The sequence below is a fragment of the Bubalus bubalis genome, chromosome 5 (assembly GCF_019923935.1).
Source record: "Bubalus bubalis isolate 160015118507 breed Murrah chromosome 5, NDDB_SH_1, whole genome shotgun sequence".
Taxonomy (NCBI): Eukaryota; Metazoa; Chordata; class Mammalia; order Artiodactyla; family Bovidae; genus Bubalus; species Bubalus bubalis.
In genome coordinates this window covers 73,442,349-73,514,437 of record NC_059161.1, presented here as the reverse complement: position 1 = coordinate 73,514,437, position 72,089 = coordinate 73,442,349, and the positions used below count along the sequence as shown (strand labels likewise).

At 38.3% G+C, this 72,089-nt stretch overlaps 2 long non-coding RNA genes across 2 annotated transcripts; one reads left to right on the top strand and one right to left on the bottom strand.

The window, feature by feature from the left end:
* Positions 1-30,558: 30,558 nt before the first annotated feature.
* Positions 30,559-31,947, bottom strand: LOC123333736. Its single transcript, XR_006551226.2, has 2 exons — positions 31,400-31,947; positions 30,559-31,145 (listed from the first exon to the last, which is right to left on the bottom strand). It is a non-coding gene; the product is annotated as an uncharacterized LOC123333736 (long non-coding RNA).
* A 299-nt stretch (positions 31,948-32,246) lies between these two features.
* On the top strand, positions 32,247-34,690 carry LOC123333735. Its single transcript, XR_006551225.2, has 2 exons — positions 32,247-32,495; positions 33,806-34,690. It is a non-coding gene; the product is annotated as an uncharacterized LOC123333735 (long non-coding RNA).
* Positions 34,691-72,089: the final 37,399 nt, after the last annotated feature.

The window sequence follows — 72,089 nt, the reverse complement described above, 5'->3', positions numbered from 1 at the left end:
CTTTCTAAATTCCATATATATGCGTTAGTATACTGTATTGGTGTTTTTCTTTCTGGCTTACTTCACTCTGTATAATAGGCTCCAGTTTCATCCACCTCATTAGAACTGATTCAAATGTATTCTTTTTAATGGCTGAATAATACTCCATTGTGTATATGTACCACAGCTTTCTTATCCATTCATCTGCTGATGGACATCTAGGTTGCTTCCATGTCCTGGCTATTATAAACAGTGCTGCGATGAACCTTGGGGTACTCATGTCTCTTTCCCTTCTGGTTCTTATAAGAAGTCTGATGAATAAAATTACATCTTTATACAAATACACATATACATTATTTTCTCTACAATTACACAGTCTTCTCACATAAATGAAATTCAGTCTTGCCTGATATTTCTTAGTATGATAGAGAACAATTTTCAGTTTTGCTTATAATTAATAAATGTGTTTGCCATTTTGCTTGAATTAGTTTCTTTTTTATCTAATATCTTCAGCTTATTTCAACAGATAAAAGCAACTTTGTGAGAATAATTGCCCTGAAAAGAGAAATAAGGAAAGAAGGTTTTATTATTATCTTAATAACTCATAATGTGACACGTGGCACACTTGCTTTGGTAATGGACCACATTAAAACATATTTAGTGTTAATAATAGGTTTGAAACTACTATTCCTATTCTTGGATGACTTTATAAATTGTATTTAAAACATATATTTAAAGATGTAGATAATATCTCCAGAAAAGTAAAACTGCCAAAACGACCTGAGGACAGGAACAATGGAATAAATATAGCTATAATTTGGATAATATGTGAATTACAGTATAAAGACTATATTTTATGATTTTGAAAATGCTGGTAGACTGTTCATGGTTTGAACTGATTCAGTTTCTAGTATGCCTACCATTAGAATGCTAATTTTCATTTTTACTTTTTACACATTTTATTAGTTGAGGTTGGAATTGTGATATGTGGGAAAATCTGTTTAATTAGTGAATGATTTAGTTAACTAATTCTCATTTTGCAGCTTCTAACCTCATTTCAGAAATATGATTACTGTTCTCATCATGCATGTATGCTAAGTCACTTCAGTCGTGTCTTAATCTTTGTGACCCCATGGACTGTAGCCCGCCAGCCTCCTCTGTTTATGGGATTCTCCAGGCAAGAATATTGGAGTGGGTTGCCATCCCCTCCTCCTAGGGATCTTCACAGTTATTGCTAATTCATTTCTTTTTTTTTTTAATTTTATATTTGGCAAAACTAATACAATTATGTAAAGTTTAAAAATAAAATAAAATTAAATAAAATTAATTCATTTCTATAATGTATAACCATTTTGAATTATACCCTGACATTATGAATCTTTATCTTTCTGTGCAGTGACATAAATAGAAAATTAACTGTTGTACCTAAAATTATGTTTAAAAAATGAAAATGTGAAATTATAGTGAAAATGTAAAAATATAAAAAAAACAACCTACAGAAAAAAATATATGTATATCTAGAACGATGTATATAGTCAAAGTTATTCCTTCATTAAAATGTGAACTATGAAGTTTGGCCTTTGGTGCTTTTCCTCATTTATTGAAATTTCCTCTGCACCATATTATGTAAGACTTTAACTTCCTCAATCTTAAGACTTTTTCCTCTTTTTGTCCCCCCTCTTTTTCTTCCTCCTTCCCTTCCTTCTTTCTTCCTGTTATTCTTTTTTTCTATCATTAAATATTTCCTTGTAGCCTGCTGGGCTCTAAAGAAATTTTGAGGTGTGTAATAGTAAGATGGCATTACTCAAGTTCCTCTTTTTAGGAAGATAACATTAAGTAATCAATTATGGTGGATAAAAATCTATTGGGGGATTAAGTATAAGAGCAAACCTATGAAAATTCTTAGTAATTTTTTAATGTTGATCAAAAATACCAGTGAAATTGCAGATCAAATACAGGGATAATTAGCTTTGTTTTATGGCTTATAAATTAGAGTTGGTGGAATATACTATTATTTTTCATTTCTCATAGTCTCATTTTGACTATGTAATTTTTAGGACCTTCATCTCATTTCAATTTAGGTTGGTGGGTCAGTGGTAAAGAATCTGCCTGCCAGTGCAGGAGACACAGGTTCAATCCCTGGGTCAGGAAGATCCCCTGGAAAAGGAAATGACATCCTATTCCAGTATTCTTGCCTGGGAAATCCCGTGGACAGAGGAGCCCAGCAGGCTACAGTCCATGGAGTTGCAAAAAAGTCCAACACAACTGAAGTGACTAAACAACAATAAAACTACTTATAGTTTTTCTTCTAAAGGTTTTAAATTCTGAATGAATTTTCATTATTGAATTTTTAAAAACTTCATTGTTGGATATTTTTTAAACTATTTTTTTTAATTAAAAAAAAATTCAGAATCACTCTCAAAATGATTCAGAATAAGTAGCAACCAATAAGTCCTTGATTAGAAGTTGTTTCATTTGTGAAAATACATGCATAGGCAAATACATGTATATCACAATTTTTTATTAGGGAAAATTGAGATTGAGAAAGGAGTCTTCTATTAGATAACTTTTCGTTGCTGTCAACTTCTTCATATAAGTGTAAGTCTTCTCAGTATATTTCCTTTAAGTAACACAACAAGCTCATGAATTTTCGTCTCATATTCTTTTATGGCTTTTTGGCTTAATGTGATTTAAAAAAAATCCTAATTGATTTGATCTGCACTATTCAGCAATGTTCAGTCAGAAGCAATGGTTTTTCTTTGCACATGAGATAAAATTTGCATGATCTCAAGGTTTGACTAACAGTAGAAACTTTGCAACACTCATTTTTGAGAGAAATACTTTCTCTTAATCTTTGTTCACTTTTAAATCTCATTACCTAATTGCATTCTTTGTTCAGTAGGACCATCTCTCTAGTTAATCTTCCAGAAGCTGTAATTGTACCACAACTGATGCCACCAGTTTTCCCCACCAGGGAAGTCCCAACATGATTGTCTTAATTTGAATTGTATTCTGATGTTAGTCAATCTACGTACCTTTGTTCTGCCTGACCTGGAGCAGCTTAGAACAGAGATTGTTTTCACTCATATTTATATTTACGGGGCCTCACTCAGTGACCGTCTGGGCTTCCCAAGTGTCTCAGCAGTAAAGAATCTGTCTATCAGTGCAGGAAACAGATTTGATCCCTATGTTGGGAAGATTCCTCGAGAAGGAAATGGCAACCCGCTCTAGTATTCTTGCCTAGAAAATTCCATAGACAGAAGAGCCTGGCAGGCTACAACCATGAGGTTGCAAAGAATGGGACACAACTGAGCAACTACCTCACCTGCCCTCAATGACTGCACTCCTGAATGAATGCAGTTTAACATAGGATCTTACCATCCTTTAGTTTTAAAAACAAATGCATAAACAATTTGATTTATTAACATTTTATCTAAATTATTTTTTCTTTCCTATCCAAATTCTAGATTGTACCAGTGATCTGATAATTATGCTTTGTGTAATTAATATTCTGTGTTGATATTGTTCAGTCGCTGATTTGTGTCTAACCCTTTGAGACCCAATGGACTATAGCATACCAGGTTCCTCTGTCCTCCACTATCTCCTGGAGTTTACTCAAATTCATGCCCATTGAGTCAGTTCTGTTCAATCATACTTAAAATAATTTGTTTCAAATAGACATTTCTATCATGATCATACCACATACTACCTACTGTTATATAATTAGTTGGATATTGGATATCTATTGAAACAGGATGGAAGGGAGCAGAGCACAACCTTTGAAAGAATGATGTAGGCTGAAGGCACAATATTATCTGATTACAACCAAATAGATCCAAGGTGGCAAAGGAGTTAACTTCCAGTACACTTTGAGCCTCATCATATGCTCATTGTAATATATTCAGTTCAGTTCAGTCCAGTCACTCAGTCATGTCCGACTATTTGCGACCCTATGAATTGCAGCACGCCAGGCCTCCCTGTCCATCACCAACTCCCAGAGTTCACTCAGACTCACATCCATCGAGTCAGTGATGCCATCCAGTCATCTCATCCTCTGTCGTCCCCTTCTCCTCCTGCCCCCAATCCCTCCCAGCATCAGAGTCTTTTCAATGAGTCAACTCTTTGCTTGAGGTGGCCAAAGTACTGGAGTTTCAGCTTTAGCATCATTCCTTCCAAAGAACAACCAGGGCTGATCTACTTTAGAATGGACTGGTTGGATCTCCTTGAAGTCTAAGGGACTCTCAAGAGTTTTCTCTAACACCACAGTTCAAAAGCATCAATTCTTCAGTGCTCAGCTTTCTTCACTTTCCCTGAGAGTATCTTCTTTAATCATTAAATTATAAATGTGTAGGTTAAAACACACCTTTTCAAAATTAAATGAATGATAAATTTCTCACTTCTTAAAATGATATTCAAAACCTGTTAACAGTGTTAATTCTAATTTTAATAAATATCTCACTCTTTAAAAAAAAATAGAACACAAATTCTCTTTAATTGGATCTGTTTATTGTAGAAATGCATATCTAAAGAACAAAAGGAAAAAATGTGTCTCAGATTGCCAAACCCAAACACTGTAAAGTTTAGTTTTCAATAACCTTGGAAAAGGCAATCAAGGAAGAAAAGATATTAGCTAATGGTACTGAAAACTTCACTTGTTCTGGCCTCAATATTGAAGGAGTTACGACATTCTTTTTTGCTGCCATGTAACCTGTGTTGCTTATCTACCACTTGACAATCACTGAAGTTCCTCAATCTCAGCATCTCTATTGACTCTTGCTTTCCTGAAGGTTGTTAGTGATGGCCCCACAATTCTCTTCAGAGCATGGTCCTCTCCAGGCTCACTCTGAACTTCTTAAGGCACAATTTTATAACATAGTGCAAATTGTTTTTTATCTATCTTTTAAATGCTATATGATATAATTTATATGTGGGATCTAAAATATGACACAAATGAATTTATCAATGGAACCAAAACAGATTCACAGATACACAGAGAACAGACTGATGGTTCTCAGGGTAAGGATGGGGGCAGGGGTTGGGGTTAGCATATGCAAACATATATAGAATGAAAAAACAACAAGGTCCTACTGTGTAGCACAGGACAGTATATTCAATATCCAGTGATAAAGCATAATGGAAAAGAGTATGAAAAATAATGTATGTTTATATACAAATAACTGAATCACTTTGCTGTACAGCAGAAATGAACCTAACATTATAAATCAACTAAATTTCAATAAAATAAATTAAAAAAATGTAAAATGATTTACCCTTTCAGCATTTCAGCCCTTCTCCCTAAGGAAATAGGAAATTCCTCTTGATTTTCCTTATTAATAGATCAGGGGAGATTTTAAATAAGTAGTCTGCAAAGGGAATTCGCCTCTATCATTTCTTATCCATTTTACTTGGAAACTGTTCAGACATTCTTTACACCCATTCGGTATGAGTTTCTGCTTATTAGGGAATTATCTGATAGGGTCTGTGGTAGGCTTAAGATCCAACTTTACTGCTGAAACTCATTCCCTGGCATTTTTGCCCTTACCCATGGGATAGTTTTATGTGGAGCACCACTGAAGATTTATGTACATAGAAAGTTATCAGTCTTCCTGATAACCAGAAGAATAGTTGACAGTTCTGTGGCCCTGTTAATGACCTTTGAGCCTTTAACTAGCATAGAACACCAATCAAAATGATAAAAAAAAAAAAAACAAACAAGGAGATTTGATGAGTCATGTTGTACTCAGTTAAAATTCATTTTGGTAGGATTGCAACCTCTTTAACTTATTGTGATAAACTTTTAAATGCATTCCTTCAATTTTATTCATTCAAGAAAAAAAAAATTATTGTGTGCCTGATATATGCTTGATATTGGGTATTGTTCTATGCAGTGAGAATAAATTAGTGAAACAGAGAAAATCTTTCACCTTAGAAAGTTTACATCCTTAAGGAAGCAAAAAGAAGATATAAAATAAACAACAATTACATAATTTATTCAAATTTTTTTTTCAGGGTGAGATGACTTTATTTATTTATTTTTTAATTTTTAAAAATTTTTTTCTTATTTAATTTTTTAATCCAGCATAAACCAAATTTATGTGACCACAGAAACTTTTAAAAATTACATCAATTAAACCCTTTCAAAATGAATGTTGAGGGAAATATAATTAGGAATTGCTGAAAGTATTTCCCTTTATTCTCTATCCCTTGACTTCTCTAAGCCCTTATGTCCAAATAAATGGCATACGCTTGATTAGTTCCTGAGATTTTTTTTTTTTTAGCAAAAATAAATATAGTTTATATAATTAGTCCATACAAACCAGCAGCTAGAAAGGCCTCCCCCCTCCACCGTGACTGCCACTGTGTGTACTGGCTTTCGGCTGGGGTGTCAGGCTGAGATTAAACAGTAATTATAATTGAAGCTAATGCAATTAATTAGATAATTTTGAGTTGTTCCAAGTTAATTCCACTATTAAAATTACATCATAAAATTAGAGCATTAAGAAGGATTACTGTCAAAAGTAAGTGTGAGTCAAGTACCTGACTCATGTGTGATTTATCTCCAGAATACTTGGCTCATATTTTTTCTTTTTTTTTTTTAATTTTATTTTATTTAACTTTACAATATTGCATTGGTTTTGCCATATATCAAAACGAATCTGCCACAGGTGTACATGTGTTCCCCATCCTGAACCCTCCTCCATCCTCCCTCCCCATACCATCCCTCTGGGTCGTCCCAGTGCACCAGCCCCAAGTATCCAGTATCGTGCATTGAACCTGGACTGGTGACTCGTTTCATATATGATATTATACACATTTCAATGCCATTCTGCCAAAACATCCCATTTTAGAGATTAAAATAATGAAAAAGAACAGATGCAGTTACTGGTTAGGGAAGGAGGCTGCAGTGTGGAATAGGCTAGTTGGGAAGTAGACCCAATGAGAAGGTAAATTTGATCTGAGATTTAAAGAAGATTAAGAGACTTCATTGTTGGGATGTCAGAGTAGAAGCATTCCAATCAGAGAAAACAACCACAGCCCACTCTCAAATACTCTTGTGTGTTAAGACATGAAGTATGGCTGGAGCAGAGAGCAGGGAAGGAGCAGTTTGATTTCTGGAAAAAGAGAAGGATTGGAGACACTTTGTGTAAAAAATTTAGCATGGTGCTAAATCACTGCAGATGGTGACTGCAGCCATGAAATTAAAAGACGCTTACTCCTTGGAAGGAAAGTTATAACCAACCTAGATAGCATATTCAAAAGCAGAGACATTACTTTGCCAACAAAGTTTCCGTCTAGTCAAGGCTATGGTTTTTCCAGTGGTCATGTATGGATGTGAGAGTTGGACTGTGAAGAAGGCTGAGCACCAAAGAATTGATGCTTTTGAACTGTAGTGTTGGAGAAGACTCTTGAGAGTTCCTTGGACTGCAAGGAGATTCACCCAGTCTATTCTGAAGGAGATCAGCCCTGGGATATCTTTGGAGGGAATGATGCTAAAGCTGAAACTCCAGTACTTTGGCCACTTCATGCAAAGAGTTAACTCATTGGAAAAGACTCTGATGCTTGGAGGGATTGGGGGCAAGAGGAGAAGGGGACGACAGAGGATGAGATGGCTGGATGGCATCACTGACTCAATGGACATGATTCTGAGTGAACTCTGGGAGTTGGTGATGGACAGAGAGGCCTGGCGTGCTGCGATTCATGCGGTTGCAGAGAGTTGGACACGATTGAGTGACTGATCTGATCTAATCTGAATAATGCTAAAGATATTTAAATGATATCCTATACTATGAAACCTGGATTATAGAAAGACAAAGTCACCTGGAATATATCAGTTTCCCATGGCTGTTATTACAAATTACTACAAAATTGGAGGCTTAGAACAACAGAAATGTATTCTCTCACTGTTTCTCAGCCCCCATATATGAATCAGTATTGCTGGACTCAAATCAAGGTATTAGCCTCTCCCAGTTTCTGGTGGCTATACCATTCCTTGAAAGAAGTGAAAGTGTTAGTCACTCAGTCATGTCTGACTCTTTGCCACCCATGGACTATAGCCCACCAACTCCTCTGTCCATGGGATTTCCCAGGCAAGAATGTTGGAGTGGGTTGCTATTCCCTTCTCCAGGGGATCTTCCTGACCCAGGGATTGAACCTGGGTCTCCTGCATTGCAGGCAGATTCTTTACCATCTGACTCACCAGGGAAACCCATTCCTTGATTTATGGCCAAATCACTCCAGTCTTCAAAGTCAGCATCTTCAAATTTTCAAGGCCAGCATTTTCAAATCTCTGTGTTTTCATGTTGCTTTCTCTTTTGTGTGTGTCAACTGCTTCCCATTTATAAGGACACTTGAGATTGTGTTTAGGACCTACTCAGGTAATTCAAGACAATGTCCCCTTTAAGCTCCTATCAACATCTTGAAACCACTCTTTCCACATAAGGTAATATATATGTGTGCAAGAGTTTATGACCCAATTTATTTTTTGAGCCTTTAACTAGCATAGAACACCAATCAAAGTGATTAAAAAAAAAAAAAACAAGATTTGATGAGTCATGTTTTACTCAGTTAAAATTCATTTTGGTAGGATTGCAACCTCTAACTTATTGTGATAAACTTTTAAATTATGTGTGAGCTGTTACTTGGCTGACCACAAATGATCAGGGAATTAGAGTATCATTACAATTTTTAAAGGGATAAAATTAGTTCTAAATTTTACCTATAAAATTTGTTGGGACCACTCTATTCCAACTAACCTGAAGCCCTACTGGTATTAAGATGGATACTGACATCCTATAATCTTTCTAGCAATCTTATGTTTGATTGTCCACATGGCATGTCTACCTTACAGGGAGGGTAAAGTGGTGTTTTAGTAAAAGTCCATTTCATGGAGAGAGAAGGTTTTGCTTTATAAGATCCCAAATTACAATTAATTTTTATCAATTTCTCACCATTCTCTCCTCATCACGAAATGTATATGAAGTATAAGTCTTTTTTTTTTTAATTTTATTTTTAAACTTTACAATATTGTATTAGTTTTGCCAAATATCAAAATGAATCTGCCACAGGTATACATGTGTTCCCCATCCTGAACCCTCCTCCATCCTCCCTCCCCATACCATCCCTCTGGGTCGTCCCAGTGCACCAGCCCCAAGCATCCAGTATCGTGCATCGAACCTGGACTGGCAACTCATTTCATACATGATATTATACATGTTTCAATGCCATTCTCCCAAATCTTCCCACCCTCTCCCTCTCCAACAGAGTCTATAAGACTGTCCTATACATCAGTGTCTCTTTTGCTGTCTCATACACAGGGTTATTGTTACCATCTTGAAACTGGAGCCTATTATACAGAGTGAAGTAAGCCAGAAAGAAAAACACCAATACAGTATACTAACGCATATATATGGAATTTATAAGTCTTTTTTCAAGAGACACCCTATAGCTATGAATTTAATCTACTTTGTTCTTGTAAACTCCTACAGTTTTATCTTCTTCATCCACTGGAAAATGTAAGATTTTACTGGATTTTGTTGGCCTTGGGTTTGAAGGTTACATCCTGGAGTCAACACCCTACACACTCTGCATCCTTCAGGTGGGCCCTGGGACTGGAAACATGTGCTATTGTTTCATTTATTTATTTTAACAACAAAAAAATTCTAACTGGGACAAAACATTATTATACCAATTATTGTGTTATGCAAACCCATTCTGCTTTGAAGTACTCTATGAAATGAGTGAACAAAGAAATGAAGTTGGAATATACTGCCAATACTGTATTTATTGTAGACTTTCACATGATTACTCCCTTGTTGAGAAAGCCTAGCAGTGTTCCAGGAGAAGCCTTCATCAGGGGGAGAGCCCAGGATATCAGAGTTGACAGAAGAGATTATTAGCATTTTGCACTTTTGTAGGAACATGACTAGTTTCTTTATTTTTAAGAATTTACTGAATTTATTGCAGTATTGCTTCGTTTTATGTGTTTGTTTTTTGGCCACAAGGCATGTGGGATCTTAACTGCCTGACCAGGAATGGAACCCTCACCCCTGAATTGGAAAACGAAGCCTTAACCACTTGACCACCAGGGAAGTCCCAATTTTGTTTCTTGTCATGGCTTCTGATCTATTAACATATAAGGGGGTGTAAAGTGTAGGATCACATATTCACCTAGTCCCATCTGGGATCCTGAAGCCAGTGGTGAGACTGAAAAATGTCTCCTGGAGATAAACCCCATGTGTCTGCTTCTGAAGTGATTTATTCCTTTAAACACCATAATCCTGCCCTGGAAGCACAGCCCTCTTATCCCTGCTCTGCTTTAGAGAAATTTCACAGTGTCTCTAGTGGACCACATGAGGAAGCCTTGTTTCTACACTTTTTAAATTGTTGTTCAGTTGCTAAGTTGTGTCTGACTCTTTGCGACCTTGTGGACTGCAGCACGCCAGGCTTCTGTCCTTCACTCTTTCCCGAAGTTTGCTCAAACTCAGGTCCATTGAGTCAGTGATGCCATCCAACCATCTCATCCTCTGCACTTTTAAAATATTGACTCCTAATTAGAATCCACCTTCCAAGCAGGAGACGTGGCTTTCATCCCTGGGTCAGGAAGATCCCCTGGAGAAGGAACTGACAACCCACTCCAGTATTCTTGCCTGTGAAATCACATGGACAGAGGAGTCTGGTGGGCTACAGTCCGTGGGGTTGCAAAGAACTGGATGCAACTGAGCAACTAAACAACAACAGCAATTGTAGTAAATGCAGTACATGATACTCTCCTCCAATTATTGTCTTATTATGATTGTCCTAAAAACTCTAAAATGTTACTTCCTCTATAAAATCATCTGAATTAAAAAGTGATAGGTGCTAACTCTAATCCTCCTTATGAAATATACTTCAGTGTCTCCTTTATCAGGAAGTTACATCAATGCTTTCATTTCCTTAATTATCTCAGGAGGGTTTCATTGGGAGGGATGAAGTCTAATTATTCTTACATTTCTGCAGTCTCCTCCACTGTTGCTGAGTCTTGTGTGAGGGGAATATAGTCATATTTCTTTTATATTACATAGTTCTGAGCACAAAGCAGCACTTTAAAAAAATTGCTTCTTGATGACAGTGATTTTGTAAAGTGGCAGTCATTTGATTCAAGCATATGTAAATTTCACTTCAGTTAGCAGAACTAGAGATTTAAATGTGAGCTTTTAAAATGAGAAAAATTTTTAGAAAATTCAGAATATCAAATGAATGATGATAGCACTATCACACTGGGAAGTTGTGTGGTATCACGTTGATTTTGAAGGCAGCTTTCACCAGAGAATTGTGTAGTCAGTAGATGGCACTCTTTCTTTTATTAATAACCACTGACCACTTCTTTACTTTTATAAAAGTTATCAGTGATAGTTTATTTTTAACTATTTTAATGAAGTTCCCAAATTGCTTTTATCTAGCTTATCAAATAAATCATTTTGATTGCTTGTGATGGTGACTTTTGGGGCTTCAATTTTATGGGACAGTTCTGAATGAGGATCCAAACACTTTTTACTCAAAGTTTATCACTTTAAGCTGGAAATGAATTTTTCGCTTGACAGAGACTACAAAGAGGTTATTACAAGCATATTTCTTTTAAAAGGATTATTACTATTTTTTTTTTTACTGTTTATAAGAGATTGTAAAATGGAAAACTGAGATAGAATACCCAAAGAGGTCTGATATGACAAAATTCATTTCAACCTCAAAATCTGGACAAGCATTTACAAAAATTCTGTATTAATTAAAAAAAAAAAAAAATACAAGCAAACGTGGGCAAATGAAAAGATGGTATGTTTCATCCAAGGGAACCTGGATGGAAGAATCAGAACTGATGATTTGGTAAAAAGTAAAATAGCACACAAACCCAGAGGAATTCTTGTATCATAAGTAACTACAATGTTTCATATTAATATGACAGTAACTGGTATAAATTATAATGTTGGTCAGCTTTGTGTGTCATGTTGGCTAGGCTATGGTCCCAGGTTTCAGTCAAACACTCCTCTAGTTGGCTGCTGTGAAGGTGCTCTGTAGATGTGATTAACATATACAATCAGTTGGTTTAAGTTAAAAGATTCCCCTCAAAAACAGAGATGGGGAAAAAATTAGGGATGAAACTGTGACATAGGAATCCATCCTGCGTCTCCTGGTACAAGCCTGACACATAGATTTCATATTTGCTTGCCTCCACAATTATGTGACCTGGAAAGGGAAACAGCAACCCATTCCAGTATTTTTGCCTGAAAAATTCCATCGACAGAGGAACCTGGCGGGCCACAGTTCTTGGGGTTACGAAAAACTCGGACATGACTTAGCAACTACTACAACAACAACAGTTATGTGAGCCACTTTCTTGAAATTCCTTTCTCTCCCTCTTTCCTTGTTTTTCATTATTTCTCTAATTATTTATTTGTGCTGTTTCCCTTTCTCTGAAGAATCCCGAGTGATATAAAATATAAATACAAATTTACATTAATTCCTTTATAACATTTCAGAGGGTATTGTGCTTATGGAATAAGCTCTGATAGTAATGAAAAGGGAAAGACTGGAAAACAATTTCTGAATTTAAAACAATAATAAAGGAATAAAAACACTAAGTTATTAATAGGACCAAAATCAAATTAAGGGAGAAGAAAAGGCATAACAAACTTTCCCTCAAAAGTCATTAGAAGTGGAAATGCAGACTATAAGTCATTAGAAAAGATGAAACATGGGGAATGTGTGAGAGTTCCGATGTATGGGTGGTAAGATTTCCAAAAGGAGACGATTTGCGGTAAAGGGATCGTCATTGGTAACATGAATAGTGGATTCTTCAGACTCATTGACTATCAGGGAAAATAATATTAATGAAACAAGATCAAAATATGCACTATATTCAATAAAGGAACAAAGTTTGTTTACCTGCAGAGGAACAAGCACCAGGCAACCTTAGACATTTCAGCAACACTGCCTTCAAAATGGTAATAAGCAAACCTGCAGAATATTATGAGGAAAACGAACATGAGACAAGAATTCTATGAACAAAATGACATTCATGTTCAAGGGCAAAATAAAGACAGTCTTGCTTATGCAAAGCTCAGGACCATTAACCTCACTTGATTCTTCTTCTGTTACACCTTTCTCTCTGGTCCAGTTGAACTCCTCCCAATTCCTCATAAGAACCTCAGATTTTGCCCTCTGTCCCGTGAATCTAGCTTATGGCTTCCTCGCTTTCTTCTCTTTCGTTCAGCCTTGCTATTCCTTAAGATCTCACTTAAAAAATATATAAATAAAAAATAAACATTCTCTGATTCCTCCACAGAGAAAAGCCTGCACTTAGCCTCCAAAAACTAGAGTAACTATTTCTTTTCTGTACTTCTATATATTTTCCTTTTCTCATCTCTTTATTTACTGAATTGAAATTTGGATACAAAAACATTGGTTTTGTGTATACCTCAAGGAGTTTTGAAAAATCAATATACTCAAGTAACCACCAGGACAATCAAAACAGAGAACATTTTCATCTCTCATTTAAATTGCCTCAGACCACATGCACCTCATCCCCATCTGGTTGATTGTTGACTATTTTCTCTACATAAATTAAAATTTTCTGGTAAATCATCTAGTGTATATTCTTTTGTTTCTGGCTTCGTTGCTCAGCTTCATCATTTGTTTCCAGTTTTTGTATGTTATGAAGAAAGATAATATAAAAATACTTGTGTGTGTGTAGTCTTGTGGACATGTTTTTTTTTTATTTTAAGAGGTATTATTGAGTCTTATGATATCATTCTACTTTAAAAGGTGTCTTATAAATGCCATGGAACCAGATGGTTGGCAAAATATCAAATATGAGCATTTGTCTTTTAAAAACAAAGTTTAACTTGTGTTTGAATTTATTCCTACTATCTTATTTTATATTTTCTATGCACCATTATTTCTTCTTCTATCCCCTTTTCTGCATTTGTTTCTTTTAATTTATTCTAAGTGTAGATATGATGAAATATTGAAATATTGAGATCTCTAAGATTTCTGATGATGCAATTTAATGTATTTTTTAAAATTATGCTTTTAAAAAATTGGATTTCTCTTTTTCCACTTCTTCTCCTTGTTGGTTAAGAAAACCCTAAAGATTAGGCTTGGTTATACGATTAAATAAAAGCCAGACAAGGGTGGGAAGGGAAGGCATTGTTTTCAAACCTTCTTCTATCCATTAATATGTGCATATTCCTATGTAAATAAGATTATATACTTCTCTGATTTAAAACAGATCTCACACTCTACCTGTTTTAAAATTTTTATTTCTCTTTACAATATGTCATGGAGTTTTATTCTTATATAAATAATCTAGCTCTATCTCAATCTCTTAAAATGTTCATGATATGCCATAGGTTAGACATAGTATAGTCAAAATCCCATTGGTGGACAATTAGGCAGTTAAAATTTATTTTCTCTTAACCAATAACAGTGCTTTGAACATCCTTCTCTATGCTTCCTTAAGCATAGATGTGAATGCTTCTTTACACATGTATATCACTTTTTATGCTGAGATATTTTAAAGTAAGTTACCTGTGTGATGCCTATAAATAACCAAGAAATAGAAATGGGTTCACAGAATTTGTCTCTTGTTTTTATTTTAAGGAGTCCTGCCACACTGCTGTCAAAAAGGACTACACCTATTTGCCCTCCTTTGACCTCTACATAAATACCTACCTCCCCACAACCTTGCCACCACTTCTTAAATGTTTGGAAAATCTGGTCTGTCCTTTGTCTTCATTTATAGCAGGGGATGTCTTACACAGAAATCCTTAATTGTAGTTAGTATTCTCAAACTTAAACATTTTTATTTGATGTTTTCTGCATAACTATTTAAAAAGACTTTCTCTATCCAAAAGTTATAAACTCATGTCTATGTTTTTGTCCTACTGCTTCCATAATTTAAAAAAAAATAAGTTTTTGATCCACCTGAAATACATTCTTATGAATGGTGTGAAATATTAATCTAAATATTTTAAATGGATAGCCAATTTGTGATTATCATAGTAATCACTAATATTTGACAACCCTTAATTGTGCCAGAAGCTTTCAATTTAATTCCACTTTCCTCAGGTTTGTTTGAGGATTAAACACAGCATTCAGATGAAGGAACAAGTAAGGCACCAAATGGTTACTGATTTTGCACAATTCATAAATATGTTAATTGGTAGAATCAGGATTCTAACCTTAGCAGAATGACCCTACACTATTCAGCCTTCTAAAACAATTTTCTTTTCCCACAGATTTAAAGTACTAAATTCCCATAAATATATATGTTTGTTTATGAATTTTCCATTATATATTCTTACCCCACACATTAAAATTTCATCTGAACATATTATCCACTCTGCTTACTATTTTTACTGCTTACTATGTTTAATAACTCCTTACAGACCTTACAATCAACTTCAGCCCCTTTAGCCTCCCCCATCTCCTTTCTCTGGAATCTCAGATGAGTGCACAGACCCTTTTCTAAGTTATTTCTTTATTTGAGTTACAAAAACCTTCTGGTGCTTATGTGAACAGAGCAAATACTGTCATTTCACGAAACATTCCCTTCTCCATGCCTTTGTTCACACTTCTTCTTACGCCTCATCTTTTATGCCTCATTTGCTGGGTGAGCACATACTCATTTTTGAAGATGAACATAAACATCACCACCTGAGCTTTCCCTCCCTCTCCATCCCAACTAGGGAGGAAGAAACTGTTCTTTTCTTCTTTATGTGTCCATACCCTTCCCCTGAGAACTGCATTTATTCAGTGACAATGTGAGTGTCTTCAGGGCAGGACTATATCTTATTACGTATGTAATACGAATTGAATAAACATTTACTGAGTAAATTAATATAAAACAAAGACCATCAAATCATGAGAGCAATAATGAGGGTATTTATGAAATGGTACAAGACATTTTAAAATGAGACAAAATACCTTTTTCAAAAGAGTGTCAAGAAGCGAGTGTACTTAAGCACACTCAATTAGTTTAGAACAGAGCAAATGGATAACTGGAAAGATAACTTGTGCTACAACATGCTGAATGAACTAGTAAATGAGAAAGAAAGGGACTTCTCTGGTGGTTCAGTTGTTAGGACTTTATGCTTCCACTGCAGAGGACATGGGTTTGATCCCTGCTTAGGGAACTAAGAACCCACATGCTGTGGGGTGTAGCCAAAAAAAAAATAAATTATATATCCCACTGATTTAATAGAGAAAGCCAGTCAAAGGAAGCCAGAGAACCTTGTCTTGAGAGAATTAGATCTGAAGGACTTCATAATCATCTGCTGCTGCTGCTAAGTCACTTCAGTCGTGTCCAACTCTCAGCGACCCCATGGACTGCAGCCTACCAGGCTCCTCCATCCATGGGATTTTCCATTTCTAACTTAATCACCACTCAGCATCTCTACCTCTACATCAAGTCTCTATGATTTCTCAAATTGTAATAGTTTCCTAGTGGTTTTCCTGTTTTTGCCTTTGCCTCCCTACCATCTTTCAGGATGATTTTTTAAAATTATAATTCAAATAATGTCCTCTTTTAATCAAAACCAGGACAGTAATTTTGAGTCCATTCAGCTTCCTAATGGGCCATACTGAATATGTCCCTCCATTTTAACTACTTTCTTTGATTTTACCTTCTACTCTTGTATTTAATTAAATACAAATAGTCCCCAGATAATAAAGAAATATATTATTAACTTTTTAATAATTTACATAGAAAAGCCAAAACTGGGAAACAAATTATTAATGAATAACAGGAAGGTATAGAAATAGAATTTAAACCTGGGCATTTTGCTTTTAAAGATCAAATTCATAACCACTAGACAATATTTGCTTGTTCTTTAGAAATGTGCAAACTTCTTATTCAGTAATAAAACCTTAATTAAATAAAATATTTAACTATTTTGGTATATAACATGATAGCATTAAAATTACATTCAAAGAGCAAGATATATAAGAAAACAAATTGGAAAACATAATGCTCAGTAAGACCAAATATGTTATAAATGAAAATAGTTTCATAAGACTTCACTAATAATCCTATTCTCTGTTGATGAAGTTACTGTGAATTTTTGTGATTTTTCTTCAACAATTTAGCATTTAAATTTTTTCTAAAATAAACAGTCATTATTTTTAATTTCAGAAATGAAAGCAGGACATTGTCACAACCAAATTTAGCTAAAATTGCTTTATTTTTTCCCTAAATCAGAAAACTTAGAGAAAAATCAATGACCTAATTCATTAAACTCTTCATGTATAGCCTGATACTTTTCCTTAGATAAGTTTTATTTATGTTTGAGCAATAAACAAAATTTTGCAGTATGCTTTCAGAGGTAAGTTGCTTTAGGTTCTCTTAAATGTGGTTAAGAGAAGATACATGTACCCAATAGTAATAAAAATAACATTCTTGCCTGGCTTGCGGTCATATCGGAAGATCCGTGTAGATGTAGTGCCAATTGTGTGTTAAGGAGGCAGGTTGTCTTCTCTGTGTATTACCTATTGGCAGGCTACTGCTAACTGTACTGCACCTTCCTGGATATGTTCCCTTGTCACGTAGATGGTGTGTACACAGAGAATGTAAACTCATCATAACGTGCACTGAAGCAAAATATTACTGAGAAAGTGAAGCTACTCAAATAGATAGCATCTAATTTTTTTATAAGCATAGTGACTTTATGATTATCAGGCATCCTGGATATTTCACACTGCTACTCCTCCCCATTAAGATAGATAACCAAGAGATGAGCATCACTTGCATAGGAAAAAATAAAAAAAGAAACCTTATTTTTCCTTTCGTCTCATCCAAGCAATTTACACTTCAAGGTATTCATAAGGGAAAATATTGACTTTTTTGAATGTATTCAATTATTTGATCATGATTATGCCCTAACTTGTATGAGTGCTTTCAAAGCACCTATAAATTCCCTTCTAATTACTTCTTTAATGTATATTGTGTACATTTTAATCAGAAGAAATATTTCAAGGAAGAGCTTAATGGCTAGAGAAGTCACTTTTCCAGAGCTTCAACTGTAGGTTATTTCTGTTGCTGAACAAATGACCCTAGAGTAGAATAAGTATAACACCCAGTTTATAGTGTCCTTAGGCTACTGGTAAGAGGTCAGATGTAATTCACTTACCAGCTCTGTTCCAACATTTGTCCCTAGAGAATTTTACCCACAGCCACTTTCATAGGATTTATTTGTCATTGTCATTGGGTGCAGTTCTTTGTTACACTGGTCATTTGGTCAGTACAAGGGGAATGTGCAGCTTTATGGCCCTATAATGGATGGCCTGAAAACTCAAATACCTGTTTGTCTTGTGAATTTAGGAAGCTGGCTATACAAAGAGGATTCTAGTCCCCACTGAGCTTGCAGTTACTGGCAGCATCTCTCTTTTCCTTCTCCTCCTCCTTGTTCCCTGGACTTCCCCGATGGCTCAGACGGTAAAGCGTCTGTCTACAATGTGGGAGACCTGGGTTCAATCCCTGGGTCGAGAAGATTCCCTGGAGAAGGAAATGGCAACCCACTCCAGTACTCTTGTCTGGAAAATCCCATGGACGGAGGAGCTTGGTGCAGGCTACTGTCCATGGGGTTGCAAAGAGTCAGGCAGGACTGAACGACTTCATTTTCACTTTCACTTTTCCTCCTTGTTACTTTTTGGTGGACATATACATGGTCCACTTGAATACTTCTAAATTCCCCCAAACCTGTCCACAACTGAATCTAACATATTGTGTTGATTTTTAACTGTGAGTGTGCCAAGCAGGATATTTTTTTCATAACAGATCAATTTAGGGATAACCTTTACTCTCCAATCACACAGAGCTGATTTATGTAACTGTACAGCAAAGCTATTGGCTAAAGACTGAGACTGTGAATATCTAAATATTTTCTAAAGGGTGAGACCTCCTATTTCACTGATAATTATTCAGTTGTCATCTCACTCCTTCAGTGTTGTTCAGTTACTGAGTCATGGCTGAATATTTGCTACCCCCATGGACTGCAGTATGCCAGGTTCCTTTGTCCTCCACTATCTCTGGAGGTTGCTCGAGTTCATGTCCACTGAGTCATTGATGTCCTCTAACCATCTCATACTCAAAAGGAGAAGGTTGTCCCCTTCTCCTCTTGGCCTCAGTCTTTCCCAGCATCAGGGTCATTTCCAATGAGTCACATCTTTTCCAGTGAGTCAGCTCGTTGCATCATGTGGCCAAAGTATTGGAGTGTCATCTTCAGCATCAGTCCTTCTCATGAGTGATTTAAGGTTGATTTCCTTTAGGATTGACTGGTTTGATCTCCTTATTGTCCAAGGGACTCTCAGGAGTTTTTCCAGCACCACAGTTAGAAAGCATCTTGCCTTGCCTTTCCCATTAAGGATTTATTGTACTGAAAGCATATGTTTGCTGGTTTCCAAATAGCAGCACAGTCCTCCTTCCAGGCTCTCCCATTGGTAAACCAGACAACCTGCCTTGCCTTGGCTGGGAGAGACCGAATACTTTATGCTACACTGCTGATACTGCAGAGTGGTCTCATAAGGCCTCTGTGTTTTATACTATGGATGGATAAGTAAGTTCTCCTAAGCTTCTTCCCTAGGGAGTATTCCTGAGTCACTCCACTTCATGACCAAACTTTGTTACAAGGTCCGCTGCCTTTTTGACGGTCTCTCTGACACCACTTAAAAGTTGGTTTAAAGCTCAACATTCAGAAAACGAAGATCATGGCATCCGGTCCCATCACTTCATGGGAAATAGATGGGGAAACAGTGGAAACAGTGTCAGACTTTATTTTTTTGGGCTCCAAAATCACTGCAGATGGTGACTGCAGCCATGAGATTAAAAGATGCTTACTCCTTGGAAGGAAAGTTATGACCAACCTAGATAGCATATTGAAAAGCAGAGACATTACTTTGCCAACAAAGGTTCATCTAGTCAAGGCTATGGTTTTTCCAGTGGTCATGTATGGATGTGAGATTTGGACTGTGAAGAAGGCTGAGCGCCGAAGAATTGATGCTTTTGAACTGTGGTGTCGGAGAAGACTCTTGAGAGTCCCTTGGACTACAAGGAGATCCAACCAGTCCATTCCAAAGGAGATCAGTCCTGGGTGTTCATTGGAAGGACTGATGTTGAAGCTGAAACTCCAATACTTTGGCCACCTGATGCGAAGAGCTGACTCATTGGAAAAGACCCTGATGCTAGGAAGGATTGAGGGCAGGGGGAGAAGGGGATGACAGAGGATGAGATGGTTGGATGGCATCATCGACTCAATGGACATGGGTTTGGGTGGACTCTGAGAATTGATGATGCACAGGGTGGCCTGTCATGCTGCGGTTCATGGAGTCACAACTGAACTGAACTGATGCTGGGAAAGAATGAAGGCAGGAGAAGGGGACGACAGAAGATGAGATTTATGTCAGAGAGTGTTTTGTCTATGTTCTTCTCTAGGTGTTTTATAGTTTCTGGTCTTACATTTAGATCTTTAATCCATTTTGAGTTTAATACTTGCACTTTCAAAATTACACAACCTGAATTTTGCAATGCATTTATAATGGTATTATATTATTTATGTTAGTGTTATATTTATACTAAGGTATATTATTATAGTATATTTTAAGTAAGTAAGGCATATGTTATAAATTTAAGATTTATAAAGCTCAGTAAAGTATGACTTAAATGTAATATTGCTCTGGACAATGTAGATTGCTTCTCATTTCTGAGACATAAAAATATTTCAGAGTAAGAATGATTGGAAAATAGAGACTGCTGAAGTTTTGATCAGCCTCACTCCCATCAAAACAAAGTTATGTTTGTTTCATAAATATTTTTTAACCTATATTTGAGTACCAGACACTCTTCTAGATAATGAAGTTTCAGGTAGGAATAAAACTGATGAGGTAGTAAGATCATAATCCTGGGAGTCATTAGGAACATTAGGAACTCTCTCTTCTTCACTAATCCATGCACTCATTCACAGACTCTTTTATGCATCACAGTTAGAAAAAATTATTTTTCCTATCTGGCAGCCAGAGTACTAGGTCTAGGAATTCAACAGTGAGGAAAGGTAAATTCAGATTTCCCTCTTAAAATCTAAAATCCAATGCAAGAGACATAATTTACACGAATAATCACAAAGTAAATATTTAAAGACATCATATTTAATATGATACAGGAAAATTCATGAAAATATGGGTGACTGCAAGATCAAAGATGGCTTTCTCTAAAAAAAAAAAAAAATGTATTTAGCACAAAAAATGAAGGCTGTCTGGAAAGAAATACTATTAGTTTTAGGGAAAGAGAATTCCAGGCAGCACTACTTGTTTAAAAGCTATAAAGCAGAAAAGAATTTGACACATTTAAGACCTGAGGAAAAAATATCCACAGAGTCTGGAGTGCGAGGAGCAAGGGGAGCAGTCATGATTAAGTAGAGCAGGCTGTGGGGATGTCATGAGGTACGTTGAGTGTTCTCATTTAAGAAATTAAAGCAAATATAATGAAAAACTAAAAGAAAAAAGTGTATATATGTATGTGGAATATCAAAAGGATACAAATGAAGTTATCTACAACACAGAAAAAGAGTCACAGATATAGAAACTTATGGTTAGCAGAGAGTATCTGGGGAGGGATAAATTGGGAGACTGGGATTGACGTATACACTGCTATGTATACAATAGGTATATAATAATATATAATAATAACTATATAAGGACCTACGATATAGCACCAGGAACACTACTCAACAATCTGCAACAATCTGTATGGGAAAAGGATCTTCTAGGAAGAGTGGATATATGTTCAACAGAAGCAGTTTGCTGTACACCTGAAACTAACACAAATTGCAAATCAAATATGTTCCCATATATTGTTTTAAATGCATAGAAAAACCTGGTAAAGATTTCCAAGCAGTACAATTACCTATCAGTGGTCATCAGAAAGGAAGCTCTTCGAGGTTATCTTTTGTGTTTATAATATTGTGCTTTTACAAATTTGTTAAATTTTTGATAAAATGTAGTATATCCATGTCCTTATATTTTAATACTCTAAGAAAATAACAGAAACACTATATTTGAAAAGGGGGTTTACTTGAATATAAAGTTATTTTAGTATTTATTTTAATGAACAATCCCAAAGTAAAATTTTCTACAATAAATGCATTGAAGATTTTCACTCAAGATTAAGTACTGTTGCCCTTGGATCACCCTGCTACCAAAACAGACTTCCTCTTAAGTTTATAAAGAATAGTCTGACAGTCTACAGAATATAATAGGAAAATTAGGTTTCATGTCCTTGTTTGATTTGTTGTTCAGTCTCTCAGTAGTATCTGGCTCTTTGCGACCCCATGGACTGCAGCATGCCAAGCTTCCCCGTCCTTCCATATCTCCCTCAGTTTGTGCAAACTCGTGTTCATTGTGTTGGTAATGCCATCCGACCATCTCATCCTCTTATCGTCCCCTTCTCTACCTGCCTTCAATCTTTCCCAGCATCAGAGTATTTTCCAATGAGTCAGTTCTTCACATCAGATGGCCAAAGTATTGGAGCTTCAGCTTCATATTGAGTCCTTCCAATGAATATTGAGGACTGATTTCCTTTAGGATTAACTGGTTTGATCTCCTTGCAGTCCAAAGGACTCTTAAGAGTCTTGTTGAACACCACAGTTCAAAAGCATCAGTTCTTCGGTGTTCATCTCTCTTTATGGTCCAACTCTCGCATTCGTACATGAGTACTGGAAAAACCATAGCTTTGACTAGACAGACCTTGTCAGCAAAGTAATGTCTCTGCTTTTTAATATGCTGTCTAGGTTGGTCATAGCCTTTTTTTCAAGGAGCAAGCATCTTTTAATTTCAGGGCTGTAGTTACCAACGACAGTGATTTTGGAGCTCGAGATAATAAAATCTGTCATTATTTCTACTTTTTCCCTTCTATTTGACATGAAGTGACAGGACCAGATGCCATGATTTTAGTTTTTTGAATGTTGAGTTTTAAGCCAGCTTTTTTACACTCCTCTTTCATCTTCATCTTTCATTCCTCTTCACTTTCTGCCATTAGGGTACTGTCATCTGCATATCTAAGGTTATTGATATTTCTCTCCACAATCTTGATTCCAGCTGTGCTTCATCCAGCCCAGCATTTCCCATGATGTACTGTGCATAGAAATTAAATAAGTAAGTAAAGCAAAGTCGCTCAGTCGTGTCTGACTCTTTGCGACCCCATGGACTGTAGCCTATCAGGCTCCTCTGTCCATGGGATTTTCCAGGCAAGAGTACTGGAGTGGGTTGCCATTTCCTTCTCCAGGGGATCTTTCTGGCCCAGGGATCGAAACCTGGTCTCCAGCATTAAATAAGCAGGGTGAGGGTGATAATATATAGCTTTGATGTGTTCCTTTTCCAGCTTGGAATAAGTCCATTGTTCCATGTTAGGTTCCAACTGTTATTTCTTAAGCTCCATATGGTTTTCTCAGGAGGCAGATAAGGTCATCTGATCAGTTCAGTTCAGTTCAGTCGCTCAGTCGTGTCCAACTCTTTGCGACCCCATGAATCACAGCACGCCAGGCCTCCCTGTCAATCACCAACTCCCAGAGTTTACTCAGACTCACGTCCATCGAGTCAGTGATACCTTCCAGCCATCTCATCCTCTGTCGTCCCCTTCTGCTCTTGCCCCCAATCCCTCCCAGCATCAGAGTCTTTTCCAATGAGTCAGCTCTTCGTATGAGGTGGCCAAAGTACTGGAGTTTCAGCTTCAGCATCATTCCCTCCAAAGAAATCCCAGGGCTGATCTTCTTCAGAATGGACTGGTGGGATCTCCTTGCAGTCCAAGGGACTCTCAAGAGTCTTCTCCAACACCACAGTTCAAAGGCATCAATTCTTCGGCACTCAGCATTCTTCACAGCCCAACTCTCACATCCATACATGACCACTGGAAAAACCATAGCCTTGACTAGATGGACCTTTGCGGGCAAAGTAATGTCTCTGCTTTTCAATATGCTATCTAGGTTGGTCATAACTTTTCTTCCAAGGAGCAAGCATCTTTTAATTTCATGGCTGCAGTCACCATCTGCAGTGATTTTGGAGCCCCCCAAAATAAAGTCTGACACTGTTTCCACTGTTTCCCCATCTATTTCCCATGAAGTGATGGGACCAGATGCCATGATCTTTGTTTTCTGAATGTTGAGGTTTTTTTTTTTTTTTTTTTTTTTTTTAATGGTCATTCCAAAGTCAGTTTATCTGAAGATGACAAATTATATGAAGTCTATGTTTATCTTTATTTAACTAAATGTTTTTAAAACTTCCTAAGCTCGAATGATATGTCACAAAATAGTGTCAGAAATATGAAGATATAAATTAAAACATTTGGATTATACTGTCAGTTTTAATTTTAATAAAATAGATAATTTCCTACTACATGGAGAGCAAGTCCATCCACTCATTGATAAAATTTTAGAAATATTTCCTATAAAAAGTTTAGTAGTTGATTGGGAATGAATCCATTAGAACATGATTTCTATAGGTACAGTGTTCCCATCCTCACCCCCATTCTTACTAATTTTGAGAAAATTTAAAAATACAGAAAAGTACAAAAAACAAGACAAGATATCCATAAACCACAATCCAGAATTAACCAGTATCTCAATATATTTTCTGCAGTCTTTTTTTTTAAGAGAAATTGATGTTTATGTATAAAACTGAAGTCCCCCTCTAACAGCCCCCTCCCCTACACGCATTCCCTTCCTTTCTCCACTCTTCACGGGCAACACTCCTCAACATAATAAAAGCTATATATGACAAACCCACAGCAAACATTATCCTCAATGGTGAAAAATTGAAAGCATTTCCCCTAAAGTCAGGAACAAGACAAGGGTGCCCACTTTCACCATTACTATTCAACATAGTATTGGAAGTTCTGGCCACAGCAATCAGAGCAGAAAAAGAAATAAAAGGAATCCAAATTGGAAAAAAAGAAGTAAAAATCTCACTGTTTGCAGATGACATGATCCTCTACATAGAAAACCCTAAAGATTCCACCAGAAAATTTCTAGAACTAATCAATGAATATAGTAAAGTTTCAGCATATAAAATCAACACACAGAAATCCCTTGCATTCCTATACACTAATAATGAGAAAATAGAAAGAGAAATTAAGGAAACAGTTCCATTCACCATTGCATCGAAAATAATAAAATACTTAGGAATATACCTACCTAAAGAAACTGCTGCTGCTACTAAGTCACTTCAGTTGTGTCCGACTCTGTGCGACCCCAGAGATGGCAGCCCACTAGTCTCCTCTGTCCCTGGGATTCTCCAGGCAAGAACACAGAGTAGGTTGCCATTTCCTTCTCCAATGCATGAAAGTGAAAAGTGAAAGTGAAGTCGATCAGTCGTGTCCAACTCTTAGTGACCCCATGGACTGCAGCCTACCAGGCTCCTCCGACCATGGGATTTTCCAGGCAAGAGTACTGGAGTGGGGTGCCATTGCCTTTTCTGATCTAAAGAAACTAAAGACCTATATATAGAAAACTATAAAACACTGGTGAAAGAAATCAAAGAGGACACTAATAGATGGAGAAATATACCATGTTCATGTATTGGAAGAATCAATACAGTGAAAATGAGTATACTACCCAAAGCAATTTATAGATTCAATGCAATCCCTATCAAGCTACCAACAGTATTCTTCACAGAGCTAGAAAAAATAATTTCATAATTTGGACGAATACAAAAATACAAAAAAAAAAAATACAAAAAAAAAAAAAAAAAAAAAAAAAAACCTCGAATAGCCAAAGCAATCTTGAGAAAAAAGAATGGAACTGGAGGATTTAACCTGCCTGACTTGAGGCTCTACTACAAAGCCACAGTCATCAAGACAGTATGGTACTGGCACAAAGACAGAAGTATTGATCAATGGAACAAAATAGAAAGCCCAGAGATAAATCCACGCACCTATGGACACCTTATCTTTGACAAAGGAGGCGAGAATATACAATGGATTAAAGACTATCTCTTTAACAAGTGGTGCTGGGAAAGCTGGTCAACCACTTGTAAAAGAATGAAACTAGAACACTTTCTAATACCATACACAAAAATAAACTCAAAATGGATTAAAGATCTAAATGTAAGACCAGAAACTATAAAACTCCTAGAAGAGAACATAGGCAAAACACTCTCCGACATACATCACAGCAGGATCTTCTATGACCCACCTCCCAGAATATTGGAAATAAAAGCAAAAATAAACAAATGGGACCTAATTAAACTTAAAAGCTTCTGCACAACAAAGGAAACTATAAGCAAGGTGAAAAGACAGCCTTCAGAATGGGAGAAAATAACATCAAGAGGCTTTTTAGTTACTCTTCACTTTCTGCCATAAGGGTGGTGCCATCTACATATCTGAGGTTATTGATATTTCTCCCGGCAATCTTGATTCCAGCTTGTGTTTCTTCCAGCCCAGCATTTCTCATGATATACTCTGCATATAAGTTAAGTAAACAGGGTGACAATATACAGCCTTGACGTACTCCTTTTCCTATTTGGAACCAGTTTGTTGTTCCATGTCCAGTTCTAACTGTTGCTTCCTGACCTGCATATAGGCTTCTTAAGAGGCAGGTCAAGTGGTCTGGTATTCCCATCTCTTTCAGAATTTTCCACAGTTTATTGTGATCCACACAGTCAAAGGCTTTGGCATAGTCAATAAAGCAGAAATAGATGTTTTTCTGGAGCTGTCTTTCTTTTTTGATGATCCAGCGCATGTTGGCAATTTGATCTCTGCTTCCTCTGCCTTTTCTAAAACCAGCTTGAACATCTGAAAGTTCACGGTTCACGTATTGCTGAAGCCTGGCTTGGAGAATTTTGAGCATTACTTTACTAGCGTGTGAGATGAGTGCAATTATGCAGTAATTTGAGCATTCTTTGGCATCCTTTATCAGTAATTTTTGCTCCTCTTTTCTCATATCTTTCTAATTCTTCCTCAGTATGTTGTAGTTTTCCTTGTCCACCAGGACCTGTCCAGACTAGAGGTGTTTACAGGACGGGATTCCTAAAGTGTCACTTTTCTTGCTTGGGAGTCAGTCAACCGATTTCCCTTGGCTACTTTACTCCCCTCCCTACTGTGCCCTTTCAAATGCATAATAGCTGCTTCTTTAGGACAACATACATCAGTTAAAAGTCTCTCAATCTCTTTGAATAGGTTCTCCTGTTGCTGTTTTAAATTGTCTTTCTTTCTGTATTGCAATATGAGCATGTAAAGTCAAATAAGCATATGTAGAATCAGTGTAGATATTTACTTGTTGTCCTTTGCTTATTTCTAGGGCTCCGGTCAAAGCAACAAGCTCAGCCAACTGGGCACTTGTACCAGGGAGAAGAGACTTCCTAAAACCTGTTCAGATATATTGCAACATGAGCGTATAAAGTCAAAGAAGCATACTTAGAATCAGTGTAGATATTTACTTGCTTCCCTTTGCTTAACTCTAGGGCTTGGGTCAAAGCAACAAGCTCAGCCAATTGGGTACTTTTATCAGGGGAAAGAGACTTTGTCTCTAAAACCTGTTCAGATATAACCACAGTACAACCTGTTTTCTGCTTCCCATTCCTAACAAAAGAACTGCCATCTGTAAATGTATCCATGTCAGAATTGTCTAATTGGGATATTCATTAAATCTTCCCGAGCTGTGTAGTTAGAAATTGGTTGGGAACAGTCTCGTCCAGGGGTTTCATCTTCTTTTTCAGGAAGTTTGAAAGTGGCAGGATTTAAGTTTCTACAAACTTAGAGCTTAGTTATTGATCCTTCTAACACAATGACTAATATTTAAGAAGCCAACTGTCTGTTATCCATTAACTTTAGAGTTTAAGATTCCACTCACATTATGAGACATCAGTACAGTAAGATTTTGCCCATTAGTAAACTTAGAGCTTCAGACACTAACAAAGCAATAACAGCAATTACTCTTAAACAATGTGGCCAGCCCCTGGACAACTACATCTAACTCTCTACTTAGGTAAGCTAAAGGTTGCTGGTGAGGGCTTTGGGGTTGTGTCATCACTCCCAAGGCCATACCTTTCTTTTTGGTAACATAAATTAAACTCTGGTCCCATGGGAAGGCTTAAAGCAGGAGCCTGCAGGAGAGCACTTTGAAGAGACTTAAAAGACATTTGAGTCTCTGGGGACCAAACCAGCCTGTGGGTTTTGGCCTGCTGAGTCTCAGTTATACATTTAGATAAAGGCTGGGCATGTTCCCCATAACCCGGAATCCAAATGAGGCAGTAACTTGTGATACCCAAGAATCCTTTCACTTGTCTCAAACTCATAGTTAGGGGATGATTTAGTATAAGTTTAATTCTCTCGGGACCTATGGCCCTTCCCTTCTGATATGATTAGGCCCAGATATTAAACAGATTGTTAACAGAGTTGAGCCTTTTCCCTTGATGCCTTATAATCACAGCTGGTGAGAAAATTTAAGAAATCTTTTGAGGTTTGTGAGCAAGCTTCCTCTGTCTCAGCACAGTGCAGAATATCATCTACAAATTGTAGCACCACTGCCTTTGGGCTATTCAAGTTTTGTAGGCTCTGTGATAGGCTCTGCCCAAATAAGTGAGGGTGATCACAAAACCCTTGAGGCAAAACTGTTCAGGTTAACTGAGAAGATTTCTGGGTAGGATCCTTAAAGGCAAATGACAATGTCCTTTCCTCCAACAATGGTATAGTAAAGAAAGCAGGTTTCAAATCAGTAACTGAAAAATATTTGGCTTGTTCAGGAATTTCAAACAATAAAGTATAAGGATTAGGCACCACAGGGTATAAAGGAACCACAGCCTCATTTATTATTTGTAAGTCTTGAACTAGTCTTCATTTATTATTTGATTTTTTACACCCAAAATAGGACTGTGGCATGGACTGTTAAAGGGAATTGATAGCTTCTGTTCCTTTAAATTTTCAATGATGAGTTTTAAACCTTTCTTAACATTGGGCTTTAGTGGATACTGCTTTTGATGTGGAAATGGGTGAGGGTCTTTAAGCTTAATAATGACAGGAAAAACATTTTGTGCTCAACCCATCTTTTTCCATCAGCCCACACTCTAGAATTTACATTTTGTTTAGTTAATGGGAGAGAAAGAGCAGTCTCCACATTCATTAAAACAGAGACCTGGACCTTGCTCAGTATATCCCTCCCCAGAAGGGGTGAGGGAGACTCAGGAACAATCAGAAACTCATGAGAAAACAGCACAGAGTCCCAGCTGCTGCTTAAAGGATGACTGGGATAATACTATTTGGCTCATCCAGACAGTTCCATTACAGCAGTGGATCAGGAGGAAAGTGGACCGGGGCTTCAGTGAACACAGAGAAAGTTGCCCCAGTGTTGAAAAGAAAATCAACCGATTGCCCACCCCCACTCCCCACAGTTATTAATACTGTGTTCCTCAGGTGTTATTAGGATGGGTGCTTCTGTGGGGACCCCCAGGCACCTTCAGTTCTGATTATCCTGAGAGTTAAACCCCTCAGGTGTATGTCTTTTGGAGCAGTTTCTCCTCATGTGTGGTACTTTATAGCCTGGACAGGGGACTGAGGGTGCTCAAACATCTGAGAAAAACCTTGTGTGAGATGCCCCTCCTTTTCACAGTAATTGCAAGTCTGTCCCTTTAACCTGGGTTCCTCTGGGCATTTTTCTCTCAGTCTGATTCATAGCAGTTTTCACTGCCATCACTAGGGTCTCAGCCTTTGGTTCTTTTCTGTTTTTGTTTCTCCTCTTCATATTCTCTGCTTTAATAATCTGTCTGAGTCAGCTGCAACAGTTTTTCTAAAGATTGATTCGGTCCAAATGCCTGTTTTTGTAATTTACGGTCAATATCTGGAGCTGACTGTGTGAGGAATTTATCTTTTAAGATCTTCTCTCCCTCTGCACTCTCAAGAGAAATATTAGTGAACTTTTGAAGGCCTTCCTGAAGTCTTTCTAGAATCTGCCAGGGACTTACTTCTCTCCTTGTTTTGTCAGCCAACTTAGCACAATTTAGAGGCTTAGTTTGGGCTCTTTTAAGCCATTCAATAATGCAATTGACAAAGTGGGTCTGCTCTCATCTCTCTTCCTTTTTGTGATAATGTTAGTCTGGCTCTGTTATGGTGACTGCTTGGCCCCCAGTAGGAAGGAGAGCTGTTTTGTGCTCCTTCTTTCCTCTTGCCTCACATTCAAGCCATTCATCTCCAAAAGTAGTAGCTTCCCCAAAACTCGAGCTCTTGAGTCAGGAGTCAGTGTCTGTCTGAAGACATACATTGCATCACTCAAAGTAAGTTCATAAAGTAAAGTTAGTCTCGTAAAGGCTTCTGGATCCTCTAGATAGTCTATCAGATCTCTCTTTATCTCTTGTACCTCTGGGTAAGAAAAAGGCTTTAAAAATTTTATGGATGGGTTATTTTTCCCGTTGGGGGCCTCCTGAAGAGGCAGTAACTTGTGTGGCTGTTCCTCAGCCTCTCTAACTACCCTTGCATACATTCCCAGGAATAGATTAGAGAAATCTGTTTTCTCTCATCCTCATCCTGTATCTCATCCTCTGTCTCATCTTTTCTATCTTGTATTTTACCTGTAGTTTTGGTTGTCTGAGACTTCTCTAATTTGACTATCTGAGTTCCTGTTGAAACCAGTGTAGTCTAAGGCTGTATTGGAACTGGGTTTGTTTGAACTTCTCTGGAGACTGAGGCAACGCTTCTTGAAGGTATGCCTTGACCCTCAGCTTCCTCAGTTGGGAGCCCCAGATGCAGGGGCAGAGTAAGAGGATAGGAGGAAGCTGAAGGCTTTACACCCAAATCTGTGTCCGTAGGACACAAGTCTGGCATATCTTGCAGAAAGAAAAAGACAACACATATGGCACTTCTACCATTTCCCTTGTTTTCTACAGAACTGGTCTAGTGGTAAAGTTCACTTCAGTTCAGTGGCTCAGTCGTGTCCGACTCTTTGCGATGCCATGGACTGCAGCACACCTAGTGGTTAAACAATATCATAATTAAGAGACCCTTTAAGTGGCCATTGTTTGTCACCCTCCAATGGATATTATGGACATGCAGGTTTGCAAAAGAAAGTCAGATGTGTCTACTTGAAGCTCTGGGAATCAAACTTACCCCAGTTTTTTAGGACACAATCCAAGGGTATCGTTTTGGAACTTTGAGTAGCTCCCATCTGTAAGAGAAAAAAAATGTGACGTTCAGCACCCCCCCTTTTTTTTTCCACCAGAGGTGTCCCTCCCTGCTCTAGATGGGGTGGAGACAGACCTTACACTGAAGCTTTCCTTCCCTGGTTGGACTTAGCCTGTTCCCTTACCGATGCAGGTGCCTTATTTGTTCCCTTCAGCACTTGTTCTACCATCAAGGTGGGGTGGAGATGCACCAGGGGGTAGACCTGACGACATCCCAAATTGATTTCTGGTTACTTACCACCAAAATCTTTGTTTGATTTGCTCTTTTCCTCTGATGCCACCTGGGGTGTAACAGAGTAGTTTCCCAGAAAGTTTCCCAAGCTAGGACTACTAGCAGAATCATCTATCTTCCATGTGCCCATGCACATTCTTGAGTATAGTCCTGACTGGAGTAGAAGCAGTGAGTCATCACCCCATTAGTAAGCCACTGGAGAGCTTTATCTAGTCCAATAAGAGCTAGAACTATCAAAGGAAGAATCCCACTGTACTTCCAAACTGGGATTCCTGACCTATGTTCTTAGAAACCTCATGCTCAGCAGCAGCATTTCCATACATTTTGTTTGGAGGCACAGCTGTGACAAGGATTCACTTTTGGGACTCTGACCCCATGTGGAAGTAGCTAAGAGAGACACTGCTGAAGCTAGAGTTCCACCGAGTTCCCAAACATGCTTCTAGAGCTAGAGTTCCACTTCATTCCTGTTAGGTAGGTAGAATAGGGAAAAGGAGTCCAAAATGGCAGTGGCTAAAAGACAAGGAAGGTCAAAGGAAGGTCTGAGGACCAGAGTGAAGACTTCGAGCAGAACAAACAGCACTCCTGGCTAAGCCCTATTTGCATAGGGCAGGCCCAGGTCGAGGAAAAACATATAAAAGGAGGAGCCAAAGCGCTTTCTCATGGACTCTCTCTCCCGTGTGCTTGCGCTCTTTTCTTCCTCTCTCTCTCTCTCTTTCTCTCTCTCCTGCTATCTTCTAAATAAAATGGAGCTGTAACACTGATTTGCTAGTTTGTCCAAGACCCGAGAGCGGTGATGCGCTGAGGGCTTTAATGTCCGTTGCTCCAAATCTTTGTTGTGACGAGACAAAGAACCGAGGAACATACACTTGCGTGACATCTATGGTGCCATGACTCAGATATGAGCTGGCTGAAACAACCTCTGTGTGGAAGAGGCCAAGCACAGCAGGAGCCCAGCTCAGCGAAGCTCCCGCACTAGAAGCAGAAGGCAAAGAAACCCAGTGCAGGGGAAGGCCCATAGTGCTGGAAGCCGGGACAGCGAAAAACGAACTCAGCAGAAAGCTCACGCGGCCCAGTTTCAGATTCCAGAAGACCTCCGGTTAAGGTAAGAGGTCCTCACTCCTATGGCTGAAGGGACCTTTACAATCTCTCATTTCTTGTGTCCTCAAACCTCCTGCAAACAGGTGGGTGGCAGGGGCACAATTGAGGGACTCTGGAGAGGCTACTCCTCAGTATGTCCCAAAGGCGCTATCTGCTGAGCCCCAGTAGCTGTTACCCAAGCCGGTGGGGGTTCTTCTGTCCTTTCTCTTCTCTTTGCCAGAGATCAGACCAATGAAACTGTGAGCACTGGTCAGATATTTAGCAATTTTTCCAGTGGGCAATGAAGGGGATTCCTTGGCACGTTTTCCCCACTGCTTTTTCCTCCTGTCCTTCAGCTCTTTCCCGGTACTCAAGCCCAGCCAAATCTAATGAAACTCAGGCTCTGATGTCTCATTGCAAAAATTCATTGACAGACAAAGTGATAAGAGGTAGATTTGTTAGGATCCAGAGAGAAGCCACCCTTCAGGGTGTGAACCATTGCTGTGGGCAAGGGCTGCGGCCATGGTATTAGGCCTGGCTAGGTTTTGTGACGGGATGGAATTCATATGCTAATGAGTGAGAGGATCATCCCAGCCATTGGGGAACCACCCACTCCTCCCTCTTTTGACCTTGTGCCTTGGAGCTGTCCTGCCACCTCTGGATGTGTCTGTTGGCTTATAGATTGGGGATTAAGGTTTACTTGAATTTGATTTGTCATCTTGAACCCAACTGATTTTAATTGGTTTACATTATAGCCTTGTGCTATGTCATTCTTTCAAAGGTTGTGCTCTGCCCCTTCCCTCCTGTTTCATGCTCTTTTCCTGAGCCCCATCCAGACCCACAAGGCTGCCTCTACAATCTTCTGGAGAGACAACCAGAAAATAGTTGGCCTTGGGAGGGAAATACTCTATAATATTCAACCCCTTAATCCTACCCAATACTGGTCACACTGGAGATCTTGGGGACGCCCAAACTCCAGTCCAGGGAGTCCCAGGAGGTCATCACGCCTTGACCTGCCTAGAGATCGGTCTTTGAAAGGTTGTCATGCCTCAACCTGTTCGGGGATCCTTTAGTCCCAGGGGTCCCAGGAGGTCATCACGCCTCAACCTGCCCAGGGACCCAATCCTCGGGAGGCCGTCATGCCTCGACCTGCCCGGGAATTCGATCTCTAGGAGGCTGTCACGCCTCAGCCTGCCTGGGGATCTGCACCTTGACTCGGGGACACCTGGCTCTCAGGTTGCAACAGTTCTGGGTAGGATAAGCTTCAGAAAGACTCACCCTTAAGGAAATCAAAAGAGGTCTTTTTCTTTTCTCCCTGTCATGACTGTCTTTCAGATGGGAAATAACCAATCCACTTCCCAGCAGACGCCCTTGAAATGTATCCTTGATAACTGGAAGCTGTTCATCCCTCTAGCTCTAAGGAGAAGTCATTTGAAATTCTTTTGTGCCACCGCATGGCCACAGTATCTACTGAGGGACGAGGAACACTGGCCTGAGGATGGAACTTTAAATTACAATACCATCCTGCAATTAGAATTATTCTGCAAAAGACAAGGGAAATGGACAAAGATCCCCTATGTCCAAATTTTCTTCTGACTAAGAGATATGAAGGAACTCTGTCTTAAGTATGGGATTGTAGTACGCCCTAAAAGTGAGCCCACTAGGCAAATAGTGTTAGGCACAGGCAACCAAGAAAAGGAACCCCCTCGTGAAGGCTCACCTGCCACAGGTCCCGAGTTGCCTGATGCTCCTTCCTCATACCCAAACGTGCCCCCATATCCGGGAGCACCTCCTCCACAAAAGCCAGCTGGAGTATGTCGCTTAGTTGAAACTGGAGGAGAATTTGGACCAACCCGGGTCCATAAGCCCTTCTCCCTCTTAGAACTAAGGCAGATCAAACAAGACCTGGGAACCTATACAGATGAACTGGCCAAATATATAGATACATTCCAACATATTACCTTGGCCTTTGACTTGACATGGAAAGACATCATGGTCATATTTAGTCAAACTTTATCTGATCCTGAACATACCAGGGTCTTAAAGGAAGCCCGGAGGTATGCAACAGGGCTCCACATGTCCAGTGATAGATACCCAGTAGAGGAAACTGCAGTCCCCTCCTCCGATCCTAATTAGAATTATAATGACCCTGAGCACATCTGGGAAAGAGATCATTTTCTAATCTGTGTGAAGGCAGGACTGAAAGCAGCCCAACAAAAAGTAATTAGCTATGCCCTGGTCTCAGCAATAACTCAGGAGCCCAATGAGAACCCCATTGCCTTTCTCAAGAGGCTAAAAGAGGTACTCCAAAAGTTTACCAACCTGGACTTAGACTCTTACGAGGGATGGGTGATTTTAAAGGACAAATTCCTGTCCCAATGTGCATCAGATATCAATTAAGTTACAGCAGCTACAACAGCAGGACCTTGCTGCCTCTTTAGATGAGATGGTCCAGACAGCCACCAATACCTTTTATAACAGAGAACAGGAGAAGGAGGCCAAGGCCCAGGAGAAGGAGAGAAAGAAAGAGACAAGGCATGCCCAGATATTGGCCGCCCTCCAGAGAAGCCCTATGGCAAACCCCGAGTCCTTGAGGACAAGGCACGAGACAGATGCCTGATCTGTAGACAGGCGGGGCACTGGGTCAAAGAGTGTCCAAACCATGACAAGTCTTCTAGAATGGCTTGCCACAAATGCCATCAACTGGGACATTGGGCGGCACTCTGCCCTCGGGACCCAAGAGTCTCAAGGTCAAGCTCCAAGCCTACCCTCACGATGGTTCAAGAGGACTGAAGCGGCCCGCTCCAGCCAGCCCGCCTGTCACAGATAACCATCACGGAGCTGGAGCCAAGGGTGCAACAGGATGTGGCAGGTAGGTCCGATAATTTCTTGGTTGACACAGGGGCTACCTACTCTGTCTTGATCTCCTACTCCGGAGCCTTCTCCTCCCAAACCTGTACCATTTTGGGTGCTACAGGAAAAGCAACTACTAAAAGATTCACCCAAGCACTTCTTTGTTGCTGGGATGGACAAATATTTCCCCACCAGTTTCTGGTGGTCCCTGAGTGTCCTACCCCCTTATTGGGAAGAGATATACTCACTAAACGGGGCCACCCTTGTGATGGGAAGTTTTTCAGCCCCTAGAGCTCTACAGCTCCTGGTTACTACTGAAGAACCCATTACACCTTCAATAGAGAGGGACCAAAAACTATGGGAAGACAAAATTAACCCCCAGGTGTGGGACCAGGGGATTCCTGGACGAGCCAACCAAGCTGAACTGGTCATCATTGTCCTCCGAGATCCCACTCGGTTTCCTAACCGGAAACAATATCCTCTCAAAAGAGAGGCTCGGGAGGGACTACAGCCTTTAATAAATAAATTCCTTGCTTTTGGGCTATTGGTCCCCACCAGTTCACCATGTAACACCCCAATCCTCTCAGTAAAGAAAAAAGACAGAACCTGGCAAATGGTTCAAGATCTCTGGATTATAAATGAAGCTGTAGTCCCCCTCCATCCCACAGTACCCAATCCCTATGTAATCTTGGGAGAAATCCCACCCAGTGCCAAGTGGTTTACAGTCTTGGATCTCAAAGATGCATTTTTTTGCATACCACTGGCTAAAGAATCCCAATACCTTTTTGCCTTTGAGTGGGAAGCCCCATGAGAAAAACACCAACAGATGACTTGGACAGTATTACCTCAGGGGTTCAGAGATAGCCCCCACCTGTTTGGACAGGCCCTTAGCCAGGACCTCCTAGATCTGGACCTGGGACCTAATGGGAAAATATTACAATACGTAGATGAACTACTAATCTGCTCTCCGGATGAGAAAAGTGCCCAACAACATGCAATTCAGGTTCTAAACTTCTTGGCAGAAAGGGGATATAAAGTCTCCCGTGCTAAGGCACAGATGGTCGAGACAAAGGTCACTTACCTGGGAGTTCAGATTACACACGGGTCCAGGAGGCTGTCCTCTGATCGGATACAAGGAATCCTCCAGTTGCCCTCCCCCATGACTCGAAAACAATCGCGAGCTTTCCTGGGGCTAACTGCTTATTGTAGAATCTGGATACCCAATTATGGTCTAATTGCCCAACCTTTATATGAAAGCTTAAAGGGACGAGATTATTCAATCCCACTGATGTGGGGAACTCCTCAAAAGAAGGCAGAGGCTACACTAAAAGAGGCCTTAACTCAGGCACCTGCCTTGAGGTTGCCAGACCCAGAAAAAGCATTCCAACTTTATGTCCATGAAAGAGAGGGAATAGCCTTCGGAGTGTTAACTCAAAGGTTGGGGTCTGAGCCCCAGCCTGTAGCTTACTTATCCAAGAGGCTCCAGAGGTTGACCCCCCTGCCTTTGAAATCTTGCAGCTATTGCAATCATGATAGAAGATGCTTTAAAACTCTCCTTTGGAGGCAAACTAACTATTTTTACCAGCCACCAAGTAAAACAACTCCTAAATGGGAGAGGCCATTTATGGATGTCTGATCAAAGAATCCTCAGATATCAAGTAATGCTGATGGAAAATCCAGGCCTCACTATATCCCCTTGTGAGGTTCTTAACCCAGCCACTCTTCTACCTATCCCCGAGGGCTCTCTCCTGTTTCCCTCTTGTCTAGAAACCTTGGACCACTGGACAAAACCCCAAGAGGGATTGTCAGAAGATCCTCTGACCAATCCTGAGGAAATCTGGTACACTGATGGAAGCAGCTTTGTCTTGGATGGAAAAAGAAGAGCTGGGTATGCAGTAGTCTCAAATTTTGAGACCATAGAGGCTAAGCCTCTGCCACCAGGTACTTCAGCCCAATTAGCTGAACTCATAGCTCTGACTCGAGCTTTAGAGCCGGGAAAAGGAAAAATAGCCATTTACACTGACTCCAAGTATACCTTTCTGGTGCTACATGCATATGTGACTGTTTGGAAAGAAAGGGGCCACTTGACCACCCGAGGGTCCCCAATCAAATATGGTGATCAGATTCTTCAACTCTGGGAGGCAGTCCATCTGCCCACTGAGGTTTCAGTCTCCCACTGTAAAGGACACCAAAAAGGGAACACGGAAGTGGCACAAGGGAACCAAGCAGCTGATCAGGCAGCTAGGAGAGCAACATTACAGAGCCATAACCTAATAGGGATTGCCACCTTAGTTCCACAGACTAATTTGCCGGAAACTCCTTCATATACTGAAGGTGAGATTCTTAAAGCTAAGAGCGAGGGCTTTCAAGAAGATCATATGGGGGTGATCCCATATGGGAGGGACTCCTTATTCTGCCTGAAAACCTCCAATGGAAGTTGGTTAACTCCTTACATGCCACTACTCATTTAGGAGAAAAGATCCTCCAAAGATTACTAGAAAGGTCCTTCAGAGGAACAGGCCTCCAAACAACATAAGACAGGTGGTCTCCTCTTGTCCCACTTGCCAGTTAAACAACCCCCAAGGAGCTCGAAGACCCCAGCTGACCCAGCCCATCCAACGACGTGGGGCCTACCCAGGAGAGGACTGGCAGATGGACTTCACCCAGATGCCAGCTTCTCAAGGGTATAAATACTTATTAGTTATGATAGATACATTCACAGGATGGATTGAAGGCTTTCCCACCTGGACTGAGAAGGCTGAAGGCTGAGGAGGTGGTAACAAAAACTTGTCCATGAAATCATTCCAAGATTTGGTCTGCCCAGGTCATTACAAAGTGACAATGGGACATCATTTACTTCTAATGGCACCCAAGGAGTCTTGAAAGCATTGGGCATTACTTATTATCTCCATTGTGCCTGGAGGCCTCAATCTTCAGGAAAAGTAGAAAGAGACAATTAGTTCTTAAAATCAGCGATAAAAAAGATATCCCAGGAGACCTCCCTGGGATGGAAGGAGGCTTTACCAATAGCTCTCCTCCACACTCGCATTGCCCCTAAGGAACAGGTTGGTCGTAGTCCTTATGAGATGCTATATGGGAGACCTTTTGTTTATGTCAATGACCTCTTCCTAGATCCAGAGGTTCAGACCCTCCAGTCTTAAACAATAGCCATTGGGCAATTCCAACAGGATATACACTTGTGGGGTATGAACCAGGACCCAAAAGATTCTAAAGAGTAACCACTATATTCTCCAGGGACTCAAGTCCTAATTAAAGTCTGGAAAGATGGGTCCCCAAAGGCTCAACTCCAGCCCACATGGAAGGGCCCCTACCCTGTAATACTTTCTACCCCCACAGCAGTCAAGGTACCAGGACATGACTCCTGGATTCATGAGTCAAGCCGTGGAAGAAAACAGAAGAGGACACTCAATACACCTGTGAGCCCCTGGGAGATCTCAGATACCTATTCAGGACTACCAATGAGTGCCATTCTAATGAACACCCCCACAATCTGGTTTCTGGGAATAAGATTTCACAGGATAACTCTAAAGAGCCAACACAGCTTGACAGAGACTGTACTCAAAAACAGACAGGAGATAGATCTTCTGATCCCTGAACAAGGAGGGACTTGAGCCATCCTGGCCATGTGAATTTAAAATTGACCAATGTCCCTACTAGTCCTTGTTATGCTATATTGATGATGCCTATGATTATTCCATGTACTGTCAATTGTCTAACCTGTTTTGTCTCTGCCCAGGTCAACCAGCTACAACATGCAGTGCCAGTTCAACAAAGATATAAAACTACAGCTGACTACAGAAAATATCACACACCCTTGGACACCACTATAAGGACTCTGAGGATTGAGACTAGCAAGAGGGGGAGGCCCAATACCCCTCGCCACCCCAGTTCAGCAGGAAGTAGCCAGAAAGACCTCGACGCCCCTATTCCCAAAGAATTGGGCCTCCCATCTCTTGAGGGGGGAATGTTAGGTAGGTAGAATAGGGAAAAGGAGTCCAAAATGGCGGTGGCTAAAAGACAAGGAAGGTCAAAGAAATTTCTGAGGACCAGAGTGAAGACTTCAGGCAGAACAAACAGCACTCCTGGCTAAGCCCAATTTGCATAGGGCAGGCCCAGGTGGAGGAAAAAAACATATAAAAGGAGGAGCCAAAGCGCTTTCTCACGGACTCTCTCACCCGCGTGCTTGCGCTCTTTTCTTTCTCTCTCTCTCTTTCTCTCTCTCTCTCCTGCTATCTTCTAAATAAAATGTAGCTGTAACACTGATTTGCCTAAGAGCTATAACACAGTTTGTCCAAGACCCGAGAGCGGTGATTCGCTGAGGGCTTTAATGTCTGTTGCTCCAAATCTTTGTTGTGATGAGACAAAGAACCGAGGAACATACACTCGAATAACATCTATAGAAGATAGAACATACACTTGCATGACAATTCCCAAATGTGCTCCATCAAGTCTGGGTTCCCCATGACTACTAAGCTTGGGGTCTAAGTAGAAGTACACAGTAATGACTAATGAATCACAAATCCCTTGAAAGTCTATGATCTGCCAGATTAGATTAGTAATTCTAACTCCCCAGGCAGTTATGAAATGATTAAAGAGACCAGGAAAAGATGACCAAAAAAGGAAAGTTTAGTCGACATGCTTCACCCGTTTCTGGCCACTCCACTCATAGGGATATTGGGTGTCTCTTGGCATTGGTAGGTCTGTATGAACCCCTGACAAGGCTCCCACTTTTGGGTTGTCTTCAGTCATTAGAAGGCACCGCAAAACATCAAAGCTGGGCTCATCACTCGCTTTGCAGACAGCAAGTCTCAAACTTGCAACTTTAATTCACATAAACACACCTTACAGTTAGTAGAGTAAAAGAAGCAACATCTGTAGAGTAAAAGAAGAAACCAGCTAGAGCTCTGAATATCTTTACCTACCTTGTCCTGAAGATCACAGACAAGCCCCCAAGATGATAGCTTCCGGTTAACATTGTCAGGTTTGGGAACTGTGAAGTCAAAGATTTAGCTTCAGTATCAGGACCAGGTTTCACTACTCTTGTGTGGTCAAAGATTTATTATAGTGAAAAGGAATAGAGAAGGGGATGGAGAGTGACCCCTCACTAGTCTTAGCAAGGGAACTGTATACTTTTTTCAATTGGCTATTACAGTAAATCAAAAGAATGTCTCAAGGTTTTAACGGTCTTACCAGACCCACTCCCACAATTTTCATTTTAAAATGATGGGGTTAGAACTAACAATACAAAGATTTTACCAGACCCACTCTCACCATATACATTTTAAGATAACAGGATCAATCAGAAGGTTCTCAAGAAGGAGAAACATGTCCTTAAGTAGGATCCATTGTTGTTGTATAATCCTTAGTACAGAGTTTAAGGTGAGTTGTTTTGTTGTATAATCATCAGCTCTGGGCTTAAAGAAAAAAGAAAAAAAAAAAAGCATTTTATGTGACTAAGACTAGGAAAAAATTCTTTGTCCTTTTCCTCCTCCTTGGAGACCACAGACTTCTTATCAACCTACTTGAGAATTAACTGTCTCAGCTCTTCTTTTCCATTGGTCTGTATGTCTGTCTTTATGTCTGGAACATGTCATTTTAATTACTGTAGCTTTGAAATATATTTTAAAGTCAGAAATTTGATCTCTCTGGCTTCATTCTTCTTTTTCAAGATTGCTTTGATTATTCTGGGTTTTTCATGCTCCTGTATAAATCTTATAGTTTGTTTTCTTTATCTATAAAAAAATACTGTTGGGATTTAATGGAGATAATATTGACTCTACAGATTCCTTTGAATAGTAAGTACATTTACCAGTATTGTTTTCCAGTTCATGAACATGGCTTGTCTTATCATTTATTTATATAATCTTTAATATTTTCTATAAATTTTGAAGTTTTCAGTGTACACGTATTCGATCTTAAGTTAACTGCATTCCTAAATATTTTATTCTTTTACATCTTACCAAGACCATATCATGGAAAAACAGAAAATCTGAACAAACGAATAATGTGTTGGGGGATTAAATCAATAATCAAAATATCCATCTAAATCATTGATCAGTGTCACAGAAAGTGAAAAAAAAAAGTCAGTGCTTTAGGGCCATAGATATTTAATGTAACTATAGATAACTGATATTGGTATTTAAGGAAGCCTGTCCATTACTGGTATTGTTTATAACAAATCAAAGTAAAACAGGCTATCCAACTACTGAGCCTGGAAACCATTCTTACATATTTAAGTATAAAAATGTAGTTATTGTTTGTTGACTATTAAAAATATGTGTATCTTTATGAAGGTCCCATAGTTTAAAGTTGCCCCTTCCTCAACAATCTTGTACAGCAATCATTTTTGTCCACTAGTCAAAACAAGAAAATCTGAGCTTAGGAAGCCAGTAATTTCCAAACTTTGCAATTTATAAGGTAGCACATTTTGGATTCATTCCAGAGCCTCCTGACTACCAATCTGGTATTCTTGTCCTCAACATGTACACAACTTTCCTAACAGATTTCAAACACTCTCATGATGTTCCTCCCCAAAGTTTTCCTGATAGATCAGTGAAGTTCATGTTGTAAAACCACAAAACTGCAAAACTCTCACAGTCTCCTTACCTGTCAGCTTTTCAGAAACATTCTCAGCTCTGAACTACATGGATTTGCATTTGGGAAAATAACAAGTTGTGATTCAACAGGTAAATATTGGAATCTAAAAGCCATTTAATGCTCCATACTTCTATCTCTGTGTTGGCATGCAAATACATAAACACACACACACACACACACACATTTATGTATCTGATTTTTTTTAATTTATTTAGTTTTAATTGAAGGATAATTGCTTTACAATATTGCTCTGGTTTCTGCCATACATTAACATGAATTAGCCATAGGTATACATATGTCCTGGAGAAGGCAATGGCACCCCACTCCAGTACTCTTGCCTGGAAAATCCCATGGATGGAGAAGCCTGGTAGGCTGCAGTCCATGGGGTCGCTGAGGGTCAGACACGACTGAGCGACTTCACTTTCACTTTTCACTTTCATGCATTGGAGAAGGAAATGGCAACCCACTCCAGTGTTCTTGTTTGGAGAATTCCAGGGACGGGGGAGCCTGGTGGGCTGCCGTCTCTGGGGTCACACAGAGTCGGACACGACTGAAGTGACTTAGCAGCAGCAGCATGCATATGTCCCCTCATTCTTGAACCTCCCTCCCACCTCCCACCCTTTCCCACTCCTCTAGGTTGTTACAGAACCCTAGTTTAAGTTCCCTAAGTCATACAGAAATTTTCCATTAGCTATCTAATTTGCATATGGTACTGTATATGCTTCCATGCTGCTCTCTCCATTCATCTCATCTGGGCTTCCCTCATAACTCAGTTGGTAAAGAATCTGCCTGCAATGCAGGAGATCCTAGTTCGATGACTGGGTTGGGAAGATTTGCTTGAAAAGGGATAGGCTACATACTCCAGTATTCTTGGGCTCCCCCTGTGGCTCATCTGGTAAAGAATCCGCCTGCAATGTGGGAAACCTGGGTTCAATCCCTGGGTTGGGAAGATCCCCTGGAGAAAGGAAAGGCTAACCATTGCAGTCTTCTGGCCTGGGTGGGGTCTTAAAGAGTCAGATACAACCGAGCGACTTTCACCTTCACTCTCTCCTTCCTCCCCACCACACATGTCCATAAGTCTGTTCTCTATGTCTGCATCTCCATTGCTTCCCTGCAAATAAGTTCATCAATACCATCGTTTTGATTCCATGTATATGTGTTATATGTGATATTTATTATATATCTGACTTTGTATTGTATTAATTTTTACAAGAGTATATTGGGATAAACAATGTGTTGTATTTTAAATCTGGATTATAAATAATATTAGCCATATACTGTTTATTTTATAGGACTTTGGTGATTACTGGAATTTGTACTACTACTGATATTATTTTAGTACATCTGCTAGTTACGGTAGTAAATAGTGCATTTGCTCAATTAATTTATGACAAAGGAGCTACGAATATACAATGGGGAAAGATAGTCCAATAAATGGTGTTGAGACAACTGGTCAGCCACATGCCAAAAAACAAACAAACAAACAAACAAAAACAACAACAAAAAAAAACTGAATCACTATCTTACACTTCACATAAAAATTAACTCAAAAGAGAGTTTAAACACTTGCATATAATACTTAAAACCACAGGATCTCTCCTCAGTTTTCTCAGTCCATTAAATTCCTCATTAAATAATGTGCATTGACTGACTCTAGAAATAACTATAACACCAAGGAAAAAACTGAAGCAGCTACCGATAGGACAGGACATTTTTCCCCATCAGATATTATGCTTGAGCATATATAAGTGATTAGAAAAATCCAAATTGTCCGTGGAAGCAAAAACTTTGATGAAGGTTCTAAACAACCCTTTCTTTGAAGAGAGAAACGATAGGAAACATGAAATCAAGTACCTAGTTTTTTTATCTACAGGAAAGATGAGTTCTGTAAAATAAGAGCTAAAATGATTAAATTATAAAGTAAACTGAGGTGAAACACCCACTATGATGACTAACCAAAACAATGGAAAATAACAAGTGTTGGTAAGTATATGGAGAAATAAGAGTGCTTGTGCAATGCTAGTGGGGATGTAAAATGATTTTGTTTGCTGCTATCACATAGAGTAGCTTACATGTGTGCTTAGTTGCTCAGTCGAACCTGACTCTCTACAACCCTATGGACTATAACCTGCCAGGTTCTTCTGTCCATGGGGTTTCCCTGGCAAGAATACTGGAGTGTGTTGCCATTTCCTCCTCCAGGGAATCTCTGAGTGTCCTTACATTAAAACCAGAATTACTATACGACTAGAAATTCCACTCCTAAGCTATATAGCCCAAAGTACGAAAACAGATACTCAAACAAATAGTTGTACACTGACGTTTATGGCAAGACTATTTGCAGTAGCAAAAAGGTCACTATGGACACAGCCCAAATACCAATGGATAGATGAATAGATAAATTGTAGCATTTTACATACCATGGAATATTACTCAAGCATAAAAGAAATTAAATACTGATACGTGCTACAGACAAAAATGAAGGTAGAAAACATTATGCTAAGTGAACGAGTCAAGATGCAAAAAGTCACATATTGCAAGATTTCATTAATACTAAACATCCAGACTATGTTAATACAGTAGAGACAAAGCAGATGCGTGGTTGTCAGGGACTAGGAAGAGGTGTAAATAGGGAATAATTGCTTAATGGGTAAAAAGGTTTATTTTGGGATGATGAAGTGTTTTTGAACTAGTTAAAGCAGTACTTGTACTGTATTGTGAATAAATTAAATGTCCCTGAATTATTCACTTTGAAATGTTTAATCTAATGTTATGTGAATTTCACATCAACAAAAAGATGAAAATAAAGTTGAGGTAAAAGTAAATTTTGATGAGTCAGGCAAGAATTAATACTCCAGAGGATTAGAGAGAAAAGCTAGTAATTGCCAAGGGGCAATATAATCAAACAAAGAATATTGTAGAGAAAAAACACTGGGCAAACACATGCATATTAATTATACAAAGAAATATGTCTGCATATCAGTCTTCCTTCAGACATTTCTTCATTCAACTAAATGTAGGAAAAATCAAAATAATATATTGAGAGTCTTGAAGTGAAGAGTACTAACAAAAGTGTATAGCATGAACATTTTATTTATACATGAATGTTGTAGAAATGTTTTTAGTTTTACAAAATTGGATAAAACTACACAAAAGTGGATAAATAATTTATTTTATTTTCATAAATGAAAATATTTGAAAGAACTTAAAAATATGAAGGAAATACTACAGAAAACAGTCTAGAGATTCCTCAAAAAATCAAATATAACACTATTTTGATCCATCAATTCCAATCCTGAGTATATATCTGAAGAAAACAGAAATAATAATTCAAAAAGATATGTACACCCCAGTGTTCACAGCAGCACTGTTTATAATTGCCAAGATATGGAAGCAATTTAAGTTTCCATCAACAGAGGAGTGGATAAAAAATATGTAATATATACCATATATATTATATATATATATATATATATATATATATATATATGTCATATATAATTATTACATATAAGGCTTCCCTAGTGGCTCAGTGGTAAAGAATCCACCTGCAATACAGGAGACCCAGGTTCTATCCCTAGGTTGGGAAGATTCCCTGGAGGAGGCCATGGCAACCTGCTCCAGTATTCTTGCCTGGAGAACCCCACAGACAGAGGAACCTGTGGGCAATAGTCCATAGTGTCACAATCAAACATGACTGAAGTGACTGAGTATGCACACATGCACATATTATATATATTAAGTGTATACAATGGAATGTTACTCTCATAAAAAGAGTTCAAATGTGTGGTTACCAGAGGTGACTGGACTATTGGGGAGGCAGAACTGAATGAAAGTGATCAAAAGGAACAAACTTACTGTTATAAGACAAATAAGGGGTGTAATAACAATATGATAAATAGAGTTAACACTGCTATCTATCATATATGAGAATTAAGAGAGCAAATCCTAAGATTTTTTGTCAAAATAATTGTTTCTATTTATTTAATTTTATTCCTATCGGAGATGATGGATGTTCACTGAATGTACTGTGGTCATCATTTCCTGATGTATGTAAGTCAAATTACTATGCTGTATACTTTAAACTTGGTCAGGTCTTTGTGTCAATTATATATACAAGAAACTGGAAGAAAATGCAACACACACACACACACACACATCTTTTCCTCCCCTTAAAATAGAGTATTAGGTACATTTCTATCATTGGCAACTCTGCTAGGCCTTAAATGTTATCATTAACTGAAAAAAAAAACAAAACAAACAAACAAAAAAACACAACAAATCTGTTAGGAGAACCTGATTTCTAATACCACTAATAATGGGGAATTGTTGGAGTGAAAGTGTTGGTCGCTCGGTTCTGTCCGACATTTTTGCGATTCCATGGACTGAAGCCCACTGGAGCCCAGGCTCCATTGTTCATCAGATTCTTTAGGCAAGAATACTGGAGTGGGTAGCCATTCCTTACTCCAAGAGATCTTCCCAACCGAGGGACTGAACCCAGGTCTTCTGCAACACAATGCACATAGATTCTTTACCATATGAATCACTAGTGAAGCCTATAAATATATATTATATATATATATATATATAGAGAGAGAGAGAGAGAGAGAGACAGACAGACAGACATATATATGTATAAATTCCATAAACTATATATATATATATGTACGTGTGTGTGTATATATATATATTCCAGTTATATTTTTGATTAGTAAAATATCAAATTTTAAAGCATTTCTTAGGATAATAGAAATTATGCATATGTAACCATTCAGATAAGATCAGATCAGTCACTCAGTCATGTCCGACTCTGCAACCTCATGAATCGCAGCACGCCAGGCCTCCCTGTCCATCAACAACTCCCGGGATTCACTCAGACTCATGTCCATCGAGTCAGTGATGCCATCCAGCCATCTCATCCTCTGTCATCCCCTTCTCCTCTTGCCCCCAAGTCCTCCCAGCATCAGAGTCTTTTCCAGTGAATCAACTCTTCGCATGAGGTGGCCAAAGTACTGGAGTTTCAGCTTTAGCATCATTCCATCCAAAGAAATCCCAGGGCTGATCTCCTTCAGAAAGGACTGGTTGGATCTCCTTGCAGTTCAAGGGACTCTCAAGAGTCTTCTCCAACACCACAGTTCAAAAGCATCAATTCTTCGGCGCTCAGCCTTCTTCACAGTCCAAATCTCACATCCATACATGACCACTGGAAAAACCATAGCCTTGACTAGATGAACCTTTGTTGGCAAAGTAATGTCTCTGTTTTGAATATGCTATCTAGGTTGGTCATAACTTTCCTTCCAAGGAGTAAGCATCTTTTAATTTCATGGCTGCAGTCATCATCTGTAGTGATTTTGGAGCCCAGAAAAATAAAGTCTGACACTGTTTCCACTGTTTCCCCATCTATTTGCCAGGAAGTGATGGGACCGGATGCCATGATCTTCGTTTTCTGAATGTTGAGCTTTAAGCCAACTTTTTCACTCTCCACTTTCACTTTCATCAAGAGGCTTTTTAGTTCCTCTTCACTTTCTGCCATAAAGGGTGGTGTCATCTGCATATCTGAGGTTATTGATATTTCTCCCGACAATCTTGATTCCAACATTTGTTTCTTCCAGCCCAGCGTTTCTCATGATGTACTCTGCATAGAAGTTAAATTAACAGGGTGACAATATACAGCCTTGACGATCTCCTTTTCGTATTTGGAACCAGTCTGTTGTTCCATGTCCAGTTCTAACTGTTGCTTCCTGACCTGCATACAAATTTCTCAAGAGGCAGATCAGGTGGTCTGGTATTCCCATCTCTTTCAGAATTTTCCACAGTTGATTGTGATCCACACAGTCAAAGGCTTTGGCATAGTCAATAAAGCAGAAATAGATGCTTTTCTGGAACTCTTTTGCTTTTTCCATGATCCAGCGGATGTTGGCAATTTGATCTCTGGTTCCTCTGCCTTTTCTAAAACCAGCTTGAACATCAGGAAGTTCACGGTTCACATATTGCTGAAGCCTGGCTGGGAGAATTTTGAGCATTACTTTGCTAGCATGTGAGATGAGTGCAATTGTGCGGTAGTTTAGCATTCTTTGGCATTGCCTTTCTTTGGGATTGGAATGAAAACTGACCTTTTCCAGTCCTGTGGCCACTGCTGAGTTTTCCAAATTTGCTGGCATATTGGGTGCAGCACTTTCACAGTATCATCTTTCAGGATTTGAAATAGCTCCACTGGAATTCCATCACCTCCACTAGCTTTGTTCATAGTGATGCTTCTAAGGCCCACTTGACTTCACATTCCTGGATGTCTGGCTCTAGGTCAGTGATCACTCCATCGTGATTATCTGGGTTGTGAAGATCTTTTTTGTACAGTTCTTCTGTGTATTCTCTGGAGACGGCAATGGCACCCCACTCCAGTACTCTTGCCTGGAAAATCCCATAGGCAGAGGAGCCTGGTAGGCTGCAGTCCATGGGGTCGCTGAGAGTCGGACACGACTTAGTGATTTCATTTTCACTTTTCACTTTCATGCATTGGAGAAGGAAATTGCAACCCACTGCATTGTTTTTGCCTCGAAAATCCCAGGGACTTGGAAGCCTGGTAGGCTACTGTCTATGTGGTCTCACAGAGTCGGGCATGACTGAAGTGACTTAGCAGTCTGTGTGTTCTTGCCACCTCTTCTTAATATCTCCTGATTCTGTTAGGTCCATACCATTTCTGTCCTTTATCGAGCCCATCTTTACATGAAAAGTTCCCTTGGTATCTCTAATTTTCTTGAAGAGATCTCTAGTCTTTCCCATTCTGTTGTTTTCCTCTATTTCTTTGCATTGATCTCTGAGGAAGACTTTCTGATCTCTTCTTGCTATTCTTTGGAACTCTGCATTCAGATGCTTATATCTTTCCTTTTCTCCTTTGCTTTTCGGCTTCTCTTCCTTTCACAGCTATTTGTAAGGCCTCCCCAGACAGCCATTTTGCTTTTTTGCATTTCTTTTCCATGGGGATGTCCTGTTATCTTAAAATGTATATTATGGGAGTGGGTCTGATAAGATCTCTCTATTGTTAGTTCTAATCCTGTCATCTTAAAATATAAATTGTGGGAATGGGTCTTGTAAGACCTTTACAACCTTGAGACATTCTTTTGATTTACTGTAATAACCAATTGAAAAAGTATAGAGCTCCCTTGCTAAGACTAGTGAGAGGGCACTCTCCATCCCCCTTCTGATGTTCATGTGAGAAACTTGCTCTGTCCCTTTTCATAATTTAATAAAACTGCTACACAAAAGTTCTTGAGTGATCAAGCCTGGTCCATGGACCCAAAGCTAAATCATCTTTGGAGATCAGGAATCCATAAGCTATCAATTTCCTAATTTTGCTAGGTATAGTTTGATTTTGGATATCAATAATTAAATGTTTTAAATCAACAAGGCACAATCAGAACAAATGTCACTGATAATTAGCACATAGGTAATGCATCTGTGAAATTTTAAGGGTATAATTTTAAAATTTTGTTTTAAGGGAACAATTTATTTTGATTCTTCTGAAATTCAATTTATATTTAAACATATTATATTTTATTTCATTAAAACCTAATAAGCTCTTGACAGAGAAAAAGAGTGTTTTGAACCCTACTAGAGAGAGATAGGGATTCCCAGGTGGCATTAGTGGTTAAGATCCCCCCTGCCAATGGAGGAGACATAGGAGATGTGGGTTTGATCCCAGGGTTGGAAAGATCCCCTGGAGAAGGTCATGGCTACCCACTCCAGTATTCTTGCCTGGAGAATTCCATGGATAGAGGAATCTGGCAGGCTACAGTCTGTGAGGTCTGTGGAGTTGGACACGACTGAGGAACAAACACATACACATGGATAAGTTAAGTGTCATGCAAATTAAAACATTCTATTTCTATGTAACTGTTATTTCAAGTTTTCAAGTAAATATTCTGTGTTAAGAAAGATGGTATTACATATCTAAAAAATAATCAATCTTCCAATAGATATACACTGACCTTGTAAAGTGTGATCTCTTAGTGGTAGTGGTATATTGAAGTGGATTACAAAAATTATGTTTTAAATCATATCCTAATTAAACTTCAGAGAAACCTCAAAGGAAAAATAGCGATCATATGAACAGGTACCCCAAATATAGTACAATGAAGTTATATAATATGAAACAATATATGTTGAAACATAAATAATTAATGTCTACTTACATTGTAGACCTTAAATTGATATGGGAAAACAAGCAGAAATGTGTAAGCTCTATATAGAGAAGATGCCCAGAAATCAGTATTGTGAAATCAAAGATGGAAAAAGAGAACTTCAGAATTTGAGACACCGAGATGAATTGGTCTTCCGTATTTTTTAAAATGACTTACAAAATAAAACTGTAGAGAAAATGGGCAAAGTACATATTCTATCATGATAAAGAATGCTTTCCTAGAGATTAAGAATTGTTTTTAATTTGGAAAAATTATAAGTCCTGAGCAAGATGAATGAAACAAATCTGTACCAAATGAATATAATAAAATGGTAGGACATCAAAAAATAAAGAACCATGCCAACTCATACTATTGGAAACAGTACAGTAGGAAATATCACAATTCTGGCATTAGAATTTGTCCTAAAGATAACAATACTAGCTTACTTTGTTTTTGTGTGTATATGTGTATGTGTTTTGTGTGATTCCTTTTCCTGTTTTTTTAGTTGCAGTACTGACATGTAACATTGTGCAGATTTAAGGTGTACAATTTGTTGATGTGTTACATTTATGAAATAAGTGATTAGCACTCAGCTTTAGCTGACCCCTCTATCACATGACATCATTATCAGCTCTTTTTTGTGGTGAGAAAAATTAAGTTCTAGTTTCTTAGCAACTTTAAAGACAAAGTTTTAATTCAATCCATTGACCTAAGCTCGATGCTTTGTGTGTGTGTGTGTTCGTGTGTCTGTGTGTGTGACAAGTCCAGTGTTACAGATACAGCTTAGTGTCTCTAAATTTAGACTTCTTAAAAACTCGTTTTCAACTCTTCTTTCCTTGAATAAAGTAGAAGTGATTAAAATGTTCAATTACACAATCAACTGACAAATAACAAGCTACACAACAGATTCAAGAAATGAATTAAACTCAACATAGCACAAATATACTAAAATTAGCCTATTTCTGAGTAATTGTTTCAGTTCACTTGAGTCTCTCAGTCGTGTCTGACTCTTTGCGACCCCATGAACAGCACGCCAGGCCTCCCTGTCCATCACCAACTCCCGGAGTTCACCCAGACTCAACGTCCATCGAGTCAGTGATGCCATCCAGCCATCTCATCCTCTGCCGTCCCCTTTTCCTCCTGGCCCCAATCCCTCCCAGCATCAGAGTCTTTTCCAATGAGTCAACTCTTCACATGAGGTGGCCAAAGTACTGGCATTTCAGCTTTAGCATCATTCCTTCCAAAGAAATCCCAGGGCTATCTCCTTCAGAATGGACTGGTGGGATCTCCTTGCAGTCCAAGGGACTCTGAAGAGTCTTCTCCAACACCACACTTCAAAGGCATCAATTCTTCAGCACTCAGCTTTCTTCACAGTCCAAATCTCACATCCATACATGAACACTGGAAAAACCATAGCCTTGACTAGACAGACCTTTGTTGGCAAAATAATGGCTCTGCTTTTCAATATGCTATCTAGATGGGTCATAACTTTCATTCCAAGGAGTAAGCGTCTTTTAATTTCATGGCTGCAGTCACCATCTGCAGTGATTTTGGAGCCCCCCAAAAAAAAGTCTGACACTGTGTCCACTCTTTTCCCATCTATTTCCCATGAAGTGATGGGACCAGATGCCATTGAAGAAAGTAGGCAATAATTGTTTAACATCTTGTAAATTCAAATGCAATTAATAATTTTCCCTAACCTTTATGAATATGGCTTTGAATAAAAATATTTCAACTTTCTATTAGAGGAAAATACTCTTCATTTTGAGTTTTGAGTGACATTTTAAAATTCTAAGGTTAGAATTTTTAACCAGTGATAAATGCTCATTTTAAAAATAAAATAAACTCCCATGATAGAGAATAATGCAAAGAATAAAGTATCACTTTAAATATCACCATCAGGAGCATTTAGCATTTGTCAAATATTTCATAATTTAACAAATTATATGTATTTCATAAATTGGTATGCTACAAAGAGAAGTATGAGTGAATTGATAAGAAAAGAATAATTAAATTTTAGCAAAATTAAAATCAGCAAAATTAAAAGACAACCTATGAAATGGGAGAAAATATTTGCAAATTCTACATTAATCTGGTAAGGGGTGACAAAATATATAAGAAACTCATTGAGGTCAACAGCAAGAAAACAATGACTAAAATATGGACAGAGTGCTTGTGTAAACAAATTTCCAAAGAAGAGATATAGGTGCCCAACAAATATAGGAAGAGATGCTCAACACCAAAGATAACATCAATACTCATCAGGAAAGTACCTATCCGATATCACTTAATACATGTTAGAAATGTAAAGTTACCCTTGTTAGAATGGCTACCAACAATATGACAAGAGATAGGATGTGGAGAAAAAAGAATTCTGGTGCACTGCAGGTAGGAATATGAGATGTTCCAGCAATTATGGAAAACACTTCATGATGGAGGTTCATCATCAAGTGAAAAGTAGAACTACCATCTGATCCAATAATCCCACTTCTGGGTGTATAGCCAAGAAAATGAAATTAGTAACAGACATCTGCACTTCCATGTTTGTTGCAGAGTTATTCACAATAACCAAGATATGTAAATGAAGGGTCTCTCTACAGATGAATAAAGGAGATATTTTATACACACAGTGGAATATTATTCAGCCACGAGAAAGAAGAAAATCTTGACATTTGTGACAACATGGATGGACCTTGAGGTCATTATGTTAAGTGGAATAGTATGCTATCACTTTAAAAATCCAAACTCAGTCATATACATTGAAGCAGAAGAAAGGATTGTGGTCACCAAGGATTGAGGGGTGGAGAAAATGGGAGATGTTGGTTAAAGGATGCACAATTCTGGTTATAAGTTGAGTAAGTTCTGGGTTCTAATGTACAGCCTGGTGACTAAAGTTAACAATAATATTGATACTATATAACTGAAAGCTACTAAGAGATTAGATCTTAAATATTCTAACCACACACACATGCACACACAGGTGATAGAAATGTTAACTAACCCTATTATGATAATCATTTCACAATATTTAAGTATCAAATCTTCATGTTGTACCCCTTAAACTTACACAATATTATATGTCAGTTATATTTGGATAAAGCTGGGGAAATGTTTTAAATAAAAATAACCTAATATACAGAGTGAAGTAAGCCAGAAAGAAAAACACCACTACAGTATACTAACGCATATATATGAAATTTAGAAAGATGGTAATGATAACCCTGTATGTGAGACAGCAAAAGAGACACAGATGTACAGAACAGTCTTTTGGACTCTGTGGGAGAGGGAGAGGGTGGGATGATCTGGGAGAATGGCACTGAAACATGTATAATATCATATATGAAACAAATCGCCAGTCCAAGTTCGATGCATGATACTGGTTGCTTGGGGCTGGTGCATTGGGACGACCCAGAGGGATGGTACAGGGAAGGAGGAGGGAGGGGGGTTCGGGATGGGGAACACGTGTATACCTGTGGTGGATTCATGTTGATGTATGGCAAAACCAATACAATATTGTAAAGTAATTAAACTCCAATTAAAATAAATAAATTTATATTTTAGGAAATACCAACTAAAAATAAATTACTGAATAAATAAACACATGAGAATTAAAAGGACAAGTATTCTTTGCAGAACAATTCAAAATAGCATATATAGGTGCTTCTCCCTTCAGGAGACATGCTTAATTACTAGACCCTCCACCTTCTCCTCCACCCACACCCCTACCCCCACCCCTGGTTTAAGTAAACTTAGGGACTTGCCTCCAAAGAAGAGAGTGTGCAAAGAGAAAAGTAGTAACTTTAGACCTCAGAAATCTAGCAAAACTACCTTAAACACATGAACTGTGGGATCCTGTAACAGATCCATCCTGAAACAGAAAGAGGACATTAATAGAAAAGTGAAATCCATGTAATATCTAGAGTTTAGTTAATACTAATGTGTTAATGACAGCTTCTTTATTTTGATAAATGCACCATGGTAATATATTAACAACAGGAGAAACTGGTTTTCTACTATCTTTTGCAACTACTGCTATCTTTACAGCATTCTATAAATCTAAACTTAGCAACATATATTTTAATATGTGTTAAAATATTTTTGCTTTCATGTTATTCTATTTGCTATGGATTTTAGGATTCATTACTCAAATTATCTCTTCTAGGCTAAATCCAAACTTCTCTTGAAGCGATGAATGACAACTTGCTTGAGGGAGAGAATGCTAAGTGAAGATGGAAAAAAAATCTATCGTGTATTAGATGAAAAAAGAGAAGAACACCCACAATGTTATAATTCCTGTTGTGGAATCACACTATTTCTGGCTCTAATTGTCAGCTTTAACTTTGCAGAAACTGAATGGATAAAGACGATGTGGTACATGTATGTCTTTCCAGGTGGCTCAATGGTAAAGAATCTGTCTGCCAATGCAGGAGACACAGAAGATGTGGGTTTGATCCCTAGGTCAGGAAGATCCCCTGGAGGAAGAAATGGTAACCCACTCCAGTATTCTTACCTGGAAAATTCCATGGACAGAGAAGCCCGATGGGCTACAATCCAGGGATCACAAAGAGTCAGACACAACTGAGCTACTGAGTACGTGCACATGGTTCACATAGACAATGAAATATTGCTCAGCCATAAATGAAACAAAACTGGATCATTTGTAGAACTGTGGGTGGACCTATAGTGTGTCATACAGAGTGAAAAAAGAAACAGTAAAACAAATATATTAACATATATATGTGGAATCTGGAAAAATGGTACAGATGAACCAAATTGCAGGGCAAGAATACAGACTCAGACATAGAGAACAGATGTGTGGACACATCGGGGGAGGAGTGGGATGAATTGAGAAAGTAGCACTGACATACATACACTACCATATGTAAAATAGAAAGCTGGTGGGAACCTGCTATACAGCACAGGGAACTCAGCCTGGTGTTCTGTGATGACCTAGTCAGGTGGATGAGGGGGAGGGAGGAAGGCTTAAGGAGGGAACATATGTATACGTATACCTGCTTCACCATGTTGTACAACATAAACTAACACAACAGTGTGAAGCAACTATTCCCCAATGGGGGAAAAAAAAAAAAATAACTATTGCTGTATTGAATCATAATAAAATTGGCTTTCTTTTAAGTTAGAGAATACTATTAACACCATGGTTATATTACTACAACCTGCTGTATTACTTTGGATTGGAAAAGATAATCATAACTGATTATACAATGATTGGTATGAAAAATGATGCATCCTAAATAATTTGACAGCATTTATATTTTATTATTTTATAATATTTAATTTTTGTGGCACAGCACAAAAAATAATTTGATAAGAAAATAGCTACCACCTTTATTCCTCATTTGCTATGAATGTTTACACCATGCTAATGTGTGTGTGTGTGTGTGTTTTCTATTATTAGTGAAATTTTGAGTTAAGGAGTATGATCTTCATCTTATAAGTGCTTTGTAAGGAAAGTATTCATTGGCTAACTCCAATTTACACAAAAAAAAATTTATTTTGACCTTGGTAGATTAAAAATACAATTCTGCTTTTATATCAGAGCAAGCACCACAAAGTGTCAAAATATTCAGAAAGTTGCTATTTTTTCAAACCATAAAGCATTAATTTAAATTAAATAATAACAGATTTCACAAAGTCATACCAGATAAATTTTGTTGATACTGCTTTCTAAAATGCTTCCTTCTCCTGAATTTAATATTATCAATTAAAGCATTTACTGTGACAAAAAAAAATACCATAGAAGAAAACAACATGATTATTTTAATGCTGTCATTCAGTTCAGTTCAGTCACTCAGTCATGTCCATCTCTTTGCAACCCCATGAATCATAGCACGCCAGGCCTCCCTGTCCATCACCAACTCCTGGAGTTCACCCAGACTCACGTCCATTGAGTCAGTGATGCCATCCAGCCATCTCATCCTCTGTCGTCCCCTTCTCCTCCTGCCCCCAATCCCTCCCAGCATCAGAGTCTTTTCCAATGAGTCAGCTCTTCACATGAGGTGGCCAAAGTACTGCAGTTTCAGCTTTAGCATCACTCCTTCCAAAGAAATCTCAGGGCTGATCTCCCTCAGAATGGACTGGTTGGATCTCCTTGCAGTCCAAGGGACTCGCAAGAGTCTTCTCCAACACCACAGTTTAAAGGCATCAATTCTTCGGTGTTCAGCCTTCTTCACAGTCCAACTCTTACATCCATACATGAACACTGGAAAAACCATAGCCTTGACTAGATGAACCTTTGTTGCCAAGTAATGTCTCTGCTTCTGAATATGCTATCTAGGTTGGTCATAACTTTCCTTCCAAGGAGTAAGCGTCTTTTAATTTCATGGCTGCAATCACCATCTGCAGTGATTTTGGAGCCCAGAAAAATAAAGTCTGACACTGTTTCCAATGTTTACCCATCTATTCCCCATGAAGTTATGGGACCAGATGTCATGATCTTCGTTTTCTGAATATGGAGCTTTAAGCCAACTTTTTCACTCTCCACTTTCACTTTCATCACGAGGCTTTTGAGTTCCTCTTCACTTTCTGCCATAAGGGTGGTGTCATCTGCATATCTGAGGTTATTGATATTTCTCCCGCCAATCTTGATTCCAACTTGTGCTTCTTCCAGCCCAGGATTTCTCATGATGTACTCTGCATATAAGTTAAATAAACAGGGTGACAATATACAGCCTTGACACACTCCTTTTCCCATCTGGAACCAGTCTGTTTTTCCATGTCCAGTTCTAACTGTTGCTTCCTGACCTGCATACAAATTTCTCAAGAGGCAGGTCAGGTGATCTGGTATTCCCATCTCTTTCAGAATTTTCCACAGTTTCTTGTGATCCACACAGTCAAAGGCTTTGGCATAGTCAATAAAGCAGAAATAGATGCTTTTCTGGAACTTGCTTGCTTTTTTCATGATCCAGCAAATGTCGGCAATTTGATCTCTGGTTCCTCTGCCTTTTCTAAAACCAGCTTGAACATCAGGAAGTTCACAGTTCACTTATTGCTGAAGCCTGGCTTGGAGAATTTTGAGCATTACTTTACTAGCGTGTGAGATGAGTGCAATTGTGTGGTAGATTGAGCATTCTTTGGCATTGCCTTTTTTTGGGATTGGAATGAAAACTGACCTTTTCTGACTAAAACTGACCCCACTGCTGAGTTTTCCAAATTTGCTGGTATATTGAGTGTAGCACTTTCACAGCATCATCTTTCAGGATTTGAAATAGCTCAACTCGAAGTCCATCACCTCCACTTGCTTTGTTCGTAGTGATGCTTTCTAGGGCCTACTTGACTTCACATTCCAGGATGTTTGGCTCTAGGTCAGTGATCACAGCATTGTGATTATCTTGGTCTTGAAGCTCTTTTTTGTACAGTTCTTCTGTGTATTCTTGCCACCTCTTCTTAATATCTCCTGCTTCTCTTAGGTCCATACCATGTCTGTCCTTTATCGAGCCCATCTTTGAAGGAAATGCTCACTTGGTATCTCTAATTTTCTTGAAGAGATCTCTAGTCTTTCCCATTCTGTTGTTTTCCTCTATTTCTTTGCAGTGATCACTGAGGAAAGCTTTCTTATCTCTTCTTACCATTCTTTGGAACTCTGCATTCAGATGCTTATATCTTTCCTTTTCTCCTCTATTTTTCACTTCTCTTCTTTTCACAGCTATTTGTAAGGCCTCCCCAGACAGCCATTTTGCTTTTTTGCATTTCTTTTTCATGGGGATGGTATTGATCTCTCTCTCCTGTACAATGTGACGAACCTCATTCCATAACTAATGTTGTCATTAATTGAGTTGATAATCACATTTTATAGCATAATTTCCTTATTAGTGATTTAATTTAGTTACAAAATCTCTCGTTAAAAGCTCAGTTCTGTTGGCTTTTGCAAAGTAGTAAGGTCTGTTTAGTCAAGTGTATGATTTTTCCAGTGGTCATGTATGGATGTCAGAGTTGGATTGTGAAGAAAGCTGAAACACCGAAGAATTGATGCTTTTGAACTGTGGTGTTGGAGAAGACTCTTGAGAGTCCCTTGGACTGCAAGGAGATCCAACCAGTCCATCCTAAAGGAGACCATTCTTGGGTGGTCATTGGAAGGACAGATGCTGAGGCTGAAACTCCAATACTTTGGCCACCTGATGTAAAGAGTTGACTCATTGGAAAAGACTCTGATGCTGGGAGGGATTGGAGGCAGGAGGAGAAGGGGACGACAGAGGATGAGATCACTGGATGGCATCACCGACTCGATGGATGTGATTCTAGGTGAACTCTGGGAGTTGGTGATGGACAGGGAGGCTTGGTGTGCTGTGATTCATGGGTTGCAAAGAGTCGAACATGACTAAACGACTGAACTGAACTGACTGAATTTAAATATAGATACTTTTATATAATATTTACTGTGCTCCAGTCATTGGCCTATGTACAGTGACTATAAATAAAATGTATGAATATAAAGAAGAATTGGATTTGTGACTTATTCTCAAAAAAATTCAATTTTTTTATGTAAAGAAATGTATAAGACTATATAATACATGTTAAAGACAATGCAAAATATAAATGTATTGTACCAGAAAGAATAAAGGCACTGCTACTGAACTGTGGTGTTAGAGAAGACTCTTGAGAGTCCCTTGGACTACAAGGAAATCAAACCAGTTAATCTTAAATTAAATCAATCCTGTATATTCATTGGAAGGACTGATGCTGAAGCTGAAGCTCCAATTCTTTGGCCACCTGATACAAAGAGCTGACTCTCTGGAAAAGACTCTGATGCTGGGAAGTATTGAAGCCAGGGAGAGAAGGGGATGAAAGAGAATGAGATGGTTGGATGGCATCACTGACTCAAAGGACATGAGTTTGAGCAAGTTCCGGGAGTTGGTAAAGGACAGGGAGGCCTGGCATGCTGCAGTCCATGGGGTCACAAATAGTGGACATAACTAAATGACTGAACAACAATAACCTACTTTATCATAGGCGTTTCTGCCTTCTGAAAGTTATCTTTATGTCTCAAATTTTAAAATTGAAATGTGAAGTGTGTAATTTACCCCACTGCTGACGGGTTGAATGAGAAAGGCCCTGAGGCCACTGCCCCGTCTCCAGCACCCTTGTGGCTGCCACAGCCAGGCAGCTGCTAAGAGCTGGTTACTGAGGAAATGTTAACCGCCTCTCATCAAAGAGGATCATCTATTCCTTTTGAACTGCTCTTTACAAAATCTCCAGCTTGCTTCTACTGCTAATAGTGTTATCCAACCACTGGAAGTGAAACTTTAGGAGTACAAATAATCACTTCTTTCCTCCTCAGCATTTAACAAAGACATGAGTTGACTGGGCATGAGGTCAATATTGCAGGTTTGCAAAGAAAGTAAAATAGTTTAAAGCAACAGCTCAACACTAAATCTCCTTCATGGAAAATATATTCATGTGGTCTTTGAATTCAAGTTTGATGTTTTTCATGCTCACACTTATTTTTAAAAATATATTTCTCATTTGGTCCCAGATTTTTTATTAAATTGCAAACAGAAATTCTAATGATTTCAAATAAAATATCATGTAGGACAAAACCAGGTTTGTGATTAAAAATATATACATTAAATTTGAAGATGGTTTCCTGAGAATAAAATCATATTTACTTTTATATAAATAAATATTATCCTACCTTACTTGCTTATCTAATCTCAGTTGTACCTTTGCCCCAATACTACATACTTTAATAACTAGAGGACTTTGCATGAAGGAAAGAGGTCTTAGGAAATTTGTTTCACAATTCTATTTATGAGAGGATGTGAATATGATAATAAAATATTATACTTGATCAGAATATCTTATAGGACACTTTGCTAAATGTGCAGAGGTGGAAATGTGTGTAGATCAATATCAGCATGAGAATTGAATTTTGGGCCTGTTCTTCTCCTAATGTTTGTAAAATAAATCTTCATTAGTATATAGAAGAGCATTTCATAGTAAGTATGTACATTTGTTACTGCACTAACAGGCTTTACTTTTCAGCTGTTTAGTTCAACCACGCAAGTTGGCATGTTCCCATATGCCCAGGGCCTAAAATCTCACAGGAAGAAAATATTGAAGGATTTTAATGTTTCTCTTCTTTTCTTGGAATATTCCTAGAGTAACAGCAATGTGAACTGAAGAGGTTTCATATGGTGATTAATCAAGTCAGTAAAGCTTACAGATAAAATTTCCTCCAAAAGTAATACACATAAGTATACATATATATTGGGGCTTCCCTAGTGGCTCAGAGGTAAAGAACCTGCCTGCAATGCAGAAGACACAGGAGACATGACTTTGATCCCTGGGTTGGGAAGATCCTGTGGAGGAGGAAACGACACCCCACTCCAGCATTCTTGCCTGGAAAATCGCATGGACAGAGGAGCCTGGTGGTCTACAGTCCATGGGGTCGCATAGAGTCGACACGACTGAAAAGACTGAGCCAGCACATACTCATACATTTATATTGTGCACTCAGCCACTCAGCTAAGTCTGACTTTCTGATTCCATGCTCCTTTGCCCATGGAATTTTCCAGGAAAGAATATTGGAGTGGGGTGCTATTCCCTACTCCATATGTTGTTACTAAGCTATGTCCGACTCTTTGCAACTCCATGGACTGCAGCACTCCAGGCCTCCCAGCCCCTCACTATCAACATGAGAATTGAATTTTTGGCTTGTTTTCCTCCTAATGTTTGTAAAATAAATCTTCATTAGTATATAGAAGAGCATTTCATAGTAAGTATGTACATTTGTTACTGCACTAACAGGATTTAGTTAGAGAGTGAGTTAGCCTCTCACTATCTCCCAGAGTTTGCCCAGTTTCATGAATTGGTGATGCTATCCGACTATTTCCATGTCTATATATTGCATATTATAATATGTATTACATATGTGTCCTATAGTCATAGTCATATATTTCTTAATATATATACATATTTATCTGCATTTTTGGCACATTTGGAATTATTTGCAAAACCTTTTGGCAGATGTTTCCTGGCTAAGGAGAAGATGTCAGCATGAAAGTGCAGTGAGCATGATCTTGGGAAGAAGAAAATAAATTCCATCTCTAACTCTAAGAATTTATTGAGTTAGTAGCAATTATTTATTGAGTCACCTGCTTGCTACTTTGCTTTAAAATGTTGACACATATTTTGACAACTCTATTAACATCCAGCATATAAGAATAATACACATTTCTATAACTGGAATATCCAACAGATTTGAGTTTTTTTGGTCTGCTGGATCTAACCATTCTTTTTATTTAATGGTAATCTATAGTTACATTCTATTTTTTAATCTATCTCCCTTTATATTGGCAAACATAAATATTTCTCATGTACTCATATAAATAATTTGTAAGTGGAAAACAGAAGTGTTCAACATATATGGCTGTTTATTTCCTTTTTTAAGCCAAATATTAATTCATCTATTGTGGTGAAGGACTGGAGAAATTTAAGAATAAGATACTGTAAAACTTTGTCAAACTTTTGTGTTAAACCGATATCATAATAAATCACAGAATTATCAGGAGTAAAAAGTGTCAACAAGTAGTTGATAAGTTTGAAATAAATTAGGCTGGCTAATGAAGATATTGAAGATGTTCAATTTCAAGGCTGCTGTACAGTACTGTACATATTCTCTTTTTCTACCCTGGATGTGTTATAGTTCACCTAAGATGTGAGAATGTGAACTGAGCATGAGAGTTCAATAAGAAACCCACTAGTTCAGACCAAAGAGAAGGAATCATCAACATGTGTCTGTGTAGCATTTCTTCCTAGGATATGTGCTCAGTCACTTCAGTTGTGTCTGACTCTTTGCAACCACGTGGACCAGAGCTGCCAGGCTCCTCTGTCCATGGGATTTTCCAGGCAAGAACACTGGTGTGGGTTGCCCTCCCTTTCCCAACCCAGGGATAGAACTTTCGTCTCCTGCATCTCCTGCACTGCAGATGGATTCTTTACCACTCAGTCACCTGGGAAGCCCTCCCTAGAATATTAAGTACCGATTAATGCTGGATGAGTTGGCTAAACTATAATAGAGCACAGCTCTGTGTAGACCTTAGCACTGGGGCATTGCTGTGGGCTGTTACCCACCCACCCTGTAAGCAGGAAGCAGTTACCTAGAACACCATTAATGGTCCCTTAGGGCTTCTCAGGTGGTGCAGTGATAAAGAATCTGCCTGCCAATGCAGGAAACTCAGGATAATAAAACTTGTTCTTGTCAGGGCAGAGAATAACACTTGTTAGATAGAGATTTACAGGAACATGTTACCTGACCATGGCAGATAGGTTTGATTTCTGGGTTGGGAAAATTCTCTGGAATAGGGAACGACAATCCAGTCTAGTATTCTTGTCTAGAAAATTACACAGACAAAGGAGCCTGGCAGGCTACAGTCCATGGGGTCTCAAAGAGTTGGAAGTGACTGAGCCTGCATTCATGTCATAGAGCCATTGGTCAAGGCAACCTTGGGCCCTGCCCCTAAGTGAGCAACTGTCAACGAACAAACATTTGTTGTTCTTCTCAGCCATTAGTAAACTTGGCAATTGGCTTCTCTCCTCAAGTGAGCAACTGTCAGTTAGCACTGCTAGAGGTCCCAATCAGTTAGTTGTCAATGATTACCAGGCAGAGGAGAGTGAGGTAAGAAGTGAATCCTGGCCTTCTCCCCGGGGCCCTCCAGTTCATCCAGCCTTGGGAAAGTGGGTGAGCTGGGGGCGCAGGTTACAGGTAGAGGACTGTGTCCTGCTGGTCTCTAGAGCCCTCATCAAGGCCACCCACTGGCCAGGCCCAGGCCTTGAGGCAGTGGCCACTCCCACCTCTGCCACCTCATGGCAGCAGCCTTCTGCCTGGGATGCTTTCTGTGAGACCTGCCCCCTACCAGCTCCTATCCACCACCACCCCCTATATGGGCAGCCTGAGAAACCTGGCCAGTTGGGCTGGGTGCCCAGCTCCCTCGGCAATGACAGCTGAGCAGGGTCTGAGTACCTGGCCTTGAGGGTGCTGCCAGCTGAGCGCTGCCTCCTCTCAGCAGGACCGGAACTTGGAGGGGGAAAGTTGTGCCCTGGGATGTGCCCATTCTTGTCAGGATAGAGGATAACACTTGTTAGATAGCAATTTACAGGAATGTGTTACCTGACCATGACCTGACCTCCAGAAAGAGGGATCTGACACCATTGTTTACAACCACTCCTCATGGCCCTCCTTCCTCTGTCCTCAAAAAGGGCTTTGCTGAAAGTTTGATGCTTTAAATTCATGAGCCACCCCTCTCCTTGCATGGCCCTCAGTAAATGTTCCTCTGCTCCAAACTCTGGTATTTTGCTACTGTTTGGCCTCACTGTGTAATCTGGCGTGTGAACTTGCATTTTGGTAACAAAACTAAGTCCCATAATAAATACTTTAAAACAAGCTATTATATATAGTAAAACTAAGTATATTCTCACTTTGTGAATAGTTTTCCTATCCAAACGTGCTGAAATTAACTTCTGTAGATTTTTTAAATTTATAAATATTGTTTGAATTTCACACTCATTTTCTTTCTGCTTGTTTGAACATTGGCTTTACTCTCAAATATGAAGGAATAGGCTTAAAAGCTAAAAAGTGTGGCTAATAAGAGTTTTAAACAACAGAAATGAAGAACTCTCTAATACTATACAGATCTTATGGAGGAGGTCATATATGTCCCATTTAAGTATGACTTCTTGAAAACTTTGCAGAACTATTTTTACTTTGTGCCTATTAAAGGTGACACTGATACAAGTCATCGAAGAGAAGAAACCTGTCTCAATATTAACGATTTACTGGTAGAATGACCATAGCTAATCACATTCATCTTAGAAGTCTCATTAAAAATGAAAGAAAATTACTTTGGGAACTAAAACCAGTGACTAAAGCACTTTCTGAGCCAACTGCATGAAGGCATTTGAAAATAACGAGATCCTGGGCAGATGGAGAGCACAGCTGCTGCTGCTGCTGTCGCTTCAGTCGTGTCCTACTCTGTGTGACCCCATAGATGGCAGCCTACCAGGCTCCCCTGTCCCTGGGATTCTCCAGGCAAGAACACTGGAGTGGGTTGCCATTTCCTTCTCCAATGCATGAAAGTGAAAAGTGAAATTGAAGTTGCTCAGTCATGTCCAACTCTTAGCGACCCCATGGACTGCAGCCTATCAGACTCCTCCATCCATGGGATTTTCCAGGCAAGAGTACTTGAGTGGGGTGTCGTTGCCTTCTCCGGGAGAGCACAGCAGAGTTTTCTAAATCCTGACAAAAAATGAGAGAGCAGTTATATATCCACAATATAAAACCTATGAATACTATTTGCAATGAAATTTCCCCATGAGCCTCAAAATCAGATAAAGGCAAACAGATACAGGAAGTTCATTGTTAATATTTTATTTGCAGAGAAAAAAACAGTGGAACTCAATATGGCATATGAAAGTCCCAGTTCCCCATGATGCGATCTATACAACTACAAGAAACTCTCAAAACTGATCAGCTAACTATGTCTTTTAGGATAAGAAATTCTTTTAGGATACTCACTGAAAAGAAACTACTTGAAGTGGAACAAAACTAAGAAATTTAGACACCAAAAAAGGGACAAGAGAGGGGAAAGATCCAGAAAAAAAGTGGAGGAGGAAAAAAGTTGAGCAAGGAAATTTCACAAAGCAAAGCAGCTATATGTGTGAACACTATGGCAAAAACAAAACAACAGAATCTGGAGTTCTGTGTCATTAGAAAATTAATTCTGAAGCATACCAGCTTCAGCTTAGGAACAGTTCACAGAAAAATCAGTTAAGGATTGAGTTTTAATTCCATGTAAACTTACTGTAAGGGGGAAAAATAATAAAAACCAGGACCTACTTTCAGAAAATTATAGCAATGCAAAAAGACTTGCTCACAAGATTTATAAGAACTGAAGCTTTTTAAATTTCATTCATGTTTATGTAAGATTTGAACATAAATTTTCATAATAACTTTCTAAAAGAAACACTCAAATGTCTGTTAACTCATGAATCAGTTCAGTTCATGAATGGGTAAACACATTTCGGTTTAGCCTACAAAGGAATACTCCTCAGCAGTAATTAAAATAACAAATTAGCTATATGAATGTGGATAAATTTCAAAAACACTATGCAAAGTGCAAGAAGTCAGGATCCATGATACTTCTTTTCACATGATTCTGCTTACATAAAATTCTAGAACAATCAAATCTAGTGAGACCATATCAGTGGCTTCTAAGAGTTAACATGTTGGGAAGGTGTTGAATGCAAAGAAGCATAAGAGAAGAAGGAAAGATTCAAGAAATAGACTATGTGGAAGTTACACAGGTATGAACACTTGTTAAAAGTTTGCTAAACTGTACAGTTGAAATGAGTACAATTTACTAAATATGAGTTAAAATTCAAATAAAACATAAAAACAGATAGATATAGGGAATTAATTATTTGGCATATGAAAGTCAATTTGGGAGTATTTTAACTTACTGTTCTGCTAGTGGTAAGAGTTGTATTGTTGTTCAGTCCCTTAGTTATGTCTGACTCTTTGGGAACCCAGGGACTATAGCATGCCAGGCTCCCCTGTCCTTCACTCTCTCCTGGTAAGAGTTTAAACAGGATCTAATAACCAAATCTTACTAAATTTTATATTCATATTCTGCAAAATTTTATATTTTTGTAATTATTATTTCCCACCTAATTCTCTGTTGTAATATGGCTCTAATTAAAAATAAAAGCCACAAGTTTCTCCAAGTTTAAATCAAAACACTCTTTCACTCTCGTCAGGAAGCATTTAACAGGAGGCTTCCTGTGTGCTATTTTGGATCTTTCTTGAATCCTCTGACCCTTATTAATTTCTGAATATTCAGGAATTAAGTGGAGTAACAAACTACTCCCAGAGCTTAGGAATGCATGTATTTCCTTTGTTAGTTTTTCCATACGGTGACAAGTAACTATTTATGACCCTCTTCCTTTTTATGAACCATATGGTTAAAGTGATTATTTACAACCCTCTCTCTTTCATATGGATGACCTCATGTTTCCTTGGTCACTTATAAGTTTTGATTTTATGTCTGCTGAAAATAGCTACATTGTAAGACAGTATAAATACTCACACAGTGTTGAATAAAACACCTTTGCCTGAGTCCCCGTGTCTTTCTTTCTTTCTCTCTCTCTCTCTTTCTCTCTCTCTTTTACTTTCTTATCATTGACTCTGGACTACCATATTCCAGTCCATTAAAGGACCTCAACACACTCTGACCTGATTAATTTCCTTATTAGAAACTAAAATGTGAATATATTTTAACTAATTATATGAAAAATACATTTTATTTTAAAACTTCAAATATCTAAGTATTTAACTTAAGCATTTAATGTTGAAGGACTCAAAAATTAGTGACATGGACAAATGAGCTTATCCATAAGTTATACACATAAAAGGAAGAGTTTCCAAAAATGCATTTATTCAAAGTCTATTTTAGTCAGTACTGTTTAAATAACAAATCCTAATTAGTTTTTCCAAGTTGCCTATACTCCATGCAATGCTAGCAGTCTCTGAGACCTACTTTATGTTAATTAGTTCTTCTGATAGGGAAATTTTATTTGTCTCTTTTTTTGTTGTTATTAAGAAGGAATTTTTGTTAAAAAAAAATAAGAACACTTTCTAACTTTGGGGTTCTGGGAAAGACAAAATTTTTAAATTAACTTCATTCATACACACCAGTAAAGGAAATCATAATTAGTTGTAACTTTAAGCCCTTGATTCTTTGCTAACAAATGATTCTTTTATTAAGAAAGCACACACAGACAAAAAAAACAAAACCAGAAAATATCATGCATAGCCTTTCTCAATACGTTCTAACCTAAAAAAAAAAAAATGTTTTTAGATATATGAATGCATACTAAGTCGCTTCAGTCTTGTCCAATTCTGTGCAACTGTATGGACTGTAGCCTGCCAAGTTCCTCTGTTGATGGGATTCTAAAGGCAAGAATTCAGGAGTGGGTTGCAGTCTTCTCCTCCAGGGGATCTTCCTGACCCAGGGATCAAGCCCATATCTCTTATATCAGCTACGCTGGCAGGGGGTTCTTTACCACTTCAGTTCAGTTCAGCCGCTCAGTCGTGTCCAACATTTTGCAACCTCATGGACTACAGCACCGAGGCTTCCCTGTCCATCACCAACTCCCGGAGCTTACTCAAACTCATGTCCATTGAGTCAGGGATGCCATCCAACCATCTCATCTTCTGTCATCCCCTTCTCCTCCTGTCTTCAGTCTTTCCCAGCATCAGGGTCTTTTCCAGTGAGTCAGTTCTTTGTATCAGGTGGCCAAAGTACTGGAGCTTCAGCTTCAGCATCAGTCCTTCCAATGAATATTCAGGACTGGTCTCCTTTAGGATTGAAAGATTTGATCTCCTTGCATTCCAAGGGACTCTCAAGAGTCTTCTCCAGCACCACAATTTGAAAGTACCAGTTCTTTGGCTCTCAGATTTCTTTATGGTCCAGCTCTAATATCCATACATGACTACAGGAAAAATCGTAGCTTTGACTACAAATGTTTTTATGTTTTGTCAACATACTAGTGTAAACAGTTGTCAGATATTCTGATTTACTTTTAGAGGGTAGCCGTGGGTCTTTAGTCAATGCAGCTAAGTTACACTGCCAACTAGACAGTGGCCAACTTTGGACCAAGGCATCTGTCTCAAATTCTTTACATTGTTTTAATAACCTACAATATTATGGTATGAACTAAATGTCACTAAGTGTTCTTCAGACATACAACTTCCTCTTTTTCTTACTTCCTTAAATAAGTGACCTAAGTATGCTTCTAGAATATTAGTTGTCCAGTTTATGATAAAATTATATTTTAATACAAAGGGCTGCTACCAGCTCTTGGTATGGGAAAAAACTGAAGTAAAAGTTGAAGTAAGAGCATTAAAGAGTTAAAACTAAAATTCCAGTTTAGTAAAAATAATAAGAGAATCAAATGACTATGTATGTGTCTCCTCTCCCAACTTCTTAATGAAAATATGTGAAATAATGTAAGAATTTTTCAAATATGTACATTAGGGCCAAATTTTCTTTATATACACCTTTACTAATTTCAGCATATTAGATTTGGGGTTTTTATTTGAGACTCCAGCATAAGTGACTTTAGTCGAACATTTTGTTTTCTGACTTCTGTGTTATGAAATCTTAATGTGCAATCCTAACATGCATATTCCTGCCTGACCTCCTGTTTTGGTCTTACTGAATCATGCTAATTTTTAAATGTTGAATCAGTCTTGCATTCCCCAGATAAAACCCATTGGTCATGATAATATTTCTATATTTATTTTAATATATTGCTAGATTTGATTCACTAATATTTTGTTGAAAATTTTGTTTCTGTTTTCAATAGTGATAGTTGCCTTCACTTTACTTATGTTGTAATGTTTATGTTTAATTTTTATATCAGACAAATGCAAGCCTTATAAAAGAAATTGAAAGTTTTAGATGCACTTTTACTTTATGTAAATGTTTTAATAGAATTGGTATTATTATTTCTGTGAATTTGTAGAAATCTCCATTGAAGACACCTTGGCCTGAAAAGACTGGTGTTTCTGGAAAGTTTTCAATTAGGAATTCAGTTTATTAAACAGATATAGGATGACATAAGGAGAAGGCAATGGCACCCCACTCCAGTACTCTTGCCTGGAAAATCCCAAGGGTGGAGGAGCCTGGTAGGCTGCAGTCCATGGGGTCGCTAAGAGTCCAACACGACTGAGGGACTTCACTTTCACTTTTCACTTTCATGCATTGGAGAAGAAAGTGGCAACCCACTCCAGTATTCTTGCCTGGAGAATCCCAGGGACAGGGGAGCCTGGTGAGCTGCCGTCTATGGGGTCGCACAGAGTCCGACACGACTGAAGTGACTTAGCAGCAGCAGGATGACATAAGTCTAATACATCCTTGTCATCACTTTAACATCTGTAAGATGTGTTATATCTTCTATGTTGAATTTATGCTTTTCACTTATTTTTTTTTCTTGGTCATTCTGGCTTGGTTTATCTGCTATATTGTTCTTTTCAAGCAACCTCTTATTGGTTTTGTTGATTTCCTCAATTGTTTTTATATTTTCATTTCTGCTTTTGTCTTATTATTTTCTTTATTCTTTTTCATTAGGTTTAACATCCTCATTTTCCCTTTAGGTGTTACATGAAAGCTTAGAATATTGCTTTATAATAATGTTTCTTCTTTTTTTATTAAATTCCTTTCTAAATAGTACTGCTTGTATCACATAAAATTTTATATGTTGTGGTTTCATTTTCATTTAGCATAAAATATTTTTTAATTTCCATTTGATACTTTCTTTTTTGATGTGTAAGTAAGTTGTAAGAGTGATATTTGATTCTACATATTTAGGAATTTTCTAAGTATTTTTCTTTCCTGTCATTGATTCTTTATATAATTTCATTGTGACCACACAATATACTTTATATGATGTCAGATACTTGACCATGACCCAGAATTGGGCCTATCTTTATTAATGTCCTATGCTTACTTAAAAATAAAGTGTCTTATTTTGCTTTTTGGTAGGGAGTTGTATAAATATGTTAGCTCTAACTGGTTGATAGTTTTGTTTGTATCTTCCAAATTGCTACTGATTTTATTGCTTCTATTGATTGAAACAGAAACGTTAAAGTCTACACCTTTAGTTTGTATTTTTATCATATTTATGTGAATTTCCTATAGAGAGCATATAATTAGTCTTTGTTTTTTTCTTAAATCCAGTATACCAAACGTTGTATTTTAGTTTGTATGTTTACATTTATTTATGTTTCCTGCAATTATTGATATACTTAGATTAGCATTTATAAACTTTTTCATTCTGGAGGGTTTCCTCTATTGTATTCATTCAATCTCATTAGTGAGCAGGCCTTATCTCTCTGGGTTGGGAATGGGCTTTCTCAGTGATTTCCATCCTCTTTCCATGGCAAACAGTTCTTGCCTGAATCTTTTATGGGTCTTCTGTCCTTTTAAAAGACTGTGTCAGCCTAGGTCTAAGCCAGTTTTTTACCCCACCATCCCATGTGACATCTTGATTAAGACCTGGACATTGAATATTCTTGTCACTGTGAGCAAGGTGTTCCTTTCAAGAGGAAATGATGGAATGGAGGCATGTTCTTCTTTTGCAGCTCTCTTCTAGGAAGCCTCCAGCTCTCCAGGAAACCCTCTGGTACCCTGCCTGGCTCTCAGTTTCATTTGTGATACCAATTGAAGTTAATGGAGAAGAAACTGCTAGTGAGGCAAAACTCCCCCTCACAACTACCAGAGTCTCTAGTTTCTCACTCAAGTCCATACTTGACCTTCAGAAATCCTGTGGAAGTGTTGCTGAAACCTCCTTACTCTTTTCTAAGAGAGCCTTCATTTCATGTTGTTCTCTGATCCAGGGAGGCTCCTATCTCTGTCTCTCCTTCAGGGCTTTGTCTTTGCTTCTATCTCAAACTAATTGATTATTTTTCACTTTAGATTTTTAATGAGCTCAAAAAAAAATTATGACCTTTATAGAGTATATGTTTTTTCCTTGATGAAATGCTGGAAACAATGTCCTTTCCAGCTTTCTATATACTCAGCAGGAACTAGAAATCTAGGCATCTTCTTGATGCCAGCATGCTGTTGCCATTCCTCTCAAATGTACTGAATATTTACAGATTATGCAGGAACTTACTTTTAAAGGATATTTTATAATATTTTTAGCTGCAAGGGAAGTAGAGGTTGCTGTGAAATCCTCCTCTTCTTTAAACTTTGAACTAGAATTTATCTTGAATTTACAGGGCAAATATAAATTTTAGAGGCTCCATTTCTTCAGAAATAGAGTAAATTCCAAACTATTTTTATTTAAGGCAAAGCTATTAATTGATCATATTGTATAAAATAAGAATTTAAGAGAAAGATTTACCTCCAGTAATGTAATCACCACAAACTTTAAAAGTGTAGTACAACACTAAAAATATAAAAATGTCCAAAACTAAATAAAATTTTAGGAATATTGAATCAGAAACAATTGAAATATTAATTGAATTTTTAAAACTCTTTACATTCCCTTTCTTACATAAAAATTACTTGTATTTGGTGATGTCACTTAACATTTTATTTATTTATTTAAGCTTTACTTAAATTTTACTTTAAGCTTAAGTCATCTTTTAATTTGGAAATGCATTTTGTTTCCAATCTTCTCCCTAAGAGTTAATTAACATTTTAGTAAATATTTTTGTGTGTTCTTTGGATTTGTAAATATGAACTTGAAAATGGTCTTTATTTACCATTCTTCTGAATAAATCAATGGCTAAGCAAAAGGCTTGAATCTACTAAAAAACAGACCTGTTTTTAATAAATTCAAGCAGACTAGCATGAGAGGCTTCAGTCTTAATCATCATACTATCAGACTCTTTAGAATGCTTCATGTCATACAGGTTAATAGAATTCACTTTTTTTTTTTTCTTCTAATTTTTGATTTGTTTTTGCTGTTAGTCATGGTGCCTCTCTTCAAATAGAAACCCAAAAAATGTAAATAGACATACATAGATAGAAATAAGTATAGCTCCTCTGTCTGAAGCAGGGTAGGGTCCCTGGTGTCTGAGGATGTGATTTTCTCTTGAGTCCATCCACTCTTAGTGTTGTACAGACCATGAAGGGGATATGGGAAATACCACTTTGGGTCACATTTTTTTTTTAATTTTATTTTATTTTTAAACTTTACATAATTGTATTAGTTTTGCCAAATATCCAAATGAATCTGCCACAGGTATACATGCGTTCCCCATTCTGAACCCTCCTCCCTCCTCCTTCCCCATTCCATCCCACTGGGTCGTCCCAGTGCACCAGCCCCAAGCATCCAGTATTGTGCATCGAACCTGGACTGGCAACTCGTTTCATACATGATATTTTACATGTTTCAATGCCATTCTCCCAAATCTTCCCACCCTCTCCCTCTCTCACAGAGTCCAT